This window comes from Malania oleifera, chromosome 1 (assembly GCF_029873635.1).
Source record: "Malania oleifera isolate guangnan ecotype guangnan chromosome 1, ASM2987363v1, whole genome shotgun sequence".
Lineage (NCBI taxonomy): Eukaryota > Viridiplantae > Streptophyta > Magnoliopsida > Santalales > Ximeniaceae > Malania > Malania oleifera.
Genome location: NC_080417.1, coordinates 145210101 through 145282189, shown reverse-complemented (window position 1 = coordinate 145282189; position 72089 = coordinate 145210101). Strand labels below are relative to the sequence as shown.

The 72089-nt window shown below is 35.5% G+C and overlaps 1 protein-coding gene across 33 annotated transcripts; it reads right to left on the bottom strand.

Moving 5' to 3' along the window:
- Positions 1–24719: 24719 nt before the first annotated feature.
- LOC131145255 (F-box protein At5g49610) lies at positions 24720–45356 on the bottom strand. Of its 33 annotated transcripts, none has more exons than XM_058094403.1 (5): positions 45172–45356; positions 37550–37667; positions 25478–26686; positions 25211–25266; positions 24720–25048 (listed from the first exon to the last, which is right to left on the bottom strand). In XM_058094403.1, exons 3-4 carry the CDS (start codon positions 26598–26600, stop codon positions 25226–25228), a joined length of 1164 nt encoding a protein of 387 aa, XP_057950386.1. In that variant the 5' UTR covers positions 26601–26686; positions 37550–37667; positions 45172–45356; the 3' UTR covers positions 24720–25048; positions 25211–25225. The 33 variants fall into 33 exon arrangements, with proteins under 33 accessions (XP_057950386.1, XP_057950389.1, XP_057950508.1 ...); XM_058094406.1 differs by having other exon boundaries at positions 25478–26646; XM_058094525.1 differs by having other exon boundaries at positions 25214–25266; positions 25478–26646.
- Between the last annotated feature and the right edge of the window lie 26733 nt (positions 45357–72089).

Below are 72089 nucleotides of genomic sequence, written 5' to 3'. Positions count from 1 at the left end.
TCATACTTATCATTCTGAGTAAATAATTCATTTATCATATATTTTGAAATCATAATATACTACATTATTTCATAATCTCTGAAAACATACTTTATTCGTAAAACTGCCATAACATGATACTTTCCATGTCAAATAATATTCATGCCACACAATGCTAAATAAAACCATACATTCTATTTTAAAATCATATTTCTTGGCATTTCATAATATATATATACATTTCAACATAACAACAGTATTTTCCCAAATATGCATTTTTACCAATCTACTTATATATATATATAATACCTGCTTCCTGAAAGTTAATTTGCTGATAAATAATAATAATTTGTATGAAAAATGACTGCTTTAATTTATTCCCTTACCTTATTACTGAAAAGAAATCCCCCTAAAATTCACTGGTCCTACACTTGTAGGGTTCCCCGTTCAACACCCTGAAAACGACAACTCTCATAACCAAACTTTAGTATTTTTTCGTGAATAACATTTCCTATAACTATGGGAAGGCCAAATTCTGAATAAAAAGTCTTACCTTAACTTAGGGATGAATCTCAAACTAGCCCCACCGACGATCCACTCCAGCAAATATGTAGAGAACTTCCCCAGGAGTGTCGTGGTGGCTTCAGATCGTCGAACCGGTGTAAATCCGACCCAGAAACTTATAGAGAAGGGATGAAAATCAAAGAGGAGAGAGAGGAGAGGGTTTCTTGCGTGATTTCTGCTGAAAAATCCGGTTTTAGCATACTTATACATTGACCTTCGTCGACGAGTCACGTCACCTCGTTGACAAGGTCAAAAAGGAAATTCGTAGATGAATGCTATTCCTCGTCGACAAAATTCAAAGTTGGGAAAAATAGACTTTCAGTATCTTCTCGTCGACAAAGCGTACCCTCATCGACGAGCCCAAAGTGCCACGTTGTCGACAAAGTCTGTTGTTTCCCCCTTTTTCAATTTTCATTTTCCTCTCTCTTTATTATTTAAATATCATTATTCTCCTAGTCATTACAAAAACCCTAGGTTTGTGTAAAGCTGTTGTTGATCTAGTTTAACTTAAGAAATAAATTTTAAAATTTCAATTCACCCCCCTCTTGGGAATACACCAAAGCTAACAATTGGTATCAGAGTCTCGTGGCAATGACTTAAACATTTTTACTAAAAGATCAAGATGGCTCTCATTAGTGTATCCCCATTTGGAGAGGGACAGTCACCTACCAGTCCTCCATTGTTTTGTGGTGTTGATTTCACCACTTGGAAAATTAGAATGAGTGTATTTAAAAATCTATGAGTTGGAGGGCCTGGCAAGTGATTGTCAAAGGAATTTGTATGCATGTAGAAAATGATATTAATTTGATGCATGCAAATTCATATGCCATGGACATGTTATATCTTGCATAAGATTCAGATATTTTTGTTGAGTTTGTGGCATGTCAAACTACAAAAGAAATCTGGGATTAACTAGAAAAGAAATATGGAGAATCCCAGGAGAAGGAGATCGTAACTCCTCCGAATGCTCTAAGCTCAAATGATTAGAAGGAGGTAAATCATGAGCTAGAAATCAACGAGAAGGTATATGATTCTCACTCTAGCTCGTTTGATGATTATTTTGTGGAATGTTGTGATGTGTCATATACTGAATCATTTGTTGATAATACTATTAATGATGCATGCGATGATTCTTGTGGAAAATATTGCAATATTTTGTATGTTGAATCATCTGTCAAACCTTGTGATAATTCTAAAAATGATTCATGCAATGTTTATTGTGAAAAATCTTATGATGAATCGTCTGATAGCTCATGTGATGTTTTGGCTGAAAATTCATGCACTGATTCATATGATAACTCTTGTATTTATTTGTGTGATGAATCATGTGCTAATTTGATAAATAAAAGCATGTCATTCTACAAAGAACTAGAAAAGGATTTACTTAAAATGCATAAGCTTCTAGTTCGGATGTCTAAGCAGAAAACAGTCATGAAGAAAGAAAACATAAGGGTGGCAACACAACTAGATGATATAAAAGATTATCATGCCACATTAGAAAAGAAAAAGATTGAGAAAATATTGAAAATTGTATGTTTAGATGAAGAAACAGATGAATATTCTAAAGTTGCTCTCAAATTTAAAAATGAAAAGAATAATCATAATAAACCTTCAGAGTTAAGAAGAGAAATGTTTTCAAAAAGGGTTCACTCTGTAAGTCCCATCGTCATAAATTTTTCCATGCCACATCCAGTAAAAATTGGGTATGCAAGCACAATCTTTCACATTTATTCAAAACTTACTTGCACCATAGAATGAAAGGGCACGTCAGTTTTAATTGTCTATTTAGAAGTGCCCGAGGCCTAGACAAAGAAATTATATGGATGATCATGAAAGCAAACCCCATAGGTCCTAAGGAAAAATGGATTTAAATTAATATTACTTTATTATTAAATGTTTCCTTAGATCCTAGGCTTAGGTATAGGGGGTTGTGATAATTGTAAGTTTGGGAAGTGGTTGTTGCTTAAAATGAAAATCTTAGTATACGCACTCACCTGTCTTGTTATACTAAGAATCTTTATCCACTTCCAAATGGACATGACGTCTCTGCCTGGTATTTAATTCAAAATGCTTAACCCATGCTAACATGAAAATCACAAGTTTAAGCATATTGTTGTCCATTGCACATAAATGAGTTTTAAGGATCCATCCTACTCTATATATCTTTAACCCTAATCTCATTAGTCAAAACCTAGTTATCACTCTAGGTATAAGTAATGATAATAAATTCCATATCTATCTTGTGCTAATAATAAGACATCCCTCTCACAATCAAAATTAGAGGAATCCACTAGGGAATTCGTATTTTATTGTTAAATCAAATCATTCCCTTTAACTTTAATATTTAAATCCTCTAATCTTGATTCACCTATCCCCTTCATAGGAAATCCTTACCAAACCATGATCATATTCGGTAAGGTTTCACCTATCTACTTTTATCCTTGTTCCATATTGTGATAATATCTAAAGGATACTTTCCAATCACCAATGAGCGTCAGTTACTAGTTATTCATATCCTCCACAATGCTCTTTACCAGAATAAGTTAGGACATATTCTTTAGAATGCTTATCTTGTACAATGTCCTACTTTTGAATACTCTCTTAAATAAAATGTTTAATCTTTAAGAGTATTCATTCTTTACTTCTCATACAAAGCTCTCAACTTTCAAGTCAAATCCTTTAGAGCATCATATCTTAAATGAAGTTGAATGGCTAATATGATCGCCTAGGTCTCAATCTAAATGAATCTATAAAATTCAAGTAGACCTATGCAAGTGCAATTTTAAGTCGAAAGTCATTCTTGCTTGTGCCTCTCTCATGTATTGAGATTCATAAGAAAAGAGACAAACATAGGCTTAGTACACTTAAAGAAATATTCATTATGACTTTTTGGTCAAATAAGCCTAAAGGATTCACGCCAAGATTAAACCATTGAAAATCTTATAACTCTTGGCTAAAGAAATTAGAAATTGAAAAAGGCGTTAAATGAGTTAAGTGCATAACTCAGGGGGAGCTTTTATCCTTCATATCTATATAAATTAAAATGCTCTCCTTATCTCATAACATTTATGTCCATATGCCTTAATGAATAACAATACTATACTAAACTCATAACTATCCACCATTGTTTATTGTTTATATTATATCTTGATGGATAGTGATTTATGATTATATAGTATTTTGAACTGTTATTGAATATTGTTTGATAACACTGGATTGCATGGAACGCCATTTGCAAGGCTGTTGCAGAAACTTATTTACTTACATGCTTGTATGGAACACCAACTGCATGGTTGATGCAGTATGTTGTATATTACATGCTGGTAACAGATATAGGTTCTCGTGTGCCTTGAACTTAATTATAAATTACTTAATTAAACCTATCAAGTACAGGTTTTATAGGAAAATTTCTGATTTACAGACGACATACTGCCGAAATTTCGACAGGAATTTTTCCAAAATAAAACCTTACGCTAAAGATGATTATGATAAGATTAATATTAAAACATTTTTGAAAAGATGAGTGAAACCAAATAGATAATTAAACTTCATCCTAGCATAATCATCAAGCATTTAGAAAGGCTCAGATCCATTCCTATAGGAAGCGTATTAATGATCCATATGCATCACTTTTGTTTATTGAATATCAAGGCTCTTGAGAATACCCTAAATATTATATCCAGTGCTTAAAGGCTTATAATTTGATATGAAATGTTCTTGGGTCATAAACATTACTACACGCCTCAATATATACTCTCTGATGCATCTATGATCTATAGGGACAACTATACTAATCAAGTGACAAATGCAATTGACAAATACTCAATATAGTTGATTTTAAAGATTTGAACTGATGGCTTATACTACTAAGCATAATGAAATTAATCTTTGGTTAGTATAAGCAATTAAAGAATCTAAGCTCGTAATCAAATTTATAGGGGGAGCATCTAAACATAAATTCCTATTTGATTTTTCTCACAAATATGCTTAGCTTAGATCTATTGTGAACTCATTGTGGCATGTGATTGAATGAAATTTTTTTATTGAAAATCATAATTTGAAACATGTTTATATTGCCATAGTTGTTTATGTTTGTCATATGATCTTACATGTGATTGTTAAATTTTTAGGATCATTATGGTTTTGGTTTTCTAGTTATGTTATGAATGTACTTAAATGCTAAAACCAGAAAAATGTTGCTGGCTGGTTTCAAAATTAAAGTTTCTTTTTCAGCAAGCACCCCCAGTACTTTAAGCAAACATCATAAGGAGGATATATATATATTTTTTTTTAATACTTTTGGAAAGAATTAATTTCAACACTAATTTTTTTCTCTCTTGCCTTATTATTATTATTATATACTATATGTTTTTAATTTGCATAACTAGTTTGGTAACTTCACATAAAAATGCATGCGAACTAGTTAGGTTGTTTTATGCTCAAACCTTCTTTTTGATATCATATGCCGTGTGCTTTTAACTCAAATCTTTTACCGGTCTTATGATACATTTTAATTGCAATGATTTTTGTATATTGTCGGTCTAATCATGTTTTTTATGTCATTTAAATATTTTAAATAACTAGTTATATTATTTGTGTGCTTAATTGTTGAGGTTATCTTTGTCATTCTTTTTGCATTATATGGCTATTATATTTATTGAATAACTGAAATTTATACCTATATTCTATGTTTAGAGAATACTGGACTGATAGAGTAAGTAGTTGTGGATATAATGTAAATATATTACTCAATTAGGTCATTTGTATATAGGTATTTTAGGAAAAAATGTTCTGTTTTCAAATGGCGTGCTGCCGAATTTTCAAAAAAAAATTTTCCAAACATATCTTGTATTCAGATGATTATTTTCCTATATGCTCAAATGTTTATTCAGACCCTTTTTGTTGTTGCCAAAAGAGGGAAAAGTAGGCAAGTATTTGTCATCATCAAAAAAAGGGAAATTGTTGACCCTATGGGTCATACCCTATTTTGATTATGAAAAATACTCAGGTATTTAATGTTTGCCGAGTTGATGTGTAGGTTTATCTTGGCAATATCATATGATAGCATTCGGAGACCCAGAGGAAAATGAAGACCCTAAAGACCCTAGCTATAATTTATTTGTTATAATTTCTATTTGGGCCTATAATCTTAATTAAGAAAAGGTCTGTAATAATTTGCATTTCATGTATGTAGGAACTACAAGCTCAAATACCTTAGAACGACTCTAGTTCCCTACACAAAATCATGACCTTTGAGAGACCTTAGGGAATACCCTTCGGTCGACCGACACCGAATTTTTTCGGTATCCTCAAAGTACCTAGACTGACCTTAGGACTCCCTATACTGCATGAAAATATGCCCTATCTTCTTAAATTTAATCATTATATGAATAGGGTTAATATACAAAGGGAATAGAACCGAATGCACTAAAGTTGCATGTTCGGTCAACCATACTGTTCAAGTACAAATCCTTCCGATCAACCGAACCAGTGCCGGGTCAACAGATTTGTTAGCTTTACCGTGATCCCAGGAGGGGGGGTGAATTGGTATTTTTAAAATTTAACCTAGGTATTCCTCCTAACAGCAGTATGTTCACAACCCTATAGTCAATCTAGTGCGAGCAATATAAATATAACAGGAATTAAATACAGCAATTTAATTAACAGCACATGCACCAGAAGAACAATAAAGTAAGAGTGACACACAGAAATGTTATCAAGGTTCGGCCAATTGCCTACGTCCCCACCTTGGCTAACAAGCACAAGGATTATCACTATCACTTGCTCACTTAACCGGGTGGAGCGGCACCTATACAAACCAGGTCAATTAGCACAAGGCTAACCTCAACCTTTACACCAATCCTTACCGGACTGGATTACCGCCCCCTCAAGCCACGCCTGGAATCACTCAGATTTACAATCAAATGGTACAATGAAATAGTACTTTCACGTAAAGCAAATTTGTACCCAAGTAATGAGCTCAATCACAAACACATCAAACACATGAATATAGTGTAAGTTTAGTGATGTGCATTTTGCTCAATCAATACTCAACCCAAAATAATCAGAATGAAACTCAAGAGTATTCAACACAATGCGATCAGTATGATTCTCAAGAATGGTCAACACAAGCAATGACTTGGAATCTAAACAAAATATTTCAACAATGCATCAATATTCCAAGTATACTATGTAGAAAATCAAACTAGTTTCAAAATAATTTTCTTCATTGAAATGAGCACAAAGCTAGTTTGAAAAGGTTGCTTGCTTGTTTGAAAAAAAACCTTTGCACACCAAAGGCAAAGCTATTGGATACTTGCAATGAAGTGCAAATACCCTAAGCTTTATAGGTTTAGTCCCACACGAGATTTATAAATGGGAAATCCGTGGGATAAACCTAAACTATACTCCCAACAAAATAAATCTCAAGCACACACAAACAATGGGAGTAATAGCTTTGTACAACAAATAAACAAACACAAATGAAGCTCTCACAATCTCGAATTTGATCAAAGGATGCAAGTTTGAGAGTATTAGGGCAAAATTTTGATTTTCAGGAGAGAGAGAATTTTTGCTAATCACTTTGCTAATATCCTCTTAAATTTTTGCAAATGAAGGCCTATTTATAGGCTGGTAAAAATTTATAGTCGTTCAGGACACAATGGGAATAATTAAGAAAGTCCCAAACAATTAAAATTCACTTAGCCCGTATAAACTTAGTTTTACCGTGGTTAAACTATTTTTAACCGGCTAAGGTTTGGGTGGCTGAACCTGGTTAAGACACAGCTCAAAAAGATGTTCAAATAAGTTCAGTCACCCCAGTCATAGTTCAGCAACCCGAATCAAAGTCAGTAGCAAAGCTACGTGACTTCGGGTGCCCGGTATACTGTTAGGGTGCCCGAACTCTTGAGTTCAGTCGCCTGAGTCGATTTTTGAACTAAAATGCTCGGTTGCCCGAGTTGGTAAGTTGTCCCTTTCGAGACGTTCAGGCGGCTGAGGAATATGTGAACATTTTTAGTTTGGTCGCCTAGGTGCAGGTCAACATGTTGACCTCCATGGTTCGGTCGCTCGAGGCAGTTTGAACTGCCAGGGTTCGGTCGCCCATCCCCTCTGAGTTTGTTTAGATGTATTCAATTTAAGCACAATTATTTCACACTCGTAATTTATGCAATGTGTGTATGTGTGTTGGGCCTAGGGACTTACTATGGTCAAGTTGAGCTCACGCTATATCTTGTGTGCATGATATGCAGGTGATAAGCATACAAGTCATATCTTAGATTACTATTACAGACCTTATTACAAATATAACTATATACTACAATGTAAATTACAAAGCTTCATGGTCTTCTTGTTTGTTCAAGTGTCATCAAGGAAGTTTGATTTTGAATCTGCACAAACACTTGGACAAACATCAAATATCAATATTTGTCATTATCAAAACCGGGTGCAACCAATAAGGTCAACAAGATTGACCACGGCCCGATTGACCAAACTCATCTAGTTCATTTATACCCAGTCGACCGAACTCCTAGGAATCAACTTTTTGACCACCTGGTCGACCGAGCCCAAAATGTAAACCAACTACCTAGTCGACCGAGTTCCCACGTGTGGAACTCAATAGTTTGGTCGACCAAACTAGATAGTTCAAAAAGTTCCTGGTTGACCAAACCTTGCTAAATGAAAAAATCTCCCTTGGACCTGCATTTCTGGTCGACCAAACTTGTAGTTCAATTTGTTCCCAATTGATCGAACCATGCACAGCTCGGTCAACGAACTTCCTTCGATCAACTGGTGCTCTCGGGTTGTCCCAATATTTTTACCGTGGTTAATATTTTTAAACGGGGTTAAAATAATTAAATTGTATTAAAACTTTCCTAATAATTCCAAGTGTGTCCTAAACGGTTATATTTTTTGGGAAGTCTATATATACCCCCTCATTTGGAATAATTAGTATAAGATTAGCAAAATAATTAACAAATATCCTCTGAATCTCAAAAAGCCTATTTTGCCAAATACTATCCCAAATAGTCCTCTACTTCATTCTCCTTGATCATCCAAGCTTAGAGAGAGTGTTTAGAATATTAGTGCTTTATCCTAATAGCCCTATACTCTCATTGATACTTGTATTGTTTGATTTTTCTTGGGAATTTGGTTAGGGTTCTTCCCACTGATTTAACTTAATAATTCTTGTGCTGAGAAAACTCTTTAGCTTGAAAATCTTTGCATTGTCATTGCAAGATTCCTTAAGTAATTATTTTTGTGTGCAAACTATTTTATAAAGTTTGTTTTGAAACAATTCTTTTGTTTGATACAATTTGAGAAAATATTTTTGAGTTTGTTTGAATAATATTGTTAACATCTTTGAAATACTAATATGATATTGAGATTTCATATACTTTGTTTTCAAAGATTAGCTTGCTTGAACACTCTTTTGCTTGACTAAATGTAATCATTATATTGAGTATAGATTGCACATATACACCACTGAGCTTACAGTTCTTACATGTTTGGTGTAGATTGATTATTGATTGTGCGTATTGAGTACATATCTGCTTTACATGAAAACATAATCACTGTACCATTCTTATTGAGAAAAATACTGTTATATTTCCAGGCGTGGCCTGAGGGGGCTTGATCTAGCCCAAAAGGATCAGGTTGGGACCAGCCCTGTGAATTTGACCTAGGGCCTTCTCCACCCCGTAAGGAGAATTTGTAAAAGTTGAGATCAGTTTTGTGCTAATTGACCTAGTTGTAATTGGTGCCGCACCACCCGTTAAGTGAGCATTAGTGGAATCCTCAGGCTTACGAGCTAAAGGCGGGGACATAGGCACAGTTGGCCGAACCCCGATAACATATCATGCGTGTTCTTCATATTTCCGAAAATTTATTTTCCGCACTTTTATTTTCAACATATGTATGTTGTATGTTTAATTCATTATAGGTATGCATGTGTTGATTGGGTTATAATTAAATAGTAAAACCCTAGGTTTGTGTAAAGCTGCTATTGATCTAGTTTAATCTAGGAAATAAATTTTAAAATTCCAATTCACCCCCCCCCCCCTCTTAGGAATACACCAAAGCTAACATACCCACCTTTAATTTGTGCAATACATGCTGCATTGTCCTCATACAATATTGTTGGTTTGTCATTCTTCAGTGATAATCCACTTGTCCCTTTAATGTGTTGGATTATAGTTCTTAACCATACACATTCACGACTTGCTTCATGAACTGCCAATATTTTTGAATGGTTTGAAGAGGAAGCAGTGATCGTTTACTTTACAGATCGCGATGAGATAGTAGTATCACCACATGTAAAAATATTGCCTGTTTGTGATCAAATTTTATGAGAATCAGAAAGATATCAAGCATCAGCATATCCTTTCAACACAAACTTTACTCCTTTTGAGTAAAACAAACTCATATCAGATGTGTCGTGGAGATAACGAAGAACATGTTTTACTTCATTCCAATGTCTCTTACTTGGTGTAGAACTAAACCTTGCCAACAAATTACCACAAAAGGTATATCTGGTATAGTGCAATTTTCAAGATACAAGAGCGCTCCAATTGCACTAAGATAGGGTACTTCAGGACCAAGGATTTCTTTATCATCTTCTCGAGGATGAAAAAGATCATTTTTCACATCAAGTGAATGAACAACCATTGGGGAGCTTAATAGATAAGATTTATCCATACAAAATTGTTTCAAGATTTTTTTTTACATAAGATGATTGTTGAATAAGAATTCCACTTGTTAAATGTTTAACTTGAAAACCAAGACAAAATTTTGTCTTCCCAAGATCCTTCATTTCAAATTCTTTCATTAAATAGTCAGCAGTTGTTGAGATCTTTTCTGGAGTTCCTACTATGTTTATGTCATCAACATAAACTGTGACTATAGCAAATTCAGAATTTATCTTCTTGATAAAAACACAAGGACAAATAAGATTATTTTCATATCTAATTTTCAACAAATTTTCACTTAAACGATTGTACCACATTCGTCTATATTGTTTCAGTCCATACAAGGATCTTTGTAATTTAACAGAATACATTTACTGTTGTTTTAGATTATATACTTCAGGCATTTTAAATCCTTCAGAGATTTTCATATATATGTCATTATCCAATGAGTCATAAAAGTAAGTTGTTAATACATCCATAAGGCAAATGTCAAGTCGTTCAGAAACCGTTAAACTAATCAGAAATCTAAAAGTAACTGCATCTATAACAGGGGAATAGGTGTAACGACCCCGACCAACCACATGGGCCCAGGGTGCTACTTTAGTGACGTCTATGTACTTGATACCTTATCCATCATATGTAAAACACATATACGAAGAGAAAATAACATACAAAATTCTCAAATTACATTACCAGACTTCTGACTATTTTTATATACAAATATATCCATTTTCTTTGCCCATACATGCCACCTACATAAATTTACACCCCTAGCCTGGCTCCTCTAGCCTGCTAGACCCGATCTCTAAGATTTCCTAAAAAAGACAGTTTGCAAAGTAGGGGCAAGGCACAACTCAGTAAGAAAAAGACTAAGTTAATGTCAATGTGTGGCCAACATGCATTTAGTGTACAAAAATAACCAGTTCACTAAGTAGATAAACGCATTTATGAAATCATTCTTATTTTACACTCACACACACAATTAACCGAGGATAAAGAAGATTACCCGCTCATACAAATAGCTTCCCTCTGCTCTAATACCAATACTGCTACTAGGGCACTCACCTTTCTCAGCAAGCTCTAGAAACTATCTTATTACTTATTCGTATTCACATAAATTAACAGATATGCATATAAGACACTTCCTATGACAAACATACCATTTACTTCCCCCATGGCAGGGGTTGTGCGGCCCAAAGGCTGGACTATTGTCTTGGGGGATCCCACCCAAACAATAATCATCTGTACTCTCCGCTAACATACTCAGCGGGTATATGCAGCTCCAACTGCTAGTCCAATTGCCCTCACCCAGGGGGTACATTCACCTCACGTAGGCGAATCGGACAAGGCCACCCTACACCTCTCAGCACAAGTGTGGGCACACACGACAACATAACAAATCCCTAGCAATGGTACCGTACTCACAATACACTAGTCCTCAGGGTTCCTAAAGCATATCATGCAATTTAGATAATAGAAATCACCATTTAAAACATTAATTCACATATATTTCCTGTTATTTCAAAAAAAATCTGGTCCCTGGCCACAAAATACAAGCTAGCATATAGTCGTCAATTAAAACTCGGCCCTCGGTCATCATTCCAAATTCCTGCATTATCCATAAGCAGTTCCAGTATTTTTCGCAACAATTCCAGTATTTCACAAACAGTTCCAGTATTTTGCAAACAATCTCAAATTCAATTAAACAATAAATTCTACAAAATAATCATCGGTCACATGATTTTAACATTTAAACATGACCATATAAACAACCAAACTTTCCACTGTTCGTTTCTATTCAAAATACCATACCATATATCCTAAGTTTGTAAAATTCATTCCGAACGGTTGGTGTTAGAAATAACTTTCAAATTATTAAATAAATAAATATATATATATTTAATTAGTTCAAATTAAATAAACTTCCTAACTTAACTTAATCCTCTTACCTAATTCTTGAAAAGCCTGATAACACCCCAGCCAACGCCCCATGGCGTTTACAACCCCTAAACCCTGAAATTCAAACTTAACCACATTATTCATCACAATCCCCAGAGTAACTTTCCCTAAAATTCCACTAGATTTTGAATACCCTAAATAGCCTAATAAAGCCTAAATTATTAAACTTGCCCCCGATTTAAGGTTGGTGCCCCGGAGCACCAAAAGAATCTCCTCACAAATCTCCTGGAAATTTTTGTTTGTTAATTGAACTTAAGATTTGTAAAATTGAGGTAAGTGTGAGAATTGGCCTACCCTATGAGATATGTCTACGTCACTCCTATGACAAATCCGCTCCTGAAGAAATGTCGGTGACGGAGAATGGAGCCAACAGTATTTTCTAATTTTTGATCGGACGAATATTAAAGAAGAAATTGAGGAGAGTGGGAGAGAGGGTACGAGGAGACGCGCAACATAGAAGGAGCGGCTGCTCGCTGCTTCCTGAACTTCATGATGCTTCAGTTTGAAGCTTCAGGTTATGTTAAATAACCTATTTATATATTTTTTTTTTATTATATTATAATATAATAATATATTATATTGCATTAATATACTATTATATTATATTATATAATTAATATTATTTATTTATTTATTTATTTATTTTAATTAATTTAATTAATTAATTATCACTACATTTTCCCTTCCTTACAAAAATTTCGTCCTCGAAATTTGTTAACTATTACCAATCACATTCTTAACTCACTACCCCTGTCTACAAAAGAGTCAGTAGTCACCCACATAACGGCCCCATCACACGTTTATTAATTACCCTCACTTATGGCAGAGGAATACCGTGCTTACAATACTGCCTTTGGGAAATTGCAACATCCATAAAAGAAATTTCCAAAGACTATCCATAATTAAAAATATACACAACTAACTACACAACCTACTCTAATCCTTTCATATACAACCATACCTTTACACACTTGGCACTAGCCCTCGCTGAACAGTTGTGAGTACTTCTAGAGTATTTCCATTTTTAACTCCCAAGAAGCTTTCTCAACTGCATGATTCCATCACAGAACATTCACTAACGGTATATCCTTAGTACGCAGTTCCTGTATTTTTCGATCCAGAATCTGAACTGATACCTCTTTATATGCCAGAGCATCCCCGATCTCCAATGACTCGTAACTGATCACATATGACAGGGTTGGAACGTACCTCCTCGACATGAACATGTGGAACACATCGTGTATCCTGGACAGCGCTGGGGGTCATGTTATCTTGTACGCCACCGAATCAATCCTCTCTAGAATCTAGAACGGCCCAATGTATCTAGGGCTCAGCTTGCCCTTCTTTCCATACTTCATCACCCCCTTCATCGAAGCAATCCTCAAGAATATCATATCACCTATCTCAAATTCTAACTCCCATCGCTGAGTATCCACATAACTCTTCTGCTGACTCTGGGCTACTTTAATCATTTCCCTGATAAGTTTGACCTTTACAGAGGCCTACTGAACAAGTTCTGACCCCAAAATCTGCCGCTCACCTACTTCATCACAGTACAATGGAAACTGGTACTGGTGACCATACAAAACCTCATACGGTACCATTCCAATGCTAACCTGGTGACTGTTATTGTATGCAAACTCAACCAATAGCAGATATTGGATCCAACTACCCCCAAAATCTAACACACATGCTTGTAGCATATCCTCGAGAATCTGAATGGTTCGTTCTGACTTCCCTCTGTTTGAGGGTGAAATGTAGTACTAAACGTGATTTGAGAACCTAACGCTCCCTATAAACTTTTCTAGAACCAGGAAGTGAACCGCAGATCCCAATCTGAAACGATGGACACAGGCATGCCATGCATTCTGACTATCTCCTGCACATAGAGTTCTGTCAGCTTATCCATGGAGTAACTGGTTCTAACTAGAATAAAATGGGTAGTCTTCATCAATCTGTCAACAACTACCCATATAGCATTATGCCCATGCACCGCTGAAGGCAATCCCAATACAAAGTCCATCGATATGTGCTCTCACTTTCACATAGGGATGTCAAGTGGTTGAAGTGGTCCCGCTGGCCTCTAGTGTTCTGCCTTCACCTGCTGACACGTCAAGCACTAACCCACAAATTTAGCAATCTCCCTCTTTATGTTACTCCACCAGAATGATTCTTGCAAGTCTCTATACATCTTCGTACTACCCGGGTAAACAGTATAGAGAGAGCGGTGAGCTTCCCCTAGAATCGTCCTATTTATCTCTGCATTGTCTGGCACACACAATCGAGTGTGAAATATTAGAACTCCATCCTCATAAACATTAAAGTCTGTGTGCTACTCATCCTGTATCTTCTTTACAATCTCCATCAACTCTGCATCTTTCAACTGAGCTGTTCTGATTCTCTCCTGTAGAATCGGTTGGACAACCAGACTAGAAATGAATGCCTGATGATTTGCTTCTACCAACTCTACACCCAACCTCTCCAAGTCCATCATGATCAGGTGCGAAGCCATAACTGCTGAGGCTGACGTACCCCCAAATTTCTAGCTCTATACATCAGCTACCACGTTCGCCTTTCCTAGGTGATAGTTAATGGGTGCGTCGGTTAATTTGCATAGAATCACCCCATGAACCTCGTGGTAGCTTTTGATCGTCAAAATGGGATATAAGCGGAGAGAAAGTGAAGAGAGAAGGGGTTTATAGATGTAGGGTTTAGAGAGAGAGAGAGAGAGAGAGAGAGCGAGACTTTGTTTTGATTTAGCAAATGAAGCTCACAAGACTTCTTTAATTTCAGCACTGCTGAGAAAACCGTCGACGATTTGGGTTTTAACCCGCCTTTTTTACCATTTTACCTGTAACTGGCTTGCAATAAATACAAAACCGTCAATGGTTTTCTTAGTACTCCAGTAAACCATTGTCGGTTTTCTCCTCACCGAACCATTTTCCTCTTTTCTTTTATTTTTATTATCTTTTCTATTTTCCGAGTCTCTACACAGAGTATGTTGGTTTCATTCAAGAAGTTTTGTGAGTAGGGCAGGTTATGTGCAGGGTTAGTAGGGTTCTTCTTAATGAAGTCAGTGAGTATGCCACATTTCTTGTGTGACTGGTCACCAAAATGTCACTAGATGGAAAAGTTGCAGGTGAATTGTGGGCAAGATTTGTGGTAGACTACTCGGTTGTGAATGGATGTCTATTGGTGCACTATTCTAGTGATGGAGGATCTAAGCTTGGTGTTATGTCCGAACAGTACATCTTTCTAGGGTATAAGAAAGGTGGGTGCAAGTTGGGTGATCCTGTAGCAAATAAAGGGGTGATAAAGGACATGACTTTTGTTGTTGAAGTCATGGGGCAGCGTACTTAGGTAAAGGAAGAAAAACAAATGTTAGAAAACTACGGTAGCAGCAATCATGTTATTCAGGTGGAGTTAGGATCTCAGGGCAGAAATGTGGGGAGTTCTATCTCGAGTCAACAGTATCATGGTATGAATGGGTGTGTGATGCAAGTGGAGTTATAGAATCAAGGAAGAGATGACATAGTTCATATTGCAGGGAGTTTCAGCTTGGAAGGCCAGTAGAGTCACGGTGAGTCCATGTGCACTATCAAACCGCCACTCAAGTATAATTTTGGTATTCTGGTACTTTATGTATTCATTACTTCTAGCAGCAAGGCTCCTACTATTTTTCAAGTTGAAAAGCATGAAAAAGGGAAAAATAGAAGGATAAGTATTATGGTGGAGTAAATTTAGGTACTGCATATGTACCAGATATGTGAGTTGGTGAGGCTTCCAGTGTGGAAGAGGGTGATAGGATGTTATGAAGCGATGTATATGTTGTGTGTGAATGACATGTTATTGGCTGGAAATGTTTTAACTGAGACTAATCATTTGGGAACTCTGTTGAAAGGTTTTTACATGGATGTATTGGGTATGACCAAGATGGGTCTTGGTTTGCTGATTCGCATGAACAAAGCTGCAGGGAGATTGGTGTTATCTTAAGGTGGTTTTGTGGACAAAACCACAAGGATACTTCATTTGCCATCTCAAAGGGGTTCTGTGGAGAATCAATATGGAATGTCTACCGCTCGGTGCCCAAGAACATACTGTGATGTCTGAGATATGTCAAAGGTCCTCCATGGTTGTGAAATGGGGTGTTTCAGCAGGCAACAAAGTGAACTGTCAATTTTGAGCTTTGTTGAAGACTATCGAATAGCTTTAGTGATATAAGGCTTGCAGCAGCTTTTGAGTTTACTGTTGTAGGATGTTTTTTATTGGAAGCCTAGGGTGAAGTATTTGGGTATTGCATTTGCAATTGTAACGGGGTTGATGGTAGAAGTCAAAGCTGTCATCGACAAGTTCAAGCAGCATTGTTTGGACTTGGTTCATGTCTCCAAATGCTACAAGGGAGACAAACCCAACCAGACGTTCTAAGTTCAAGGTGGAGCAATCAGATATATTTTTTGGGGTTCTCTTAAGGGGCGTATAATCGCCAAGGTGGAGATTGTTGTTGTATTTGTATGTGTGGCTTGTATACTTATTGGGGCTCATAAACAAAGAAAGAAGAAAAGCATATGGATTTAAGGGTTCTCAGCAGCAAGGACTCGTCGATGAGTGTCCTGTACTCGTCAATGAGTAGATACCGAGAGCCTAGAAATCGAAAAGTTTCTAAGATACCAAAAGCAGGAAATCAGAAATGTGAAAACTCGTCAAGGAGTGATCTTACTAGTCGACAAGTGGCCTTCTCTGTCTCATCGACGAGTGTCCTATTCTTGTCGACGAATGCATCTGGGCTACAAGAAAGAATTTGAATTTTGAATTGGAATGTTGGGATGGTTGGAAATTTGGAGGGAAGCCTCCAAGGGACTTTTATTTAGGCTATTATGGGCATATTTTGACAGTAGAGAAGAGAGAGAGAGAGAGAGAGAGAGAGAGAGAGAGAGAGATCATTGAGAAGTGTATTGTGTACTTTCAATTTCCTTAGTGAAATTCTTGTGTTGATTGCTTCCGTGGATGTAGGTTTTGCCAAACCACGTAAATTCTGGTGTTGTGTTCTTTATTTTCCTTCATATTTTCTGGTTGTGTATGAATTGAATTGTGTCTTGGAGATTCATTATTTGTTGCAAGTTTAATTATTCCGTTGCATACCCAATACTCGATTTCCACAACAAAAACCAAGTTCTTTACGGCCCAATGGGCGTAACCCAATAATTGGACTAACCTAATAACTACACTGGCCCAATAACCCAACTTGACCTCACTTTGATCAAATCCAACCCAAATTTAACTTAAATCTAACCTCTTCACTTAACTTGGGTTAGTTCCATTTTGTTTGGCAAGTATGAAATTATAAGAAAATTAAAAGGAAAACTAAGAAAAGTACTAGAGAAAAATAATAATTGGGAAAAAAAAAAAAGAAATCCAATAAAAATTGAGAGAAGACTCACCTTTGGGATGATTGATCCACATTCGCATTTGAAAACAGAGTGCTCATGGCTTTCTGTTCGTATCCCCATTGAGAGAGAGAGAGAACGAGATAGAGGGGCAAGAGAGAGATAAGTGAGAGTTGTGTGTAGAGAGAACAAAGAGAGAATTAGGAGAGGTTTGAGAATGTTCGAGAGGAGAAGAGAAAAAGATATGAAAAGAAAAGAAGAAAAAAAGGAAAAAAAATTATATATGTTAAATTTTCAAAAAATAAAAAATAAAAAAGTGGACACGTGTCATAATACAGACGGCAATACGTGGCACAACAGGAACCGCACATCTCGAGAGTGACATGGCACAATCCCAATCGTCTGATGTGTGTTTTTTTCCTGAACAGCTAGATCGATATTCCCTACACCTATTGCATTTTGCCACTTGATAGATAACATATGTCACCCTACTTCATTTATTTTTTTAAAATAGTTGTATATATATATATATATATATATATATATATTAGTGCCACGTCTCACTACCATTGCCTGACATATGGCAAACCTATTCTTGCACTGAGTCAGCCAAGTTGACCCAGGTCGCCCTAAGTTGACTCATTGACCTTCGTTCAGACCAAGTAAACCGATCTGACTACTTTTCGACTACCAGTTTTTTAAAAAATTTTAAAATTAATATATAATTATTTTAAATTTTTTTAAATTGGAAAAAAGAACAAAAAATTATGATAAATTACTTGAAATTATTAAAAAAATAAATAAAAATTATTTGAGTTATTTTTTACCCAGATAAAAAAATAGAAAAAATAAAATACCAAAAATAAATAAAATGGAAGAAAAATCTAAAAAGTTGTAGGAAAATGTCAAAAAATATTCAAAAAAAAATTATTGAAACATTTTGAAAAAAAAAAATTGGGAATGTTTAAAGACTTTTGCATGAGTTTCATGATGACGGTTATGGTGTAATCCCAAGAGAGGGGTGAATTGGGTATTTAAAAATCTAAGTCTCTTAATCCCTAATTTTAAGCACAACAAGTATTACGCAACCTAGAGTCTTTCTAGGCAATCAACAATACCACAAATATTTAAAGCATATATGTAAAACAATCAAGACAATAAATAATCAAACATACATGTGCGAAAATTGAAGTGCGAAAATTAAATAGAATATGGAAGAGAGAATAAGATGAGTTTTTTAATGAGATTCGGCTATACCCGCTTACTTCCTCGCCTTGGGCAAACCACCCAAGGATTCAACTAAACCTACTCACTTCACTGGGCGAAGCAAAGTCGTTACACTCTCCTTACAGGTTGGAGCTCTCCTCTTCAAGCGATACCCCACACTTTGTCCACTACTTCTAGGCGCAGCTACCTCTCCAAGTGATACCCCACACCTGACACTCTTACAGGATGGATCCTTTACAAATAAAAGTGAAATTTTTCATACAAATAAGTGCTTCTCAAATGAGCAAGGATGTACAATATGAAGATCTATATGCACTCTCAAATGATTTATAAATGAAGCTCGGTAGAGTATATGAAATTTCTCTCAAAAATATTTTTCAAGTAAATGTGAGAGTTTGGAAAATGATTTTCCTAAATGATTGACCTTTGTAAAATCAAATGCAATAAGGCTATCAAGCAAAATATATGAAAGTGTATATGTGCTTAAGCCTTTTTCAAGTAGCTTTTCAAGCAAGTATATATCAGTTAAATATATGCTCAAAGTTCTTGAATAACCCAATGAATTTCTCCAAAAAGGTATTTCAAAATAAAGAATATGGGAGAAATTGATCTTTGAAAAATATCACAAAAAGAAAAGGTCTTCAAGCAATATATATATATATATATGCAAGTGGATATACGCTCAAGCCTTTTCAAGAACAAACTTAAAAATATTTTCTCCAAGAAGATTTTCAAAAATATTTTCTCCAAGAAGATTTTCAAAAAGAAGAGTAGGAGAGAAATATTTCTTCAAGATTGACCTTTCAAATGTCAAATTGCAAGAAGGTTTTTCAAGCAAAATATATATGTATAAATATATGCTCAAGCTCAAGCCTCACTTGTAAAACCCAAAAGAATTCTTTCTCCAAAAATATTTTCAAGAAGAGTAGGAGAAATATGGAAAATGATTTCTTCAAATAAAAATTGACTTTAGAAATCTCAAGAACAAGAGGCTTTTCAAGCAAGATATATGAAATGAATATATGCTCAAAGCCTAGCTTGTATAAACCCCAAGATTTTCCTCCAAAAAGAATTTTCAAGATGAGAGTATGAGAAGTAAGAATTTAAACTTCAAAATGGAGTATAAAAAATGAATGGGAATCAAAGAATATGCAATAATGTTTTCCAAGAGTTTTTCTAACCTTTTTCAAGTGTTTAGGCACGTATTTATAGGGAAAAACCAAAGCTAACCGTTATATGGCCGTTGGGGGGAAGAAATAATATTATATTTGAAAAATTAGCCGTTTTGTAGTTGTTAGCGTCAATCTGCTCGTTGCACTCGTCGACTAGTGGCCTAAACTCGTCGACGAGTGGCTTGTACGACCGAATCTGGGTTTTCTGCACAAACACCCTTCCGTGTTTTGGTCCAAATTAGATGTTCTTAGTATCAACAGAAATTTACGAGAAAATCCCACAACTTTCATGTTGAACACTTTTTAAGATAAGAAGTGATTGATTGAGAAAAACACTCATCAATGAGACAAAAGAAACATGAAGAGAATTTTCTACTGCGGACACCTTTCAGTATTTTGGACATTACTTTTTCTAGAAAACTCCAAATGGGACTTTCTTGGTATCAAAAGAAAGCTAAGATAAATTCCAAAATTTCTATGTTAAACATATTTTAAGATGAGAACTGATTGATCGATAAAATTGTTCATCACTGCGACAGCAAAAACATGAAAGGGATTTTAAAAAACTATTTTTGGAGTTTTTCACTTGAAATAATTTTTGCACATATGTAAAATGATTTTCCATGAAATATAGAGTGCCAAAAGTCAATCTAAGGTCTTTTGTGAGCTTCAATTTAAATCATGATCATGCATGCACACATTAAACTTAAATAACAATACAACTGAAAAAAAAAATACAGACGTCAGTCTTTTGCTCCTTAATACATCATGGAATACGCCAAAATTTGTGCTCGATCGAGTGCTTCATGGCTTCCATTCTACATCTCTCATTTGCGCCTTCAGAAATACAAACATCTTCAAACACTTAGCACGTAAGTGAGATACTGTGGTTTGTCATAATCAAAATGAGATAGGACTCAAAAAGTCAACAATCTCCCCCTTTTTTATGATGACAAACATAGGAGCAAAACTAGGTTCACCTGAAAAGGCTCCCCTTGACAATATGCATAATTTCAAAATGATGTCCAATATAATTCAAACATATACAAACATGAAGACTTCAAAATTTTTCAAATTTAGAGTTTAAGCTCAATTTAGGTTCATTGTGTGGATTGTGTTTGAAACTTTCTTTGAAAAGATATTCAGATAAAACGTGTTATCATTTTCCAATTTTGTAAAACAAAAGTAGGGGAATATCAATTGTAAAAGAATATGGTAATTTTGCTTGACAATCTTCTCCCCCTTTTGTCATCAGCAAAAGGGCACAAAATATAGTCTTATATATAAAAATAAAAATAAAAATTGGCCTTTACACACAAAAATATTATAACTGGCCATTTGAGATTGAAAACACATGTTAAATATGGTCATACCAGAAATATCCACAAACCATTGCAGTTCAATTATTACATAAAATTCGTAAAAAATTGAAGTTTAAAGCAGACAGCTTATGATAGCTACGTGTAGGTTTGAGCATGATTTCAGTTTAACTAGTTAGCATATATTTCAGCCATGCAATGTCATTTTTAAGAATATTTATAAACAATAAAACCTTTAAAATTTTCAAACTTCTTGACAAGAATTGAATTTTATAACATTAAAATATATGTCATTAATCATACAAGCAAGAGATAAGATATATCTTAGTTTAAAAACACTTCTTACCAAAAAAAAAATTTTAATTTTGTGAAATATATTTGCCCCTTTGATATTATCAATAAGTTCAAGGGACCATGTTTGCTATATAATAATTTTGATCACTAGAGTTCAAGCAAGCTGAAATTTTTCTAGTAAGCATCTAAGAATATTCCTAAATATAACCAGAAATACCAACCATATAGATCCTAATGATCAGACAATTTAAATGCATGATCATATGACAATCCTAGGATAATTGTGCCTAAGCACCATTTTTCATTTACTGTGAGCAAGAAATAAAATATCATGCTTTAAAAGACATATGTCACAGTAAGTTATAAATCTAAGCTGAAATGTGGATAAGCATAAAGATATAAAATTTTAATTTCAAAAGCTCCCCCTATCAATTTGAATATGAGCTTGGATGAAATTTATCATTTACACTAATACCAATTGTTAAAAAAAAAAAAAAAAAAAACTCATTTAAAGTAGTATAAACAATTATTTGAGTCTTTTAACGTAATTCTACTGATATATGTTAAATCATTTGTGTTTGATCAGAAAAATATTTCTATAGATCACACATGCACCAGAAATCTGAAATCAAGTCATGCATAGTATTCATACATACCAAAAACAATTCATATTAAAATTTGATTCAATAAAAATAGGATATGATGTTCAAAATATCTTTATATAGACTCTTGCTATGTAAAGATACTGTATGGAATGATGCAAGCTTTATTTTTAATTAATATTATGCTATTGCTTCAAAAAAGGAAAAAAAAAACTAAATTTCAACGTCTCTAGATGCAATAACTCAAATGACTCAAATATTTAACCCTGGTAATAGGAAGTGACAACGTAATGGGGAAAAAGGGGAGAGAGATATTGCTATAATTGTATTTTCTAGGGATTTAGAATGAATATATGATTATTTGTATTAATATTTGTACGGTTATTCTCTTGAATTTAAATAATACAAGTAATCTTTTTCATTCTGATGTTTTGTTGTCTTGGATTGTGATATACCTGATTGTTGTAGTCTTATTCTGTGTATGTGAATATATTGCTCGTGTGATATGATATTGTTTCTTGTTTCTCTTGAGTATTGAGACTCACCTGGTGCTCGTATTTGTAGGTTTGAACGTGTGAGATTTGGCTGACTCATCGGGAAAAAGCTCTCAACGAGTGCTGCACGACCCTTATTTGAGTCCCATTTTAGGGGTCCATGATACAATGCTTTTTACATAGATGCTCAAGTATTGAGCAGTGTAAATCGGTTAGTAAATAATTTTTTAAAAAAAAAAAGATTAAAAATTAATTCAAATAAAATTTTTGGTTTTTTTTATTTTGAAAACCAATGTTTTCACAAATTTAGAAGAAAATAATTTTTTGAAGCAAACAAAAAATAAAAACCATTTTAAAGAAGACTTTTGGTTTTTTATTTTAAAAACCAAAGTTTTTATTTTATTTTATTAGAAAAACAAGTAGGTAGTGTTTGAGCATAGCACAAAGATTGACTCCAAAGAATACGGTATTTTAAAGGACTTTAATTGAGTATCACAAACAAAATTTTCAAATTCAACACTCATATTTAGGTTTACTTTGAAAAATAGATTTTAAATTTGAATTTGAATTCATGTGAATTCACAATTTTAGTGCTAGAATTGAGAAAACTAACTATTTTTTCCCCTTTTTTGGTAAAATAGCTTGTATACAATTCAGTAACCTCAAATTTAGATTGGTTTAAAATTCAGATGAAACGTCATATAAAATTGTATTGAATCTCTCAAATCCACACAAATTTAAATTTAAAGCATAAAATGCAAACTCCAAAACACTACCTAAAAATATAAGCAACTTTTCCTTGCTTGAAGATTGAAATTAAAAAAATAAACAAATAATAATTCAAACAATTTTCCAACTATTCTAAGTTAGAATGACGCTAATTTGTGTTTGATCATTTGCCTTAAGAAACAATTTCATCAGCTCATATTAAAACTATCAGATTGTTTATCACATAAAATTATAAAAGCAAAAAAATGGAAAGAAAAATACTGAAAGTTGAAAACTATTTTGGTTAATACTCTCAAAAATAAATTAAATTAGAGACCTACTTAAACACATCCAATTTCGTTCTTAATTAAATTTTATTTAAAAATACAATAAACAGTAAAAAAAAATACAAAAGTAAATATATTAATCTATCTTTAGTAGATTTAAACTCATTTTTAGTATTCCAAGAACAGTCCTATAAATGAAGGATGAAAATTGGTGAAAATACTATTCAATTACCTGTATTTTTTTTCAAATTTCCAGCAAATTTAAGAATTTTCTAATTTGAAATTAAACTCGCATGACAATTTTATTATTTTAATTAAAAATTATGTACAAATGATTTAATACACAAATAAACTTGGAATATTGAAGTCCTAGCAACAAGTTACAACAGGTGAAAACCAAAAATTTAGATTCTCCTGTTGCATAGTATAAAACCAACAACATAAAACACTTTGTCGTCACTATCTTTTCAATATGGTAGAACAACACTAACAAAAAAACAAAAAATAAAAAATAAAAAAGGAATATATATTGAACAACTCTGATTTGTTTACTTCAACAAGCAACCACTAACCAAACATAACATATAAATGTAAATTAAAAACAAAGGCTATGATTGGCTTGCAAAAAGAAAGTGGAAGAATGTTACTATAAACATATTAAAAAAAATTATTTTTATATTTAATCATGGCAGTACACATCCCCAAACTATTCCCTATCAGTTAAGACTATCACAACTTTTGAAGCATAAATTTTGAATTTTGGATTTGATTTGAATAAATTTCGACAAATCTCAATTCAATCTTATATTACATTTTATCCAAATGCAATATAACAGCAAATCTAAGGGTTCTCCAAAATATAAGATTAGAGTAGTTTAAAATTAATTTTGAACTATAAAACTTCTAATAGGGTTGCGCTGAATAGACACCAAATCCATCAATAGGTTTATGGCATCAAACCAATATGGCAATATCGTATGTGCATTCACGAGAATTGCATGCAGCAAAAGCTAAAACAAAACAAAATAGTAATAAAACGTAACAAGAGCTGAAAGTTTATGATCCCATAGCATCTAACCCATTGTTTGAAAGGGAAATCACGCAAAATATAATAAAGGATAGCAAGCATAAGAGTGCACGAACACAGAAAAGAACCAGTGTTCCCAAACCATAAATAGCATCCCAAATTTTGCCCCGGGAGGGCACACTCCAGGAGCCAAGCTTAACACACAAACATAAAATGACAGCGAAAGAGAGTTATGTTTGTCCCAAAAAGACGCGATGTCCATGTAATTTACAGCGAAATACACACGCAAGGAGCCCACACAGTAGGAAAGGCCAGAACACAGACACTACACCTTCATGCTCCTTCCCTGCAATGGATGCATGCATAAAGAACATATCAGTCCACACCTCTAGAAATAGAGTGAAGAAAAAAACTGCAAAAATCATAAAATCTACAGAGAGGGAGAGAGGGAGAGGGAGAGGGAGGGGGAGGGGGTGGCGTCCAAAACCATGCATGAGAAAGAGGATACCACAGCATTGCTCCTCTAGAAAACATTGTTTTCTCGAGAATCCATGCGTCCATTGCCTGTGAAAGAAAAATTAGAAAAGAAACCAAACCAATAAATCCGAAAGCCCAATCAAGCCAACCCAACAACTAAAGAGAAACTTAGCATCACATTATGCAGTATATTCAAACTAGACTGAAAATAAAAGCTCTGAGCTCGTGTGTGCACGAATTAACAGAGGAATCTACTGTTATTGAAGCTTCAACAACTACAGACCAGTTGTGTACTCACATGGGAGAAGGCTTTCTATGTATGCAAAGGCAGAGGCATAATTTGTTCCCAAAGGATCCCATAAATCAATGTCTTTCCACAACCCATTCTCCAGATTATAGATGAGATAGCAGGAAGACGTTATGAAAAAAATTTCATGATGTCGCAGAGCTGCAGTGAAATAACATTGAGGATCATCAATGGGAATATGGTCTGCACGTTCTTTCCACCAAGTAGTCTGATCAAACTCATCAAACAAAATCCATGTTTGCACAATTTTCTCGTCAATATATATGGAAACCAATGACAAGAAACCTTCAAGTTCAACCAAGAATGAGAGTTCAGTGACATCTTGTGGAAGAGACACTGTTCTAAAATTTTCCTCCATATCAACTGCAAGAATAGAACCAGGGATTGAAGGATCATCTTTTGAACTAATGAACCAATAAGCAGTCCCATCTATACACACATGACTGGAACTCAGAGGACAGCATTTAATAGGCAGTGATCGCATGGGAAAGTGCGCAACACTACCTATGCTTTTCCATGATCCTGTGATTGATGAATATATCTCACACTTATAATGCTTGTGATGGGACTTGCGTGCTGCATTGAAAAACCAAAACACTTTATATTCATTGGTTTTACGGTCAAACGCAAGTCCAATTGAATATTCCTCTCGAGATGAGGCAGCTCTTGGAAGCAGCAGGACTTCTCGTGTAGCAGGGTTACAGATAAGAATATTCAAGTCAATCATGTCTGCGGATGGGCTTGCATTGCCAACACAACATATCAAACCATTGAATGAACAAATAAGGCGAACAGAAGATAGATTTTCCAAACCTGGAAGACTAATCCTTTCAGTGATTACTCCATCATCACCATTCATCAAATAAAAATCCTTACTTGCACCAATACAAGGATGAATGATATAACCAATGTTTTGTTTAGACAATTTTAAGTGGGCATTGACAAAATGCGGATCTCGAACAAATTTACGCCAATGTTTACAAGCAGCTTTGCATATCACGATAGATTTAACAGGAAGCCTTAAGAAAATGTTCGTCATGATGTCTTCCACAAATTTTAGTTTAGCCCAGTTGTCATCCTTTACTTGAATACGCTTCCTGCCAGTTTCATCCATTCTTTTATTCCCCTGAACTGCACTACCTCAAGGAAGACCCACTGCGCTGCCAAATCAAGAGATTGCCAGCTTAAGATCAAAACTATCTGCAATGAGATGATCTTATTTATTGTCCTAAAATTCAATCACAAAGCAACAGATAGTAGCAACAAACTCCATATGCATGTGCAAAGTTAATGCCAAAATCAATTCCTTGAAGTACAGCTTTATTTTGTGTTCGTGATAAAATTCATACAGCAGAAGAAAACCACACCATTTATCAAACAATAAAGAATCAAAAGATAGAACCAACTCACAATTGCCTTAGCTTCAAGCATCACGGTGAAGAAATGTGCATTGTATCATGCCAACAAAATTGATAGAAACAAAACAAAAAAGTAAACTATGCTGTGCATATGATTGGGCATGGTTTCCTAATTCTTTCACTTTAGGAATTCAATAAATAATAAAACTTATTTATAGTTTTACATACATACAATGATGATGCAACAAAAATCATACAAATTAGGAAATATACATGTAAGGCATTGTAGCAAGAAGTTGCAATAAGAACACTATCTAACATACATGAAAAAGAAGCAAACTTAATAAAGAAAATTATGAGCAGCAAAGGAGGGCAAAATGCTTTTAAAGGGCATCCACGGGCCACAAGGATCCCTGCTTTGTGAGGGTAGAGAGAGGTTGTCACTGTATACACAGCCTTACCCCTGCTTGCAGAGAGGCTATTTCTTGCACTCAAACCTTACCATTGAACCAAGGCCTGTTAACGGAGACAATTCAGGCAATAGGCTGTAAATAATGCTGATTAGACAGTAAATAATGCTGAAAATCTGGCAGCATTTAAGTGCTGAAAATCAGGCAAGAACTATGTAAATCTCTTCTATATAATGAAAGAAAACCTCATGAAAAGGGTATTTATACCAAAATTAACACAGTATTAGAGCCCCTCTTCTGATCCCATCGTTTTTGTCTTAATCAAAGGGTGTGATTCTCATCGCAGTTTTTTTTTCTTTCTCTCGGTTTCAGCAAGTTCTTTCTTGCTTTTCGTGGGCGTCGGCCTTCTCTATCGTGTCCACTTTGGTGGTTTTGAGTTTTGTTTGAGGCTGTCAGAATTTTTTTTTAGCTGCACACACTGTCCTCCGTGTGTTTATCTCGTGGTAGCTGTGCATCTTTATGGCTGTTGGCAGTTTCTGTGGTGGTCAGCAGCTTTGACGACTCCTGGTGTGATCAACGAAGGTGCTGTGTTTCTTCCTCTGCTGTGTCGTTTTTCACACAGGGCAGGTATTTCGAGTTAGGCTTCCGTGTTTGATCCGGGTTTTTTCATTTCTGCTGGGCTTTTGTAATCTGGTTGTCTGTGGACCTCTTATTATTTGGATTTGGACCTGATTTGAGTTAGGCTTGCCGTTTATTTGGTTGACTACTTGGGCTTATTATTTTTAGTGCCTTTCATCATGTATATTGAAAAGACTATTGTTTGATTTACTTGAAAGAATTTCTCTACGTGGGAATTCCAATTTAAAACGTTCTTGAAAGGGAACAAATTATCAAATCATATTGATAGTTCTGCTCAAGTTCCCACTGATGAAAAGGAATTTGCACAATGGGAGGTCAAGGATGCTAAGGTGATCTCTTGGCTGTTGGGAACAATTGAGTCTCACCTCGTGACCAATCTTCGTTGTTTTACTACGGCTCAGGCTATGTGAGATTATCTCCACCGTATTTACCACCAAGATCACAGTGCTCAAAAGTTCCAATAGGTGTTGGAAATTAGTAATTACAGTCAAGGTAATTTACCTATTGAACAATTTTATTCTGGTTTTATTAATATTTGGAGCAAGTATTCTGCTTTTGCTCATGCTAAGGTTCCCCCTATGACACTCACAGCTCTTCAAGCGGTTCATACTGAGAGTCAACGCGATTAGTTTTTTATGAAACTTCGACCTAAATTTGAGTATGTTCGAGCTAGATTATTGCACCGTAATCTGGTTCCTTCTTTGGATATTTATTTGGGAGATTTATTGCGTGAAAAACAACAGTTATCCACTCAGATGGGTATGACTTCTGAGAAGGTATTTTTTGAGGCTGTGAATGTAGCATATGCAGCAAAAGGGAGAGGGAGGAACAAGTTGCAATGTTTCAATTGCAAGGAGTTGGGTCATATTGCTCGTAATTGTCCTAAGAAAGTTTGTAACTACTGCAAGAAAGAAGGCCATATCATCAAAGATTGTCAAGAGCGGCCTCAAAATCACCAATCCCAAGCTTTTCAGGCTGCTGTTACATCCTCTTCTTCTTCTTCTGCGCCACCCACTATAAGCTCTGATTCGTCTGTTCTCACACTAGCGATGGTCCAACAGATGATTGTGTCTGCTTTTACGGCCTTAGGCCTGCAAGGTACGGCTAACTCAACTTCTTGGATTGTTGATTCAGGCGCTTCTAATCATATGACGGGTCTCCATGGTGTTCGTAAGTATAGATAGAGGCACGCAGAATGTTCAGCTTGTTGATGGCAGTACTCTTCCAATTACTGCTATTGGTAATTTGGTCTCTTCATTTCGCGATTTTTTTGTCTCTCCTAGATTGTCTACCAATTTGATTTTTGTTGGACAATTGGTAGATAATAACTGTGATGTTCATTTTTCTCGTGGTGGCTGTCTTGTGCAGGATCAGGTGTCGAGGATGGTGATCGCAAAAGGGATCTAAAGTGGGACGTTTATTCCCTTTACAGTTTTCTATTCCTAGTGTTGTTTCTCTTGCTTGTATGGCTACTGCCAATAATAATGAAGTCTAGCATAAGAAATTGGGTCATCCTAATCCTGTTGTCTTGGCTCATCTTATGAAACATGGTTTTTTGGGCAATAAAGATTCCTTTTCTTCTTCTCCTATATCTTTTAATTGGGCTACTTGTCATCTTCGTAAAAGTAAAACTTTACCTTTTCCTGCGCATGATAGTCGTACTTCTAATTGCTTTGAGATTGTGCGTGCTGATGTTTGGGGGGTGAGACCTGTTATTTCTCATGGTCAGTATCATTATTTTGTGACGTTTATTGATGATTATAGTTGATTCACTTAGATATATTTTCTCTGCTCTAAAGCTAATGTGTTTTCTATCTTTCAAAAATTTGTTGCGTTTGTTGAGACACAGTTCAGTACTTGTATCAAAACTTTACACTCCGACTCTCTCATTCTTTTCAAACTTTTCTTCAGAAAAAGGGGATCATTTCCTAGCGTTCTTGTCCTTATACTCCTCAACAAAATGTAGTTGCTGACTGTAAGAATCGTCATCTTAGATGTTGTTCGTACTTTGTTGATTGATTCTTCTGTACCTTCTAAGTTCTGGGTAGAAGCTTTATCTACTGTTGTCTATTTGATCAATCGTTTGCCCACTGCCACTCTAAATTATGATTCTCCCTATTTTCGATTATTTGGCATATCTCCTGAGTATTAATCCTTTCATACTTTTGGGTGTGTTTGTTTTGTTCATCTACCACCTGTTGAGTGTCACAAGCTTGCTGCCCAATCTGTCACGTGTGCCTTTATGGGATATAGTCTTACTCAGAAAGGATTTGTTTGTTATGATGCTCATGCAAACAAATTACAGATCTCCCGGAATATGATTTTCTTTGAAAATAAATATTTATTTCTGTAGAGAATGAGAATAAATCAATTGTATATTCAATTGTGTATTCTTTACATGCTCAAGTCCCCATTAACATGTACACAGAGAATAAAATATGGAAAAACAGAAGAGGACACAACTTGCAGTTGAGATGTGTAGTTTAGCTTTGGTGGGGGGTCTCAATTTATAGCCTCTGGCTTGTGGCAAGATCTCATGGTAGGTGGTGGTGGCTCACCCACCATGGTAGGTGGCCATCATTCACCAACCGTGGTTGTTGTTCACACTGCTGGCCGTCATTCACCAATCTTGGTCGTCGTTCACAATGCTGGCCGTCATTCCACACTCCCCCTCAAGTTGGATCATAGATATTGATCACGTCCAACTTGCAAATAAACTCTTCAAAGCTAGATCTCTGTAATCCCTTAGTGAAAATACTGTTAATTGTTCTCTTGTAGGGATATAGGTCATGCAAATTGTCCCCTTCTCAATTTTCTCCTTTATAAAATGTTTGTCCACTTCTATATGTTTAGTCCTGTCGTGCTGAAGAGGATTATGAGAAATACTAATGGCGGCTTTGTTGTCGCAATAGAGTTTAATGGGGAGCTCTACTGTGATGTGTAGCTCTTCCAAAAGTTTTTGTAACCATAGCCCTTCACACATCCCTTGTGCAATAGCTCTGAATTCAACCTCGACACTTCTTCTGGCTACCATACTCTGCTTCTTACTCCTCCATGTTACTAGATTTCCCCAAACATAGGTATAGTAGTCGGTAGTAGACCATCTGTCTTTTGCTGATCTTATCCAATCCGCATCTGTGTAGATCTCTACCTTCTTACTGTCACCTTTCTTGAAGAATAGTCCTCGCCCTGGAGAGCCTTTCAGATATCTGAGAATCTTATATACTACTACTAGGTGACTCTCCTTTGGTGAGTCCATGTGTTGACTGACCACACTTACAGCGAAAGCAATGTCAGGTCTAGTGTGAGAGAGGTAGATCAATCTACCTACTAGTCTCTGACATCTCTCTCTATCCATAGGCTTTCCTACATCTTTAGTTCTTTTTCCTACCTCGATATGAGTATCGCTTGGTTTACAACCAAGCATGCCGGTCTCGGTCAAAAGGTCAAGTACATACTTTCTCTGGGAGACACTAATTCCCTTCCTTGATCTGGCGACCTCCATTCCCAGGAAATGTCGCATTTGACCTAGGTCTTTTACCTCAAACTCTATGGCTAGGATCTTCTTCAATCTCACCACCCCTCCTATGTCATCTCCAATGAGAATGATGTCATCGACGTACACAATCAAAATGGTCCTCCTTCCCTCATTGGACTGTTTGAAGAACATAGTGTGATCTGACTACCCCTGTCGGTATCCTTGATTCTTTATCACCTTTGCAAATCTATTAAACCACGCCCTCGGTGATTGCTTGAGTCCATACAAGGATTTCTTCAATTTACACACACTGGTTTCTTTACCCTCCTTGCAAAATCCTGGAGGTAGCGTCATGAACACTTCTTCTTCTAGCTCACCATTCAGAAAAGCATTCTTGATGTCAAACTGATGGAGTGGCCAGTCCAGGTTTGCTGTCAGGGACAAAAGAACCCGTATAGTGTTCAGCTTTGCTATTGGTGCAAACGTCTCGGTGTAGTCAATACCGTATGTCTGAGTGAACCCTTTTGCCACAAGGCAGGCTTTGTGTCGTTCTACTATGCCATCAGTCTTGTACTTTACTGTGAACACCCACTTACAGCCCACTGGTTTCTTCCCCCTTGGCAAAGTCATCACCTCCCAAGTTCCATTCTTTTCTAGTGCCCTTGTCTCTTCCATCACTGCCTCTCTCCACTCTGGAATCTCCAAGGCTTCTTGAATGTTTTTAGGAATCTAGATTCTGTCAAGGTTAGAAGTAAATGCATGACACTTGGCAGAAAGAGCATTGTAAGATACAAATTTTGAGATAGGGTGGAGAGTACATGAACGACGTCGTTTTCTGAAAGCAATGGAAAAGTCATGTTTTACCTGGTCGGGATTGGAGTCGAACTCATGAGGAGTTGGAACTATCACCGGTTCTGACTCTTTCGGTGCTTCAAAAGTGAGTGTCTCATTAGACTTTGATTTTGACCTCTCTGAGTAGACAAGTATTTCCCTATTTGTTTGTATTTCTGCATCTCCCCCTGAGATCAAGTTTCCCTCTATACTAGGCAAAGGAGCGGATATAGGGTATGGAGTGGTCTCGAAAACGGCAATATCGAAGTAGTCTGAGTTTGATGGTCAAGCTTTACTCAAGGACTCCCCCTGAAGCGAGTGGTAGGGGGTATGTTTGAAGAAGGTGACCTCCAGGCTAACATAGAGTTTTTGGGAGATCGAGTCATAGCATTTGTAACCCTTCTGTGTGGGAGAGTAACCAAGAAAGATACATTTAAGTGCTTTGGGATCCAATTTATTTCACTTGGGCACGTGAATGTGAACAAATACAGTGGACCCAAAGACACAAAGCAAAACATGTGAGCCGAGCCTAGAATTAGGAAAAATCTCTTGAAGTTTTTGAAGTGGAGTTGCAAGGGATAGGACTCTACTAGGCATTCGATTAATGAGATATGTGGCTGTCAAAATTGAGTCACCCCAAAATTTTGTTGGCATGTGACTGGAGAACAACAGGGCACGAGCAACTTCAAGGATATGTCGATTTTTCCGTTCAGCAACCCCATTTTGTTGAGGGGTGTCAACACAAGAGCTTTGATGGATAATACCATTCTCTTGAAGATACATGCCCAAGGAGTGATTGAAATACTCAGTACCATTGTCAATACGAAGGATTTGGACTTTTGTGTGAAACTAGGTTTGTATCATAGAATGAAAATTCATGAAGACTGATCGAACCTCAGTTTTATCAGTCAATAAATATACCCAACGCAGACGAGTGTGATCATCAATAAAAGTAATAAACCTTTTTGTATAGGTCCTATTAAGAGTACGAGAAGGTCCCCATAGATCACTGTGAATCAGACTAAATGGCATGGTTGGTTTATACTGAGATCTAGGAAAAGTAGTACGATGGTGTTTGGCAAGTTCACACACTTCACACTGAAAATCCAAGGCAATTTTATTCAAACATATTGAAGGAAATAAGTGTTGCAAATACTGAAAACTAGGATCTCCCATCCTTTTGTGCCATAACAAAAGTTCACTTTCCCTATGACTAGATGCAGAATTACAAACAGTAGGACACGGTCCATTCACATTAGCTATGTCGAAGTAGTAGAGCCCCTCACATTCCTTAGCTCTGCCAATCATCTTCCCCAATGATATGTCCTAAAAGACACAATGAGAGGGTAGGAATTTAGCTGAGCAATTAGATTGTTTGGTTAACTGACTAATAGACAGCAAATTGCACAATAAATTAGGAACATGGAGGATAGATTCAAGAGTAATAGATTCAGAAATAGGAATACTCCCTTTGCCAGCGACAGGGGATAGAGTCCCATTTGCAATTTTGACTTTTAAATTACCGGCACAAGGTGAGTATGTTGAAAATAAATTATGAGCATCGGTCATATGGTCAGATGTACCAGAGTCAATAATCCAAGGGGTAAAATAAGGAGTGGCACTAAGGGCTGTCAAAAAAGTACCTTTGTGGGCTAAAGAACCAAATGACATAGTATTAGTGAACTAACCCGAGGCTTGGAAATTGGAAAATGGCTCATATATTTTCGCAAGTTGGTCAGAATTAAATCCCCCACTAGAAGTTGTCGGGCCATGGGCTTCTGTGGGTATTTTTATTACTTGGGTTTCGGTGGAGGCCTGATGACCATGGGCTTTATTGGGCTGTCTGGGCTTCCAATCCGCAGGCTTGCCATATAAGGTCCAGCAAGTGTCTTTAGTATGGCCCGTTTATTTTTTTCCAATGCTCACAATAGGGCCTTCTGGACTGTTTTGGGCTGGATCTAGTATGAGGCCCACGGGGTTATAAGTGTTGATGCCTCGTGCCCAAACTTGTTTTGCACCTTCAACATCACATTCCTCCTACTTTCCTCACACCGAACCTCAGAGAAGACTTCTCGAATGGAGGGCAATGGCCAGCAACCTAGAAACCTGCTCCTCACGTCGTCAAGCTCTCGGTTCAGCCCTACCAAAAACTTGAATACTCTCTCGTTCTCCATCTTCTTCTTGAAACGTACAGTGTCACCCGTGCATTCCCATTCCTCTTTGCAGCTGAGATCGAGTTCTTTCCAAAGTCCGAACATCTCGGTGTACTATTCCGTGACTTCCCGATCTCCTTGCTTCATCTGCCATAGCCACGTCTTCAACTCGAAAATCTAGGAAGCATTTTCAGCATCGGAGTATGTCTCACGCATCGCATCCCACACGTCCTTTGCCGTCGGGAGAAATAGGTACGTTTTGCCAATGGCTGGCTTCATAGAGTGTATTAAGCATGACGTTATCAAGTAGTTCTCAGACTGCCATTTCTGGGATGCCACTGCATTGGCAAGAGGCGGTCACCGAGTCTTGCCAGAAAGAAAGTCGAGCTTTCCCTTACCGTCGATAACAAGCTTGATTGACTGTGCCCATTCTCTGTAATTCTTACCATTGAATTTTTCAACAGTAAGATGGAGTGGGGAATTCTCGAATACGCCGGCCGAGCCTATGGAGGAGGTTATCTCTGACTCTCCTTCCTGGGTTGCCGACTGGCTAGACTCATGGCTATCTTCTTTTTGGGCAGCCATGGATTGCTTAGGGTTTTAGAGTAACCTGAGCTCTGATACCAAGTAGAGAATGAGAATGAATCAATTGTATATTCAATTGTGTATTCTTTACATACTCGGGTCCCTATTTAACATGTACACAGAGAATAAAATATGGAAAAACAAAAGAGGACACAACTTGCAATTGAGATGTGTAGTTTAGCTTCAGTGGGGGGTCTCAATTTATAGTCTCTGGCTTGTGGCAAGATCTAATGGTAGGTGGTGGTGGCTCACCCACCATAGTAGATGGCGGTGGCTTACCTACCATGGTAGGTGGCCGTCATTCACCAACTGTGGCCGTCATTCACCAACTGTGGACATCATTCACACTGTTGGCTGTCATTCACCAACCGTGGCTGTCGTTCACACTGTTGGCCGTCATTCCACACTTTTAGTCTCAGGTTATTTCTGATACTCCTATTACTCTTCTTCCTGTTTTTAATGATGTGTCTTCTTCTATTGAGCAATTTAAACCAGGTGTGGTGTATCATAGACGTCCTCCTCCTTCTTCAACGCCCCTTCCAAACATTGATCTGTCATCTGATTCTGCGGTTCCTCGGCGCTCCACCCAGGTTACACATCCACCAAATAGGTATGGCTTTCCTCATACCTCACTTACTGCCACTCTCGACATTGTTTCTGTTCCTCACTCATATACCCAGGCAGCCACCCAAGCATGTTGGCAGCAAGCCATGCAAGAAGAAATCCAAGCTCTTCAAAATAATCACTTGGGATCTTGTGACTTGTCCCTCTAGTGTCAAACCTATTGGTTGTAAATGGGTGTACTCAGTCAAGTTTTGGTCTAATAGGTCATTGGACAAATATAAGGCCCATCTCATGGCTCTTGGGAACCGGCAAAAGTATGGTATTGATTATGAAAAGACCTTCGCACCTGTTGCCAAAATGACTATTGTGCGGATTATCTTGGCACTTGCCGCATCGCAGGGGTGGTCTCTCCGACAGATGGATGTGAAGAATGCTTTTCAACATGGGGATTTAAACGAATAAATCTATATGTCTCCACCTCCCGGCATGTTTGCTAAACCTTTCTCAGAGGTTTGTCGCTATGCCGATCCTTGTATGGACCAAAACAAGCTCTGCGGCATGGTTTGATAAATTTCGCTCTACCCTGCTTGCTTTTCATTTTACTCATAGTCAGTTTGACTCCTCTCTTTTTCTTTCAAAGACTTCTGGAGGAATTGTATTGCTTTTGGTATATGTTGATGACATTGTAATTACTGGCTCTAATATTTTAAGTTAATTAAGCAATTACAGCAGCATGTCAAGGCCTCTTTTCACATCAAAGATCTTGGTCTCCTACAATACCTTTTTGGCCTTAAGGTACAAGAAGTGATTTCATTGGCTAGGTCAAGAGGAAAGCGAGTTTCTATCAGATCCATCCTTGGATCGGCCGCTTGTTGGGAGTTTGAACTACTTAACGATTACTTGTCCTGATATTTCTTTTGCTGTGCAGCAAGTCAGTCAATTTATGCAAGCTCCTCGACATCTTCATTTAGCCGCTGTCCGCCACATTATCCGATATTTGAAGGGCACCTCTACACACGGGTTGTTCTTTCCTAAGGAATCTTCCTTACAATTGGTGGGGTATAGTGATGCTGATTGGGCCAGATGTGCGGATACTCGTCGCTCTGTTACTGGCTGGTGCATGTTCTTAGGCAATGCACTCATTTCTTGGAAGAGTAAGAAGCAAGACAGAGTTTCCAAGTCCTCCACTGAGTCTAAGTATTGTGCTATGTCTTCCACATGCTCTAAGATCACATGGCTTCGTGGGTTATTGGGTGAACATGGTTTTTCTCAGCTTCATTCCACTCCTCTTCATGGTGATAATACCAGTGCTATTCAAATCACCGCCAATCCTGACTTCCATGAGCGTACGAAACATATCGAAGTCGATTGCCATTCCATATGTGAATCCTTTGACAAAAGAGTGATTACTCTTCCTCGCATTTCCACCAAACATCAAACTGCAGAAATATTCACTAAAGCTCTTTCTCGACACCGGCATCAGTTCTTGGTTGACAAATTGATGCTTCTTGATTTCCCAGTATCAATTTGAGGGGGGATGTTAATGGAGATAATTCAGACAATTAGGCTGTAAAAAATGCTGAAAATATGACAGCATTTAAGTGCTGAAAATCAGGCAATTAGGCTGTAAATAATGCTGATTAGGCTGTAAAAATGCTGAAAATATGACAGCATTTAAGTGCTGAAAATCAGGCAAATAGGCTGTAAATAATGCTGATTAGGCTGTAAATAATGCTGAAAATCTGGCAGCATTTAAGTGCTCAAAATCAGGCAACAACTATGTAAATCTCTTCTATATAATGAAAGCAAACCTGATGAAAAGGGTATTCAGACAAAAATTAAGAAGGCTCGCCCTCACAACCTAAATTAGAAAACCAATAGATGAAGAAACCAAGCAAACATACCGCAGGAAAATAGTTAAGGAGACAAAGAAATAAAATTGACAACATTAAGACTGTCATATTAAAACAAAAATGAAGTATAAAAATAAAAAATAAAAAATAAAATAGGTTATTGACTGAAAGGAGATTGACTAGAACACAAACCTTAGCAGCTTAAGCTACAAAGTGATCAAGCCACAAGACGAGGCCAAGTTCTTCCATTACACCAAGAAAGAGGTAAATGAACTTTGGCCTTCACTTTTGGGGAGAGTTATGATGCTGCCTAAATTAAATTACTTTGTATTGGTAAGAAATTCCTTTGAAGTTCAATTGTTTGAAATTGCACCAAATTTGAATGGAACTTTTACAACAAGTTTAACCACATTTCATGTTTTAACATAAAAAAAATAATCATCAATGGCTCATGAATTTGTTCAACTGTCTTCAAAGTTAAGAAGAGCAAAAAAACCAAGCAAATTCACTCCAACCACTCATTCATTTTGCCAGTACCCATTCCAAATTAGACATTGTTTGACCACAAGAATCATACATTTTTAAGATACAATATTGCCAAGAAGAAAGATACAAAAAAGGGAAAAAGAAAAACAAACAAACAAACAAACAAAAAAATAAATTGTTCAACCTCAAGAATTATATGTTTTTAAGATACGATATTGCTAAAAAGAAAAGTACAAAAAAAACAAAAAAACCAAAAAAACAAAAAAAACAAAAACAAAACAACAGAAAACAAACAATGCACTGCTCATATAAACTCAAATTTCATTCACTTCAAATTTTCATATTTTTTATAGAAGCAGTTATTTCCTCTGAAGTTTTTGCTTAACCACTTAAAATATATTAGTTGCTCATGATGTGAACTGTTTGAAGGAGGACATAGATTTGAGAAATAAATTTTAGCACAATAGAGTGAAACTTTATATAAGGAAATAAAATGGGTGGAAGTTGGACGGAAGACACATTTATAATATTGTGCTGAAGTAGCTTAAAGATCCTCTTTTCATAAAAATGATCTATGAAGTTTAACATGAAAACTTGGGTCATGTGCTTCAACAATGCAATTTTTTTTTAATAATACAGGAATATATATATTAAGAAAGAAAAAGGAGATTACAACATAAAAGAGGACTTGATACCCTCAATAACAATAAAATAAATAAAAAACAAAACAAAAAAACCAAGCTAGAAAGTTCACTGGAACCCCCTCTCTAAGCCCTTGCCCTTATAGTTCACTGTGGACTTCAAGTTTGCTAATTCACATTGTCCCTTCTTCAATTTCTACCTCCATCCAACTGAACTTCATTACTTCCTGGACCAGAAAAAAACAAACCCATCTTCAATTGTTGAGCTTCTAAATCCTTCTGATCAACCTTAACAACTGGAGTGGGCAAAATTCCTTCCTTATGTTGCCCCTTACCCAAACCATCCACCTCAATAATAAAAGTCTCCTCTAAACCTTCCACCAAGGACGGTGCCATATACAATAAATCGCTAAGTAAATCAGATGAGTTAGAAACATAGCCATAGGGCAGCAAATGAGACAAGCCAAGGCAATCTTTACCATGCTTAATCTAATTTTTTATTAACTTGAACACGAAAAGAAAATTTTAATCTGTTGTTTCTGTTTTTGTTTTTTCCAATAATTTTGTTTCCTTGCCTAGCTTGCATACTCTCTCTCTTTAATACATCTTTCTTTGTTATCAAAAATAAAAAATAAATTGAACTTGAGCTCGAGCTGCGTGTAAACTGAGCTTGAATATATTTGCTCATGCTAGTTCATTTGTGCAACTAAACAAGTTCAACGAGCCTTCACCCAGCTAAGCTATTGAACTACTAACGAACGACTTGGTTTAGAACCTAAGCTATCAGAGGCGAGAATCTATAAGGGTATTAATAGATAAAAGGTGAAAAAAGACTTATAAATATTGCCTTAGGATTTATTTGCCCCCTCCCCCACCAAGACAACCTATTGGTTTGGTGATGCAGCGGCAGCATCAAGGTTCTGCAGCCTTGGGAGAGACTAGAAGAAATAGAAGAGAGGAAGGGAGGAGAGAAGGGACACCACGTAGAAACTCACGTTCAATCAACAATTCAAATTCATCAACAACTAACTTACAACATGTCTTTCACACACTATTTATAAGAAAAACTAAACACATAAAATTACACACATACCCCTAAAACTACATGAATTCCAAACATACCCCTAATTCACACAAATATTACAAACAAGCCCCCAAAATACACATAATATTATACTAATTAAACAAACTACATAATAACTACTAATTAAACCCAACAATTCCTTAACCCAACTCTTCTTAATTATTTTCCAGCAAGGATCTTCCCAAGATCTTATTTCTTGTCCTATATCACTTGGGCTACTCTATCACTAATTCATGTTATGGAGTTTGGAATAAACAAGCCCACACCTAGACAATTCCAACTTTTAGACTAAAATAAGCCTTATCAAACAAGCATTTCAAAAGAGTACAACCAAGCATTCAACCAAGCTGCTTATGAGTTGAAACAATCTGAGCTTGTCCATGTTTAGGTTTGGCTTGTTTATCAAATGAGCCTCAAAATTGGGCTTCATAATCGTGCCAAGTTCCCAAGCCGCTCGAAGTAACTAGTTTTGTTTGCAGCCCTACATAGCCACGCTAATCTCAAACCCCATCCAAAATAAAAATACCCTCATTCGCAAATTCACTAACATCATCACTATCATTATCTGACATATCACCCAATTTCTCCATTTCCTTGTCCTTATTACTCTTCACATTTGAATCTTGTTTTGAAAATTCTAGGATTTTTTTATGTATAATAAAAGAAGCTATATTAGATAGGAGAAAAGGAAGGCACAACATATAGAGACAATGAGTCCACCACATAACAACCCAAAAAGAAGAGGAAAAGAAAATCACAAAAAAAATAAACTAGAGATATTAACCAAGGAATCCCTTATCAAACCTTTTCCATTATAAATCAGCAAACTCTTCAAATTTGCTAATTCCCTTTGACCCTTCATCTTTCAACTCTTGCCACCATCCAAGTGCACTTCATTTCCTCTAATATCAGTCAATTTTAAATCCATTTTATCAAAAGGATCTTGAGCTTCAAACTCCTTCTTAGGAACCTCCTCCAAGGAGTAGGCAAAATTCCATCCTTATTCTGTAAATTGTTAACCAATCCATCATTAGCAAAAATTAACACTCCCTCCAAAGCTTCTGTTAGGGAAAATGAAGATAAGATAAATCCCGTACTTTGTTGGAAGAATCAGAAACAAAGCCATATAGTTTTCGAATTTCATCCAACAACAACCCCCAACCACAGTCAAACTCACTAACACCATCACTTTCTACAACAACAACAACAAGCATTTAGTCCCACTAGGTGGGGTCGGCTCCATTAATCCTTGTTGAATCTAAAAAATTCCCCCATTTCTTTTCCTTCTTTTCTTTTCTTTCCCCATTGCTACACCGAACCTCCTTTTTTTCCAATATACTAAGTTCTCTCCTAGAATCTCTCCTAAAAAGCTTTGCTGCTGCCTCATCAGAATTTTCTCTCCTCTTCAAACACCTTCCTCATCTCAGCACACCCATATAAGCCACCTTTAGACAAGCATACACATTACTTCTCTCACATTTGTCAGAATTATGACAAAAAGCATCAGCATTTCCCCAAAAAGCAGCCTCTAGTTTTTTTACACCTTTCCACCCACCTTTTAAACCTCTTCGAGACTAGTTGTGTTTTTAACACGACGGTCAAGTTTTGACTCTGAACTACTAATATTCTGGATTTGAACCAAAGCTCATTCAGTTTGATTCATAACTTGGATTGCTGGAGACTGAGAATGGGTTCCATTATTGAAGTGTATAGAATTCCTCTTCCCCACTGCTCATCTATAGAACTCTAAGGATTGAAATCTGGGCTTTTCCATTACTAGGATCCAGCAAGGAACTACCTAGATCCCCATTTCCCCAACAACCAACCTGACTACCACCTTTGATCCTTCAGTGTGAAGCCCCAAGAATGAGACCCACCATTAGACTCCTCATTAAAGCCCAACTCAGACTTACCTAAGCCTTGGCCTTGCTCAAATAAATGGCCCAGTTCAGATAAAAAAATGTGCCTCCTTTTTCAATTAAATATGCCAGGTCCAAAACGAGAAACATACCACTCAGCCCACTACTCTTTGCAACCTCCCCCCCAAATGCAACCCTAGTTGCCCTTGAGAGAAACGCACCCCCCACCAGAACCCTAGCTTTCTTCTCATTCAGTTCCAGTTGGTCTGCAATGAAACCATCTTCAAAAGCCCAGGTTCCTTCATCTGAAGCGCGACTCCACACCTACAGCACCTCTCACCTCCTCTGACCAACATGTCTTGATTTCCAAAAGGATCTTGACAACAGGGACCCTCACCTTTGCCTTTATTTCCTTCCAACACCACCTGACTCCACAATCGGGTACTAAAGGGCCATCTGCAGCGAAACCTCCAAAATCCATGCGGAACTCCTTAGCTAACTCACAGAAATCACTCGCGAAGCTTCACCGTCCATCTCCCTTTGTGCTGCCAAGAACGAACACTGAAAATCTATTACCTTTCCACCTAAACCCTAACTCCAAGAACTTTCACACCTTCTTCCAATTGATTGACATCCATTATTGCATGATAACCTCACAAACACTCTCAAAAACCCCTTTCCATCCGACCAAACACCAACAACCCATCAGCAAACTATGATGACTCTTTCAAAAACCTGATCCACCAGTTACGAACGACATTGTTCTCAACCACAAGCAAAATGGAGATCCCCACAACATTGTCCAAAGATAGATTGAAGGATTTTCCTTTGATCTGTACTGTTTGGTTCAACAGAGCCTACAAAAGGAGCCTCCTTATCACCATATGCATAGGGAGAGAGATTTGGTTATGCGAGAGAGAGAGAGAGAGAGAGAGAGATCCTGTGCTGTTTTGAGGTTGAAAATTTCTGGGAATTCACAATACAAAGTACCTTCAGCATTGTTTATTACATTCTTTCTGGTTTTCCCAAAACAATTATCTTGCTTGTCCACCTGGTGAAAATAAAACTTCTCAAAATTCCTTCCCTTACCAGAAGAATTACCCCCTCATCAGCAGCCAACCTCTGTATGCTATCCGCATCACCTTTGTGAACCTTAGGGCAAGCCGCTTCATCAGCTAATGCTGAGGGCAACTTCTTAATCAAGCCCTCATCATGGCAGCAACCAACCTGAGGAAAAATCAGGATCACAAGTTGAGTTCCCAAGACTAACCAAGTTGCTACTGTCCCTGATTGGAGGCTGCCTCGGATTCACCCTACCAATCCCGTGTTGCATGGTGGAAAGCTTGGAATCCTTTTCCTGCAAACAAGCGGTAAACCTGTTCTAAGAAAGGGCAAGGGCCATCTCCATATGAGAGTTGGCTGTGTGGGCTTATATAGTCCGTTTCTAAAATCTGTAGTTGGCTCATTACCTTCTTTGTGAATTGTGATAATAAGAATTTTGGGTCTGGCCAAGAAGCCCATTATGATCTAAACTGCTATAAGCTTCAAGAGACTGCTGGCTTTTATTCAAGTTCCATTGGGCGGGAAGCCGGGCCAGATCACAATACTCACAACTAATGACATTTGGACTTGCGGACTGTTTACTGTCGGCCCAAGTCCTCAAATCCAGGAGTACCCAAAATTCAGCCCAAGTCCAAAGTGATGGTCAGACACCCCCAGCCCACTTCAACCCCCCTTCACCGCACTCCCATCCCCCAATGAAATCCTTAGCAGCCTCCGCCAGTAGAGCCATAGCCCCATACTTAGATGTCCCACCGATGATGGACAATCAAACTGCTGCTGCACCACAGGTCTGCATATCACCAGCAGCTGCTGCTCTACATGTCACTGCATCCACTGCATCACTTGTGGCTGCTGTGCGTGCATCACACAACCACATTTATCACAGATCCTATTCTTCTCCACCAACACTACCTGGCTCCAAGAATGACTGCCCCTCTGTAAATCTTAGCGAACACCATCCTTTCCATTTGAAAAACGCTAACCACTGCACAGAATTCTTGCATGAATTTTCCCCATGCATCCCTTTTGGTCCTACAGGAATGAACATTGAAAAATGTAACTTCCAAAGTGTTGTTGGTTGAATCACTGACTAATACCTCACAAAGTGCTTAGAAAACCCCTTCCCAGCCTGCAAATCAAATCCAGACTACGGAAAGATCATTTCGCCACTTCCACATAAATCCTCACCCATCAGTTTAACTTCAGAATTATGCTCAAGAGCAAACAGAAAATCTCCCTTACCCACTTTATCCAGTTTCAGATTGAAGGAAACCTTCAATCCGAATGGATTGATAGGAATTCCCTCCTTTCATATTCTATGGCAGCCACGACACCAAGAAGCAATAACAAGTAACAACTAACAAGCGAAGAGAGATGAGAGAACATTGCAAGGGGTTTCCGAAGCAATAGCTCTTGTCATTGTTAATGGCCACCTTAAATTTTGGTTTAGGGCCTCTGATGCAAGTAAGAATTTTTATTTTTATTTTGAAGTATATGTGTGATTATATTTAAAGCAAATAAGAACATGGAATTTAACTTATTTCTAAGCTACTAGGATTCCATGCATTGCCACAAACAATGCCTATAACTTATATATTAATAAATAAATAAAAAGGGGATCCTTGGACCATAAGGCTCCCCACTTTGCGAGGTTAGGGGGAGGGTCATTACAGCATATGCAGCCTCACCCCTGATGTTACGCAGAGAGGCTGTTTCCTTAGACTTGAACCCAAAATCCATCTTCCAAACCCCTGTTCCCAATGCCCTTTCACATAAAATGACTTCGATAAAAAGTATGACAGAAGGCATTTTGTGCTTTGCAAGCTAAAGCATAAGAATATGCCTACAATTAAGCTGCATCCTGCATGCTGCTGGAGTGCCGCTATTTTACTTTTGCATTATGGAAAAAAAATAACAAATATAACTTGATACAAAGAAACAAAAATAAATATAACATAAAAATATATATATATATAAATGCTTTTAAAAAATTGAAAGCACTAAACAAATCAATTTCCATCTTTAAGCAGCTTTTACATGATAAAGATATCATCATAAAAAGGAAGAGCAAGATTCAATCTGGTAACATGTCAAATATAATAAGAAAATTATTATTAAAAAAATATATGGTAAAATATATATTGAGAAGCAACAAAAGAAAAAAAATATACTTTCTAAATTAAAAATACAGAGTCACACGCGTCATACCTTTCATAAGCTAACACAGGAAACGGGGTAGAACAAACTTCAATTACAAGCATATCGCTTTAGAGCAGATCGCATGAATTATCTAGATTTGCAAATTTGAAACCATTATGATGAATTGGGGATTCAGATCTGGCTTCCCTCAATTAATAATCTAGTTTAGAGTCAGAATCATCCCATAAAATTGCAATCGAAGATGAAATATTGAGTTTACATGTTATATATTACAAAATTCTGTTCTGTAGATTTTATCTACAGATGTTATTATGTTGAAACAGAAGTTTTCAGTAACTATCAGGAAAATTAAATGTTTCAGATAGCACATCTTAGATCTTTAACAACAAGGATAAATCTAGTGATATAGATTGGAAATTACCTAACAAAACTTATTCCTCAAATAATTCACAAGAGAAAGAAAGCCAATGAAAGGGGAAAAAGCATCAGAACAATTCATCCCTTGAATAAAGAGAAAATAACCTAGAAGCTCCTGTCTTGATGAACATCGATATTTTCTCAACTTCGTTGAATCTGCCACCATGTGTCACAAGTTTGCACAAATGGAAGGTGGATTTATGAGGATCTGGCAAACTCTGGGGTTTGAGCAAGATATGCTCGGGTCGTTTTGGCAGGTTGTGAAATTTCACGTCATAAAAAAGACCTATAGACCCGTCATATTAAATTTAGTACTGAAATGGAAAATATTTAAACTGCTAAAAGTTTATTTTAAAAAATTAATTTAAAAAAAGTAATCTGTGTTAATTAATTTTAGGCTTCTTTACTCCAATAGCTTTACTAGGGAAAAATAGAACTTAAGAATTTTTTTCTTTTTCCGCCGCCCCGGGGGGGGGGGGGGTGGGTAGGAGACTCTAATAATGCTTGTAACCCCATCCTGTGCACCATGCCACAACAATTAGGTCATAAAAGACTCTCACCAACTTCTTCTTCTTCTTTGCAGTGTGACTCCTCTTGTGGCCTCACATTAAGCACCAGATGATTGTTTTACAACAACAATAACAAAACCAAGCCTTAGTCCCACTAGGTGGGTCGGCTATATGAATCCTTTTCCGCCAATTTATGCGATCACCAGATGATTGTTTTCTTAAATAATTTTGTTATGCATCAGATAGAATGTAGACACTCATAACAAGGTTGCAATTTGTAACTTTAGGCAGATCAAAATACATCATTTGAAAAAAATACTCTAAAAATTAACACAAGACATTTACATCTTGAAAGATTTGTACATCATGGAAAATGTACAAGGACATTAGGACTTTCACCAGAAAAAATTAATGAGCAATTCAACTAGAAAGAGATTTTTGCAATATTAAAAGATAAAATAAATGTTAGGCAATACTGCCTTTTTTCGCAAAAAGTTGTTTATATTACTGGCCTACAATGAACTGCATAACATGTTAATTTGTTTCAAGGCACATGGTCATTGCACATCATGATTTTAATGGGAAAAAAATAAAATTTTTTCCCGAAATAAATTAGTAAAGGATTCAACATAGAAATATCATTAACAATATAAAGAGAAGTATTAAACATGAGTGAATGATACTTTGTTGATGAATTTTCTTATAATTAGTAACCCATAAAGAGCTAAATTTTTACTTGTGAAAATTTGGGTAAATTCTATTGGAAAGGGCACAATTCTTGGTAACAATAACATATATAATTAAAAAGGGAAAATAAAATCAGTTATTTAACATGAATTTAACTGTCAATGGCATTTATAGAACTTCCTCAATTTTTTTAATGTCACCAATCACCTAAATTTATTGGCAATGAAGAGCGAGTATTTCAATTCAGGTGCCGCGAACAAAAATTGCATTTGGTTTGTAGAATGGAATAGAACACAAATGCAATAGCTATTGTATAGGGGCATGATGGTTTACAAAAAAAAAGAAATAAAGAAATCAAAGGCAGTGCCATTCTAGGGCAAAGAACCACGCAAAAATTGGTGTTATTCACAAACAAATCTTTCCACTTCCAAGTAAAAGTGTACTTCTTTGTAATGTTAAGTGTGTGCAAGCGAATATAGATCAACGAATCCCACTGGTATGAAGAATTGTCCACGCCCATTGGATTCATTAAAATCAATACAAAAATCTCACGGACCTCTCATTGACAGTACATTGAGAATTAAGGAGCTCTATGAATGTGTTTTCTATGTCATTGCAATGTCGTCGTATTAACATTTAGCAAAGCATAGCAGAGACAACGAAATTAATCGATTTTCTACCTTTTCGTGTCTTATTCTTGCATTGCGCACAAACAGATCCTCCGTAATAGTGAGAAGAGTTCCAAAAAGCAACCATGGCATAACCCAACGGAGTTGCGGCTTCGCTTCCCGCTCCATGGCAATTGGAGCGTGTGGAGAAAGACAATGGTGCCAAATATTGCAGGGGTTGAACATTGGGATGGAAGGTTTCTGCTTCTGGGTTCGAAAATATTGATCTTCAGAAGCAGACAGGAGAGGCGAGAACCCATGAAGCACCCAGAGACCCTCTGAAGAGGTTCAACTCAGAGTATAATCTATGCCTATAGTTCGGAATTTGGAAGTTGAAGCAGGGGACCAGCGGGGAGAGAGGACTTCAACAATTAAAATGTTTAATTTGCAGAAATGAATGACAGAGGAAATAAATCCAATTAAATTTCTTAATGAACGTGAAATTATTAAGTGACTTATTTTATTTTTCTCCATTTTACTCTATTTTTACATATTAAGTATGCTGTAGGTTTTTAATGTTTAACAAGAATACACGAATTTTTTTTAGGTTATATTTTTAAAGAATTAAATTTTTTTTTAAATCTAAAAGTTGTTTCAAGATTTTAAAAATTTATGGAACTTGTATTTATTTATGACTCATTTAAAGTTTTTATAGGAGCATACACACTATAGAGCTTATCTTAAGTCAAAGAAAACATATATATATATATATAGACAACTCCTGTGATTTTGTGAGATTTTTAAAATTTTAATTTTAAAACATCTTTATGTGAAGCTTATAAAATCTATAATTTTTTTAAAATTTAAGAAGCGATTTACATTATCTTTTCTACGGAGGTTAGTAACTCCATATTCTTTATTCTAATTCATTCGTTTAGGAATTTTTACGATAAAATTGTGTATTTGTCCCCTTTTGTTTTCCAAAATTGTTCATAATACATCTTATAAATTAAGAGTTTCTAAGTGCATGCTACGGATGTTGATTAGTTAACCATAAAAATAATCGTTATGGTTCGTCTTTCTCCTCCCTCTTTAATAAAAATAATTTTTTTTTGTTTTATATATACTTTTAATGTGTAATCGTGTAATTTTTTAGGGTACGTTGATAATTTGTTGAATTATATAAGATGAGGTGTAATCACTCATAAATTTGGGTTGTATAAATTTCAAAACCTACCTTAAAGAGTAGTCAAGTTGTACCAAATTATTTGGCTCGGCTTAAATTAAAATTTTATCTCATACTCGATTAGGGTAAGCAATTGAGTATAGTTGAACCTGTTTAATAAGGCTCAAACAAGATGTTAAAACCATTACATGATTAATAACTATTCTAAAAGAGTCGAGAATAAAAACCAAAAGACAATTTAATAATAACTAATGTTTGAATGAACTACAATGAATGATGAATTTCAATGTGATAAAAATAATAATAATAACTGACATGTAAAGAAAATCTAGGCAATGGTAAGAATTCCATGGTTTTGAGGATTGTATTGAAAGATAAATTGTTTGAATGCTTGTTGACCTTAGTTGAAATGTTTCATGCTTTTATATCTTATAAATGACAAAATAGTAAGTTATTTTATTTGTACCCCCTTCAATATCAATATTAAATGAATAAATTCACAAGATATGTGTTTACATGCTTGTTTTTTAACATGCTCTGAATTTTATAATATTTAATTATTAAATGCTCATAATTATTAATAATTATGCAATGACTCTCCACCCAAACTATTTCATGTGTCTATATTTTAAGGATAACTAATCTTGAGTAACTATGGCAACAATTAAAACAAACTTATCGGCGTTTGTTAGAGGGCGGTATATTAAATTCAAATGACTCAAGAAAAGCTAAATGAAATTTTATTACCATTTTATTAGATACTTTCGGCCATTATTGTGTAAATTGTATCCAAACACAAGATTTTCATAATTGTATTGAATTTGAGTTCTTAAGTTTTGACTATGCGGTGAATTCATATTCTCACAAAGGAACTTGAATGTACATGAATCGGGTCTAGTGATCAAGTGCGAAGATGAAAGTACAAACATTATGTTTATTGCCTTTTTCATAATCAGAAAAATGTGTTTTGTCACTTGTAGTGAATTAGAACAAAAATTTACTTCCTAATCTAACTTAAAAATTAAATTGCATTTATACAATGAAAACTATAAAAGAGGTCCTAAGTACCTTTTTTTCATATTGGTACTTCTCTTGAGAAATGAAGAGCAAGGATTTAGGAAATATAAAATGTATAAAAAGTTAGGATGATATTGTCTTGGTCAAGGATGAAGATATTAAGGAAAGATGGCGAAGTTACTTTAGTAAGTTGTTTAACGAAAACCAAATAGAAAGCTTAAACTTAAAATTATCAAATGAGGAAAAGACTAAAAATGTCATGCCCTGAACCCGCAGGTGGGTCCCAAGTATGAATATACTAACCTAACATGTCTCTGTACCAATTAAACATACATGATATACTACTGAATGAGGGTCCAACCCCGTGGAGTACACGTAAACGCTATACACATACACATACATATCCATACTCATCAAATACGCAGCGAAAAATCTTCTTTCTATACATACATCATACCATACCAGAGTCTATACAGAACTAGGATATATGCATCCCAAAATACAATACATACTCCAGGTGTCTACAAAACCCAACACTGACAACCTAGTTACAAAACTCGTACCTACTCAGGTACTGAACGTAGCAAACTAATACCCCCGCTTCTAGACCCTAGGATGCTAGTTTTGGCTACCCGAATGGCCTGAAAAACATTTGTATATTTGGAGTGAAACACCTCTCAGTAAGGAAGAAAGCAGGTTATATCAATGTGTGGCATACGAGTGTTATTTTAGCGTAAAATATAACACAATACGATATAGTACGATACAGTTCAATACATTTTAATACAGTTATAGTATTTTTCACAAATCCGTTCCAGTACATACGATACCTAAACATACGGTCAGTGTCGTCATACTAAGCACCCAATTACCCTGCGATAACTGAAGCCTTACAGCGATAACGTTGCCAATACGAGCACCCGATAACCTGTGATAACCGAAGCCCCACAGCGATACTGTTGCCATTATGGTGTAGCGCACACCCATCGGTGACCAGTCGAAAAAAACAGGCGATATTTCATACCCTCGGATATAAAGTCGGACACACTCGCCCATGGTAATTAGCCGAGACATGGCGTCAGCGTATGGTAATTAACCGCCACTAGCTGATTTAGCGTACGGTAATTAGCCGCCACTAGCTGATTTACAAAACCTGGAAAATTTTGGAACTCATGTCCCTATACTCATCAACGTACGGTAATTAGCCGTCACTAGCTATTTTTACAAAACTTGAAACATTTTACATACGACATTTCATTCCACACTTATTTGTTATACAGTAAATCATATCGTTTCCAGTTCAAGAATACATTTTAATAAAAATATAGGTACGGTCATCTCAATACTACAATTTTGACACAACATACGATTTTCCAAACAAAACTAAGATGATACCCAAAAACCCCAAATTTTTCCAAAATTGTAATCCGAAAATCCCGCATTTTCACCTGATAGATTTTCCCAAATAAGTAATTAAAACATACATACGATTGTAACTACAGGTTTACCGATCCCGATTTTAAAAATAAACTGATGTAAACAGAATCCCTTTACCTTTTTCCAAATATCAAACTGCGAACTCTACAGCTCCAAAACTACGAACAAAGACACCAAAACCTAAACAACCTTGAAATTAGACCCTTACCTCAGTTTTGGGTCAAAACTCGAAAATCCTCGAAACGACTTTCGATCCACTATTCTTGAAAAGATTCCTCCCTGATCTACGTAGTAACGTCGGATCGTCGAATCAAGCGACAAACAGCGAAGAATCGAAGAGAGAGAGAGAGAGTTTGGATTTCTTAGCCAAGAAGCAATGAAATAAGATATTTATAGCCCCTTTGACCTGGCCAACCTCGTCGATGAGATGGCACCTTCATCTACGAATTATGCATACGTTTCGTCGATGAACCGGCTCCTTCGGCGACGAATCCTATTTCAATATTTTACAACACATTCGGTATCTCTTCATCGAAGAGACTCTGAATTTCGATGATGAAGAGTGTGAGGGCCTTCGTCAACAAGAACAATGGCTTCGCCAACAAAGTTTGCAAAATTTACCTTTTTACCCTTTTGTTATTTATTCAATTTACATACCTCGGGTCAGGTTCTTACAAAAAATATAAGATTTGTTCAAAAAATTAGAGTTAACGAAGTTAAATTTGCACTAAAAATGATGAAAAATGGGAAAGTTATGGGACTAGACAACATCCTAATTGAAGTTTGGAAATGCTTGGGTGATAACGAAATTATATGGTTAACTAATTTATTTAATAAAATTGTAAAAATTAAGAAAATGTCAGATGAATGGAGGAAAAACACTTTAATACCTATATACAAAAATAAAGGAGATATTCAAAATTGTAATAACTATCGTGGAATTAAAATTATGAGTCATACGATAAAACTTTGGGAAAGGGTAGTTGAACAAAGATTAATGTTAGAAACGAAGATCTCACAAAATCAATTTGGTTTTATGCTGGAGATCTACCACAGAAGCTATTTATCTTTTAAGAATAAAAGATTAATGGAAAAGTTTAGGGGAAAGAAGAGGGACTTGCATATGATATTTATTGACCTTGAGAAAGCATATGATAGGATACCTAGGGAAGTTCTATGGTGGGTTTTAGAAAGAAAAAAAAAAGGTGTATGTTGTAGGTATACCAATGTCATTAAAGATATGTACGATGGAGTAATGACTAGTGTAAGGACTATAGATGGAGAAACTAGAGAATTTCCAATTACCATAGGTGTACATCAAGGATCTACTTTGAGTCCTTATCTTTTTGCTTTAGTGATGGACCAATTGACTAAGAGTATTCAAAATGAGGTTCCATGGTATATGTTGTTTGCAGATGATATTGTATTAATTGACGAATAGGGACAGAGTAGATGCTAAGTTAGAATTATGGAGAGAAACTTTGGAATCTAGAGGCTTTAGGATAAGTAGAAATAAAATAGAATATATGAAATGTAATTTTAGTAATGATAAAAGGAATATTAGAGACAAAGCTAAACTTGATGATGAAGAAATAAATAACACTTGTAGATTTCAATACCTTGGATCTATTATGCAATCTGAAGGAGAAATTGAAGATGATGTAATGCATAGAGTTAAAGCATGTTGGGTAAAATGAAGAAGTGCTTGAAGTGTGCTATGTGATTATAGAATACCCTTAAAATTGAAAGTGAAGCTTTATAGGACAGTTATAAGACTAGTTATGCTATATGGATTGGAATGTTAGGCGACGAAGAAACTTAATATCCAAAAAGTAAAAGTTTCCGAGATGAAAATGCTTAGATGGATGAGTGGTATAACATTGAAAGATAAATTAAAGAATGAACATATTCGTGTTAAGTTAGGTGTAGCTCCTATAGAAGATAAGATAAGGAATGGACGACTCAGATGGTATGGATACTTGCAACGTAGGCCACATAGTGCACCTATGAGGAAGAGTGACTTAATTACTGTGGGGGGGCAGTAGAAGGGGTGGGGGTAGACCTAAAGTAACTTGAGAGGAGATAGTGAGTAAGGATTTAATATCCTTAAATCTATCAAAAGAAATGGTCCATGATTGCATAAATTGGCAGAAAAGGATTCATATAGCCGACCCCACTTAGTGGGACTAAGGTTTGGTTTTGTTGTTGTTGACTTGGGAGGAGATAGTGAGTAAGGATTTAAGATCTTTGATTCTATCAAAAGAAATGGTCCATGATCGCATAAATTGGAGGAAAAGGATTCATATAACCGACCCCACTTAGTGGGACTAAGGCTTGGTTGTTGTTGTTGTTGTTGTTGTTGTGCTTCTCTAAAAAAAATACTTTTCTAGGAGTGGTTTAAAACAATCCTCTATACAATGAATAGTAGTAAAAAGGCTCACGCTTCCTAGGGACAACCTAAATGTGAAATTATTTTAGAAAAATAAAATACATATATACAACACGCCAATATAAAATGAGGATTTAAAATGTGGAAGTTGGAAAAAAAATAATTTTACATGATGAATTGCTTGTGTAGAAGCATATTTTCGTGTACAAATTTTATACACATTGGTTGTATTCCAGACGCAGACCTAAAGAGGGAGACTAGCCCTGTTGAATAGTCTCGAACTGGCTTAGACCTAGTTAGGAAAGCTAGGTGCACCATCCTGTTAAGGCGTATTGGTTGAGGTCAACCCCTTGAATTGACCTGATTGTATAGGTGCTCCTTCACTCGTTTAAGTGAGCATTATAGTGGTAATCATTGTGCTCGTGTGGTCAAAGTGGGGACGTAGGTAATTTGGTTGAACCTCGATAACATATTGCGTGTATTATTTACTTTTCCGCACTTTACTTTTATTACATGTGTATGTTTATTTATTTATTGCATAGACTGACCCTAGGTTGTGCTACACTATTGATAAAACCAGTAAACCTAGGCGACAAATTTTAAATTCCCAATTCACCCCCCTCTTTGGGTTATGCCAAAACTTACAAAATTCATATATATATTTCTTGTAAAAGAAGCCAACCTACATTTAACATTTATATACTGAAAATATACCTTTCATTTCTTACTTAATTATTTTAAAAAATATTTCACTTTGCTCAGTCCATTTTTCACATATGCATAACTAATAAGACAACCCTAAACTCAGAAATCATAATTTAAACGGTTGTCGTTTTTAAACCCATACAAAAAATATACACATATATTCATAACATATCCATTATCCATTTAATTCATAAAAAATTCTAGTTTAATATATATTTCCCCTTACCTGGTTTTTTGAACTACGTCAACAAGGACCCCAAAAAGATACATGCGGCGCTCACCAGAACCCTGAATAAAAAATCCTAGTTCCATTAAATTAATCATAAATAAAATACTATTTTAACATTTCTTAGGCCAATAAATTCCAAATAAATAATTATACTCTCAAATATAACCAATTTAGTTAATTCCTCAAATCTCACTCTCGCTTTGGAGTAGTACTTAGGAAACCCAAATTGAAAATTTACTCCAGCCAAAATGACAACAATTGAGACTAGGACCCCATAGTCGTGCCCGATTGTCGATCTGGCGGCAGATTTAAGGAGAAATTGAAAAAATAGGAAGAGGTTATCTTACCCTAAGAGTGGTGCCTACGTCGCTCCTACTACAAATCCACTCTGGTAGAAATGTCGATGGCGGAGATAGGAACCCAACGGTACCTTCCATTTTTCGATCAGCTGAATATCCGCCGAGAAATTGAGGAAAGAAAGGAGAGAGATGAAGGAGAGGACAAAGACTTGGAGAAGGAGCTGAGAGGCGCTGGGCACTCGTCTTGAGAGATCAAGATTTCCAAATTGGAAATCTAATCTTCAAATTGCATTGAATGCAATCTTACCTAACTATTTTAATATTATTATATTAATATTATATATATATATATATATGTATACATCATATTATTTATTTAATAAATTCAATTTAACAATATTTTATTTATTTATTTATTTTGAATCACTGCATTAACGGACCAAAAAGTCACCATGAATATTCATTAAGATGATCAACCTATGTCTGCCTCTTTTCTTATGAAACTAATACAAGTGAGAGGCACAAGTTTAAATGGTTTCCAATTTAAAAATGCATATGCATAGGTCTACTTGAATTTTATGCATTCATCTAGATTAAGACTTAGTGTAGTCAACTTAGTCATTCAACTCATTTCTAAGGATATGAAGCTCTAAAGGATATGACATAACGCTTTGAGAGCTTATGAGACGAAGTAAATAATAAATACTCTTAATAGTTAAATTTCTATTAAGTTCAGAAGAGTATTTAGGAGAGGTAGGACATTGTTCAATATGTATTCGTGCTAGCTAATATGTCCTAATAGTTAGACCAAGAGCAACTAGGAGTATATTATTATTTATGAAACAGTGCTCTTGGGAGGATAGAAAGTATCCTTTAGATATGATCAATAGAGCAAGGATACGAACCAAGGAATGAGAGAAACCCTACCGAATATGATCATGGTTTGGTAAAGATTTCCTATGAAGGAGATGATGACTAAACTTTGATCCAGGCTTTTAGGTTTAAAGATAAGCTTAGGAAAAAGGATGTATAGTGTGAGACGGAACCCTAAACCTCATCTTTGTGAAATGGACAAAGTATGCTTAACTTAAGGTGTTTATATTTAAGTGTGAGTTAAGCAATGGGAAATATATACCGGGCACAATTGCCCTCTTCATTTAGAAGTGGATATGTATACTAAGCTTCTATATTTTGAACCAAAAACACCACCCAAGCCTATTGACATTACTAACCCCTAAATCCCTAGAGTCTAAGGGAAAATTAACTAGTTTAATAAATTTAATTTAAATCCATTTTTCCTTAAGTCCTATGGGGTTTGTTTTTCTAATTATCCATTTCATTTCTTTTTCTATGCCTCTAGCACTTCTGAGTAAACAGTTAAACCATACGTGCCACATAGTTTTGCAAAATAAGCAGACATTGAATATACATAAAAGATTGTGCTTATTTATTGTATTTTTGCTCAACAAGGCATGGCAATAAGTTTTGTAAGATAAACCCTTTTTGAAACATTCACTTATTTTAACTCCTAAGGGTTTACCATGATTATTCATTTCATTCTTAGCTTTGGGTGTTATGCTAGAATAATCATCCATTACTTCTTCTAAGCAGATAATTTTCAACATTTTCTTAATCTTTTTCTTTTCAGGAGTGGCATAATATTCTTTCAATTCTTTCAACTGATTTGCCATTTTCTTATTTTCATTCTTCAAAACTGTTTTATGTTTAGACATCTGAACTAGAAGCTTATGCATTTTACATAAAGTACATTCTAGTTCTTTGTTTGAAGGCATGCTTTCAAAAGCAAATTCAATACATGATTCATCATAAGAATTCTAATCATCAATATTACATGAATTATTGCATGCAGTAATATCATTTGAAATAATAGATGATTCATCATAAGCATTATCGACAGAACTGTCATAATATTCAATAAATAATTCAGCAACAGAATCATCTATAAAGACTGAGATAGGATCATATACCTTAATGTCTGATACAGAAATTATCCTATCATTTATCACTCCCTAAGTGGTGGTTTCATTCTCCCAGAATTGTCCATATTTTCTTTCAAGTTCATCCTAAATTTCCTGTGCACTTTTGCATGCCATGATCTCAAGAAAGATGTTAGAACCTAAAGCACAATATAATAATTCCATGGCATATGAATTTGCATGCATCAAAGTAATATCATTTTCGTTTACAAGCATACAAATTCCTTTAACAATCACTTGCCAAGCCCTACGACTCATAGATTTTATAAATGTGTACCCATTCTAATCTTCCAGGTGGTGTAATCGACACCACAAAACAATGGAGGACTAGTAGGTGACTGTCCCTCTCCGAATGTACACCAATACGAGTCGTCTCGATCTTTAGCAAAAATGATTAAGTCAATGCCACGAGGCTCTGATACTAATTGTTGACTTTGGTGTATTCCCAAGAGAGGGGTGAATTGGGTATTTAAAAGTTTATCTCCTAGGTTAAACCAAATCAGTAGTATTACATAACCTAGGGTCTGTCTATGCAATTATAAACTCAATCATTCACAATAAAACATACACGTGTAGTAAATAAATTGCGAAAATGTAAAGTACACGCACGATATGTTATCGGGGTTCGGCCATTTGTGCCTACGTCCCCGCCTCAGCTCGCAAGCCAAAGGATTACCACTATTGTTCACTTAATAGGTGGAGCGGCACTGATTACGACCAGGTCAAATTCCCAGGGCTGACCTCGACCTTTACACACTCTCCTTATAGGGCGGAGAAGGCCCTAGCATAACACCTTAACAGAATGGTGCACCTAACTTTCTTAACTGGGTTTAAGCTAATTCGGAACTATTCACCAAGGCTTAAATACAAACGATATAAAAATTTATGTACAAAAAAATGCTTCTTACACAAGCAAATATGTACCACTACACACAAGCATAAATCAATACACCTCAAACAGATAGGAACTATAAGCTCAATGCAATATGTGTGATAAGACTCAATCTAATGTCCATACTCAATCAAGAACAATGAGTGTATTAATTGTAATGCCCCAATTATTCATACCATTTTTTTCAACATCATATCAAATCGGGCACATCACCACCTTATACCATAAACATAACCCGACCCACATTGGGTATCAGGTGTACCAGTCATATCATATTTAAAAAAAAACCTATCAGCGGAAGTCAACATGTACATACACCATAGCTAATACACATACCAGAGTAATAATCAACCATATCCATATACATCAACTAACATCCAAAATAACAAAACTCTAGGGAAAATATTCCTCCCTGGATCAAACACTCACCCTCTGTATTAGGGTCTCTGCTCCACTCTATCTCAGAGGCTGAGAGCTCTATCACCAGCTCGATCTCGTTTTCCTGAAATATTTAATACTTGGGTGAGACACATCTCAGTAAGACGGAATAAGTTATTGACAGTGTGTGACAAAATGAATTTAAATACAACATAATATACATTTTTCAAATCATCTTTCATTTGAGGGAAATAATAAATATGTGTGTGTAGTTATATAGATATAAAGAGCAGCTTTTGCAAGCTTTTAATCCCCATTTCAATTTCATTATTTTTCCTTTCTCATATTTCTTTCATAATTCATTTGTTCGGCTCATGAGAATCCTCGGTAACCATAGTCATATCGTGTCTATAACTCATAGCCATTTCCATGTCACTATCCAGCCCATTGGTATACTCGGTAACCATTTCATGTTGTGTCTATAACCCATGACTGCCCTGAGGATTTTCTTCCTCATCATGCTTCCCCCCATGGTCAAGGTTAGGCGGCCCGAAGTCTGGATCTAATCGCAGTTGGCCGACCCAGTTAGATCAAATAATACTATATACCTGTTTGTAGTAACGAATGTCCTGCCACATACCCTGATCCGGAATCTAGGAGGCAATAAACAACTCTACTCTAGCCCATTCGCACTGTCACGCCACACGCTCCACGAGTTCGCGTGGTTGCCCTTTTCAACTACTAGCATCTGTACTGTGCTCGATATCATAACCCATCACCGGGGTTTACATATCCATCCATCAGGATTTTCATTGCCACTATTTCACACTTCAATACATGTACATATCCTCATTGCAGTTGTTAAACTGCAATGTTCACATTCCCAGTATTCACATTTCATCATTCACAAATCAATTTCCATATTTCAATATTCATATTACAGAATTTCACGTTGCAATATTTCCATTTTCATATATCAAAATTCACATATCACATTTTATATATTTCATCATTTCCAGTATGCACATATCAGTATTTCATTTTTCCCATTTCATAAAAAATCATTTTCATATTTCCCATGTTCCACATTTCTCAATATTCGCATATATCAGTGCTCCATATTTCCACTATTCCCACAAAATCATTTTTGTATATACATTTATCCCATATCAATACTTTCCAGAAAATCATATAATAATTCCACATTTCATTTCATTTTTCCAAGGATACTCATCATCATATCATTTTCCCAAAGTTCCCATTTCAAATCATATTTTACATAATACATTTCATCATTTTTATATAATCATTTGCCACACAATTTTTCCATTTGTTATTCGTATCATAATAAATTCAGGAAAAATACTTTAAATCATTTCACATATAAATCAACTAGTCTTTCACAAAAATATCTACTAAAACTTATTCCACTTACCTGGCTTACAGAGATGCCCACAATCAATTCAATCTTATGCTTGTAGCGATCATAGTTCAACACCCTACAATTTTACATTTTCCTAACGAAATCAACAAAATCCCACAATACACTCATTTGACATTTCCCAGAACATTCAACAAACCTCAACATACTTTTCATAAAATATTGCTCAGGTTCCCAATAATCTAAATTCATCATTAAATTCCAAAATACCCCACTTACTTCGGTTTTCCTAAACTATGCCCACAGGGTCCCGAAATTATATCCGCGGCGCTTACCCGAGCCTTGAATTCAATAACTCTAATTCAACCTCAGAATGCCCAATATTTAACATTTCCAAATCTACAATAATTAAATAATAATTAGCTCCTTAATAACCCCCTTAGCCTAATTTTGGGGTTATGCCTACGATGACCCCACAAGAAATCTCCTCTACCAAACTTGTAGAGAATCATCTCTAGATTCTCGTGGTGGTGTCCGATCATCAATTGGACTTAAGATTTATGAGAAATTGAGGTAAAAGTGAGAATTGAGCTTACCCCAGGAGATATGCCTACGCCGCTCCTATGACAAATCCGCTCCGATAGAAATGTCGGTGACAGAGAATGAAGCCCAATGGTATTTTCTATTCTCTAATCAGCGCTTGTTAGGTCGAAGAAATCGAGGAGAGTGGGAGAGAGATGAAGGTGAGTGTTGGCGCTAGGAGGAACTCTGGTTCTGCAATCTCAATTTTGAGATTGATTTCAGGTTAAGGAATCGTGAAGCTTCAGAGTTACATAACTTGATATATAAGATATATTATATTATAATATATTAAAATATTATTTAATTAATTAATTAATATTAATTTTTTTATCCTTAATTTAATTTTTTTTTCTTTTAGGATCACCACACCTAAATATTTTTGGGGTCATTACATTAATCAAGCTAATCTTTGAAACTATGTATAGATGTAAATCTCAATCACAGTTTAGGGTTTCAAAGATTTCTACTAAGAACATTCTAAATATCTCTAACAAAGATTTTCTCAATATTCAAGCACAAGAGATATTCAAAAATGAGTTGGTGAAAAAGATTTTTGCACACTCAAAATTCACAAGCTCAATGAGTTTTGCAATGAAAATGCAAAGACTCGCTAGCTACAAAATTTTCCCACACACTGATTTATCAAATAAAATCAAAGGGAAAATCTTATGCTCAACTCTATATCTAAAAAACAAATACAATGAATATAATGAGAGTATCCTAGCAATATAGAACAATGAATTTTCACTCAAACAACTCTCACAAAGATTGGTTTAGCAAAGGAATGATTGTATGAGAGAGTATAAGAAATTTGGCTTCAAAATGTGTAGTATGGGCAAATGGGAATGAAAATGAGCCCCTATATACAGACAATGACTAAATTATGACCATTAGGGACAAAGGGTAATTATTAAAATTGTTTTAAAACTTATTAGAAAAATTAACCCTGTTTAACCCTATTTACCTCGGTTAAAAAATGAACTAACCCAAGAGTTTCGAGTGCCGGACCTGAGGTTCGGTCACCCGAACAGATACAACAGAAAAAGTCATTTTTGAATGTTCGGGTGCCTGAATAAGGGCTTGGTTTGCTGAACCAAGGCGATTCTCCGAAAGTCCGCGATTCGGTCACCCGGTCCTGAGTTTGGTCTGTCGAACTCATGTGTTTCGAAGCCCGAGGCAAATTTAAACATGAAGTTCGGGCTGCCGAGTTGGTGGGAAAGTACCTGACACAAGTTCAGTCGACCGTGGAAGATATGTTCATTTTAGTTCGGTTTGCCGAACTTAGGTCAACTTTTTGACCGGTCCACGGTTCGGTCGACCAAGGCAATTTTGACTTGCTAGATTCGGTTGCCCGAATTCCTTTTGATTTTAACCTAAGGTCCTTTTCTTTGCTTTTAAAATTTTATTGATAATATGAGAACTATATTAGGGTTTTGTGCACTTAGTGTGGGAACCTAAGGTCCATTTAAGGTCATTCTGAGCATATTTTTCCTATCATGCATGATGCAAATTATTACAGACCTTTGGAATTATAATTACAGACCCGAATTAAAGATAATATAGATTACAATGAATAACTATTCTAGGTCTTTATTCTTCAAGTCACCTCACACCATCATATGATCTTGCCAATATTAACCTACACACAAACTTGGCAGATATTAAGTACCAAAGTATTTGTCATAATCAAAATGGGATATGACCCATAAGGTCAACATTCTTTTTTTTTTGTTTTTGACGATTCAGGATTGTTGAATCGATGCCTAGCGAGAGGGTTGTTCTTGTTAGAGAGAGATCTCCACCTTGAACGAAGAGAAGCTTTACTTCACCATGTAACGAAGTTGGGAAAGGAAATCCTCACAGCGCGTTGCTTGAGGTAAGGACATAGGTTGCTGGTCAAACCTTGTAAAAATTCTTGTGTTCCTCTTTCTTCCCTTAATCTTTTTACATTCTTACAAGTTTATAAATTGTGTATGCTTATTTAATTGTTAAGAACTTGTTGGATATTGGGGATTTGTTGGAATATTGATTTTGATCAAGAAACTATATTGATTGTTTTTGTTGGATTGAAAATTCAGACTAAGTTTAAATACTGAATTGTTGAATATCACAACTAAGAGATATCTTGTGAAATAGATGAGTTCATTGAACGAAAATTGCAGGACATTTAAGATAAATTTTTTGAAATTGATATTGTCTCTGATATTTATTGAAAAGAAAAACTGACCTTGAATTTTATCTATTGAAGTGCTGAGAGTTGAATTTGTAATATCATATATGTCGCGACATCTCGGGAGCGCGTGGTGCCCCGGGCGACGAAATTAAATATCAATTTTAATTTTCAAGAAAAAATAGGGATGTCGGAGTCGCCACTAACCTTTTAGTGTGGTTAGAACACATGATTACTACCCCGTTAGGGGTAGAATGGGTCTACATTACCAGAGTTAGGCTCGGGAGTTCGGTTACGCGAGGGGAAGGTACAAGCACCCCCTACGGGCCCGTTCTTACGAATGGTACCTAATTAATTTGAAATTATCCCTAAGTTAATCTAATAAGTCTTTAAATTACTCATATTTATCAATTTATAAATACACATGAAAAATAAATAAATAAGTAAATAAATATAATATATACATATATATTCCCTCAGAGCTTAAAGGTACGTAAAGCCCGAAGGCTAATACCCCCCGCAATAAAATAATAGGGATATACCCACACAAAAATACTTACTAAAATAATACCAAAATATTAGAAATAATAGATATCTCAATACAAAATATAAACATAGGATATAGTTGAGAATTCCATAAATATATGAAAGTAATATCCCTAACATATTATAATGATAATATATTACCTGTAATAATAATACTACTATAATAATAACACGTATATATCTCATAATATTAATAACACATAAATACCAATATGATATTATAATACCACTTTAATATATATATATATATATATATATATATATATATACATCATAACACATAAATATTAATACTATACCATAATAATACTACTACACTAATAATACATATATATCATAATTTCACTAACTATACAATATGATAATAATATATCTTAACAAATACATGCAAAAACCCTAACTATAAATAATCAAAATTTTAACATAACTGTAATAAAACCCTGTTAATATTGACAATAAAGGAAACATGACAATAAATCAAACCCTAAAAGTTAAATATAAACAAACAAGGAAACAAATAAGATGAAATTATGGCATTTATACAAACCTAAAAATAAATATACAATGATATGGAAATAATCAAACCCTAAAAAATTCAACATGCAATAAAATGGAAATAAATCAAAAATCCTAAAAAATATGTACTAATAATTTGGAAACATAACAAACCCTAAAGTTAAAATGTGATAATAATATGGAAACACTCATAACCCTAAAATTAATAAACGATCCATATAGAGGCAATCAAATCCTAAAAATATTAATAACATGCTAATTATAATAACGATGATAATTACAATAATAAACAATATGCTTGTATTTATACATAAACAATGTACTTAATACTACCAATAATGTACAAATAATATAATATTTATACTAACACAATTCATCTAATAGTTATACTAATAAATTAACAATGATATAACCAATACTAGTATACAAACCAATAATAATATTAACAATGCCAATAATAACATTATTACTTTCAGTGCTACACAAACAATATAATATTAATACTAACATAATAATAATATTGTTAAATAATAATATCATGACATTACTGTTGATAATAACACACAAATAATACCATAATATTGCTAATAATAATATACAAAGAATAATAATATTTAATATGATCAATATAAAAGAAAATGTATATATATATATATATATATATATATACATATTAACACTGACAGTAATATATATGTATATTTATGTGTGTTGTGTGTACAACAGTTGGCAACAGAAACAGGAGGCAGGGGGGCTTACCGGGTGTTCTCGTGTTGCAGGGATGGCCGGAGGAACCAGTGGCCGTGAGTGGTGTCACCGGAGGTTGCAGAGAGTGACGACGCTGGGAGGTTGGCACGAGCAGAGGGAGGAGAAGGAGTTGGAGGTCTCCGGTGGCTCGGGTCTTGGCTGGCCGCGGAGGGTGGTCTGGTGGTACTGCAGGAGCAGGTCTTCGTGATGGTTGGTTTTCTGCTGCAGAGGCTGTGCAGAGGTGAAGTGTTCGGCTGGTGTTGGTGAAGCCGCAGGCTGCTGCTGGTGTGGCTGGCCGGACTAGCGTCGCAGAGAGGCTGGACTCTCGGGCTGTGCTGGCCGAGAGCAGAGGATCGCTGGGGGTAATGGTGTTGCCGGAGCGGGGCTGTGATGGTGTTGCCGGAGGCTGGAGAAAGGCTCGGATGGAGGCTCGAGCAGAGGGAGGAGAAGGAGTTGCAGAGTGGAGGTGCTGCGAAGAAGAAGAAGAAGAAGACCTAGGTGATGATGGAAAAAGAATTTTTTTTGTTTTCTCAGGCCTGCGCTGCGCCCCCCCGTGTGTGTAGCCGGCTGTGCCTTGCCTCCCCCTATGTGAGTTCCCAAGCCTTTTTAAAGGCCCCCCCCCCCCCCCCCCCCCCCCCAAAAACCCTACTGAAACTTTCCTGTTTTGTTTTTTTTTTTAATGATAATACTAATTACAATAATAATAATAATAAGAGTATTACTAATAATAATAATAATGTTACTAATAATAATAATAGTAATAATAATAATGATAATATCAAAATAATAGTAATAATAAGGTATAAATAATAATATAGGAAAACAAAAATAATAATAATAATAATAATAATAATAAATAAATAACAATAATAATAGTAATAATAATAATAATAAATAAATAAATAAAATATACCCAAAATAATAGTAAAGTAACACTAATTATAATACTAGTAATGATCAATAATAAATAATACAAATAATTATAAGAAAATAATAATAATAAAAATAAGATAATAATAATAATAATATAATGAGAAGGGACCCCTTTGTTCTATTTGGTTAGGGCAAAAATAGGGTGTCTACAATATATACATTGGATTGTTGGTTGGCAATTGATAAAAATTTGTGATTGTGCGACTGTATCAAATTAAATTGAAAAGGGTTATAATAAATTAAAGTTTTTAAAAAAGTTTTAAAACCCAATTCATCCCCTCTTGGGAGTTCACCTTTATTCTCATAATTTTTTAAAATGGTGGCCACAATATTTTGATAATTTTGAAATTTATACTTATTAGATCATACTTATAATTTTAATATCAATCTATTATGTTATAGTTTAGTTATTTTTATTAGTCTTGTCAATGTATATTTCTAAAATACTCAATAAATTAAATATATATTTTGATAATAATGCAGAATATAGTTAAATAAATTAAGTATATCAAAATGAACCAATGTATGTCAGATTTAAGAAAAAATTAATTTGACACATTTCACTGAAATATTTTTTACCATTGTGTGTAAACACCACACAACAGACACACACACACACAAACAAATATATATATATATATATATATATCATGTATGCGTATGCGTGTACTTATTTATATATTGAGCCATATATAAATTTTTATTTTTAATTTTTGAAAATCAAATATTAATGTTCATTGGCTCGATTGAGATCGTTTGAAGTGCTGCTGTCCGACACCTAGATGTACTCAACGTCCTCCAATCCATTGCTGATCGTGACCCTACCCAGTGCAAACTCTTCATTCACGACCTTGGATGGGACATTACCATCATGAATTTCCGCAATCTCCTCTACCTACGGTGACATCGAAGAAGTTATTGCAATCCTTGGCAAGGTCATTGGGAAAAGTAAAGGGTACGAGTTTATTACATTCAAGCACGTCAATGACATTTTGCTCGCATTGAAGAAGTCAAGTAAGAAAATTGACGAACGAATAACCGAGACCCAGCTTGCAATATTGGGAAATTCTTGATCTAATGCGAAGCCAACTACAATTGATGTTTCTAGGCACAAGATTTATGTAGCCAATGTGCCTATTTTCAAGGTATGATTTTTTTTCTCCATCATACAATAATAATTCTAAAAAAAAAAACAAATAGATGTCATAGTTTCAACGCTTGAAGAGCTCTGCCTTAATGGCTAATAATAATTAATATGATGTTCAATTTATTTAATCAATTAAACAATGACTTATGCACCAAATGCATAGTGAGGCCATAACAACTGCATTGTTAGTCAAATAAATAAAGTCAAGCTTTGAAATTCCAATGAGTTGGCTGAATGCACCATGGGATCGGCAATAATGACTCTTGCACATTCATGTACACTGAACAGTGAATTTGAAATTGCAATTGGAAATTTGAGTTGAAATTTCAACGCACACTGAAATTACATAATTGTAGCAATTGCAATTGGTGAAACCCCAAAGAACAAAACTGAGCTCCTTAGTGACATTCTGTTGAGCACCTGGAGCCCAATCAGCTAAACAATCCACACCATAATCAAAACAAATAGTAACAAAATCACCATCGTCAATGGTAGACATCTCGCAGATCTCAATCTCCAACTTCAATCTGTCACTGCACTCACAACCCCATTCCAAAAAATCCAACATGGGACGCATGAATCAAATGGGACACAATTGAATAATTTGAGTTCATAGACCCCACAGATGACACAGACGATACGAAAATAGTCTGCAAAATCTATAACACTGCACGCTCACCTGCAGTTCCCTTTGCCGCAAATGATCGAACACTTGGTGCATACACGTCCAAACCCTTTGAAACAAATCCATCTCGAACCGATTTTGAATCCTAACTGATATTGAAAATACCAGAACTCACATCTTTAACCCCAATGAAATCAAAACTGTAAGAACCTGTCGAATTGAACAACCACCCCAACATTATAAATTACCAAAATGTTACTGAAGATATAGCCCAAAAGATGAGCAGCTCATTAGGCAAAGAAAAATCGGCCCAACTGATGAGCAACGCTCGTGAGGCCAGAAGACTACCCAAAAAATGAGCACAACTCATTAGGTAAGGAAGAATCGGCCCAACTGACGAGCATTAATGCTCATAAGGCTAGAAAACTGCACAAAAAATGAGCATAGCTCATTAGGCAAATAAGAATCAGCCTAACTGATGAGCAACGCTCGTGAGGCCAAAAGACTACCCAAAAAATGAGCATAGCTCATTAAGCAAAGAAAAATTAATCCAACTGATGAGCAATGCTCGTGAGGCCAGAAAATTGCCTAAAAAATGAGCACAACTCATTAGGTAAGAAAGAATCGGTCCAACTGACGAGCAACGCTCGTGAGACCAGAAGATTGGCCAAAAAATAAGCACAGCTCATTAGGCAAAGAAGAATCGGCCCAACTAACGAGCAACGATTGTGAGGCCAGAAGACTGCCCAAAAAATCAGTACAACTCATTAGGCAAAGAAGAATCGGCCCAACTGAGGAGCAACGCTCGTGAGGCCCAGAAACGGCCCAAAATATGAGCACAGCTCATTAGATTAGAAACGGAAAAAGAGAAGAGCAGGACTCATTAAACCAGAAGGAGCCCAAAATGCCTCAAGAAGAGCTACTCAACAAAAAAATGAAAAAACAATGACAACAACAACTTTCGAACTTTGGAAGCCAGCTTCCAAAATTCGAACCTAAGGGGGGGTAATTAATATACCACAAATGTATCACCAACCTAGAAGAGACCAAAGCGCAGCATTATAAGGGTAGTTGCTACCCAAGTCAATCGCCCGACCGGAGCAATTGACGTCTGCCTTATAATAAGCATAGCGATTCACGCCAACGAGGTAAGAACCGGAGCGATTCACTCCTGCACCATAACTCGCCAATAAATGACATTACACCCTTGGGTCAACCTCCGTCACTATAAATAGGGATTTGAAGAAGAGGTTAAGGTATCTAATCCTAACACACTTTTGCCATTGCATAAAAACCTCTCAAGCCCATCCCTTACTTAGGCATCGGAGAGGTCCCCCAGAGTACACCCTAGGTCCTCCAAGCCACTTTTATTTGTCTCTTTTTAGGTGGTCGTAATCAAGGATCGATTTGTGAAAATTGTTCAATTTTCGACTGCAACAGAAGCAAATATTACATAGGATGCATAAAAGATAAAAAAAAAAAGTAAAAAAGTGGAGGTAACTAATTTAGATTAGTTTATTATAATTTAAATTTATATAAATATAATATAAAGAAAGTGGTACCAATTATTGTAATAAAATCTTAAAAGATAGTAGTGCAGATTTTAAAAGAGTAGGTGATAAAATTATGAAAATTAAGATGGTCTTTGACTAAGAGATGATAAATGTTATTAGTGTTTATGCTCCTTAAGTAAGTTCGCATAAAAGCTAAAGGGACGATTTTTGAAAGATATGAATAATATTATATAAGAGATATTAGATACTAAGAAAAATATTTACATGAGCATATTTGAATGAACATATTGGAAGAGATAGTAAAGATTATGAGAAGACATGTATATGGAGATAAAAATGAGTATGCCGATATGATTTTATTACAATGAATAATTTAAAAAGAATGAAGAACATTTAATAATCTTCAAAAGTTGATAAAAATAAAAGTTATATCGTTTTTTCTTAGCAAGGAGGGTACGTCATTTATCATGTAAAGATACATCATTTATCATGTAAAGATTGTTAAGTTGTCTCCTAAGTGAAGCTTAATTACGCGATATAGAGTTTTACTGTTAGATATGTATCAAAAAATAAAAAAGAAAAGATAAAATAAATCAGTGTAAGAGAACTAGGATGATGGAACCAAAAAAGAGAAAATATAATAAAATTTAAAGATAAAATTATGGAAGATGATGATTGGATAATAGAGAATGGTGTAAACATAAACACTTTTTGAAGAATGATAACTAACTCTATTAAAAAGGTAAAAAAGGTAGTAAGATAAAAATCTTGGATAGCAAAAAAAAATTGGTGGTGAAATTAATATGTCCAAAAGAATTGTAAAGATAAAAATAACTTGGTATAAAATATGACAAAAATGTAGAAACATGAAAACCTTTAAAAAAAAACATAAAGAATGAAAAAATATGCAAAAAAAAAAAATGTTATTGAAGTTAAGCATAGATCATTTAATAATTCACATGCTATATTATATATAAAAGAAGAAGAAAAAGATATATTTAAGTAAGTGCTAAAGAAAAAGAAAGAGTAAGAATTTAAATAATTTTAAACGTACAAAAAAAGTAAGGATGATTTGGTCTTGATGAAGAAAAAAGACATAAAAGAAATATAGTGATATTATTTTAGTAAGTTGTTTAACTAAAATCAAGCAAAAAAATTAAATTGATAATGGAGAAAAAAGAGGGGGGGGGGCTAAAAATGTGATATTTATTTGTAAAGTTATAGTTGATAAAGTTAAGTTTGCACTAAAAAAATATAAAAAATAGAAAAGTTATAGAACCAGACAACATCTCAATAATGTTTGAAAATGCTTAGGTAATAATGGAATTATATGATTAACTAATTTATTTAATAAAAGTATAAACATTAAAAAAATATCAAATGAGTAGAGGAAAAACACTTTAATACATGTATAAAAAAAATGAGATATTAAAAGTTGTAGTAGCTATCGTCGAATTAAACTTATGAGTTATATAATGAAAATGTGAGAAATGGTAGTTGAACAAAGATTAAGGTTAAAAATAATAGTCTTGGAAAATCAATATGGTTTTATGTATGAGAAATCTACCAAAAAAATTATATCTTTTAAGAAAATTAATGGAAAAGTTTAGAATAAATAATAAGGACTTGCATATATATATATATATATATATGGTATTTGTTAGCTTAGAGAAATCATATAATAGAGTACCTTATGAAGTTGTAATATGGATTTTAGAGAAGAAAAAAAAAAAGTGTCTAATGCCAGTAAGGATATGTACAATTGAATAATAACCAATGTTATGACTACAAATGAAAAATTAGGCAATTTCACACCTACTTTGTACCATTGTCTTTCCATTTTAGTGATGGATGGACTCGCTAGGAGTATCCAAATTGAGATTCTATAATTGTAATGTATGTTATTTGCAAAATGATATTGTCTTGGTTGATGAAATCAAGGGTGAAGTAAAATCTAAAATAGAATTATGGAAATAAGTCTTAGAATTTAAAACTTTAGGATAAGTAAAATAAGATAAAATATATGAAATGTAATTTTAGTCATAGTAAGAGAATACTAAGATAAAGTTAAACTTGATGATGAAGAAATCAACAACACTAATAGAATTCAGTAACTTGGATCAATTATACAAGTTGAAAGAAAAAATTAAGGAGATTTAATGCTTATAAATTAAGCAAATTGACTAAAATGGAAAAGTGTTTTCTTATGTGTTGTGTGATCATAAAATACTTTTTAAAATTAAAAGGGAAGTTTTATAGATGGTTGTCAAACTAGCTATTCTATATGGATTAGAATCTTGGGTGACTAATAAATGACGTATCCAAAAAAAAAAGGTTGTTGTTAAACTTGGAGGAGAGAATAAAAATCTTAATTGATACACTCTTATTACAAGGGATACAAGGGTATATATATTACTGAGATAGTTGAAAAAATGGAAATTGTATATTTTTTATATGGAAAGGGTATATTGCTCTAATACTTCCCCTTAAGTTGGAGCATGGAGATTCATAATGCCCAACTTGCGTGATAAATTTTGGAAATGTTCACGACCCAAAGCTTTGGTGAAGATATCGGCAAGCTGACTGTGGGTAGGAATATGCTTAGTGAAGAGAAGGCCAGCCCGTAACTTCGCACGAACAATGTGACAATTGATTTCTATATGTTTTGTTCGTTCGTGGAAAACTGGATTCTGGGCAATGTGAATAGCCGCTTGGTTGTCACAATATAAGAGCATAAGTTGGGAATGCAGTACGCCAAGATCATGTAAAAGAGTTTTGAGCCATGTAAGTTCACATGTAGTGGAAGCAAATGCACGGTACTCAGCTTCAGCGGAGGAGCGAGACACGATAGTTTATTTTTTAGTGCGCCAAGAAATTAGACTAGTGCCCAACTGAATGAAAAGCCTAGTGGTGGAGCAGCGAGTGAGTGGACAACTAGCCCAATCCTAATCAGAATAAGCTGAGACTTGAAGAGTGTTGGCAGTAGGAAAAAATAAGCCTTGTCCTGGAGATGCCTTAATGTATCGAGGAACATGTATAGTAGCATCATAATGCGATTGTCTGGGCTGGTGCATAAATTGACTGAAAATATTGACTGGAAAGACAATGTGGGGACGAGTGATGGTGAAACATATTAAACGTCCAACGAGATGCCGAAACGAGCTTGGATTGGAGAGAAGATCACCACAGTATTATTGAGCTTCAAATTTTGTTCCATGGGAAAGTGGGCAGGACAAGCACCCAGATGACCGTTATCAGTGATGATGTCAAGAGCATATTTGCGTTGGTTAAGAAAGATGCCAGTGGGAGAGCGAGCTACTTCGAGGCCAAGGAAATATTTCAATTTGCCAAGATCCTTAAGTTTAAATTTCTGAGCGAGCATGACTTTGAAAATGCTAATATCGAAGAGATCATTGCCTGTAATGAGAATGTCATCAACATAAACGAGTATGAGAGTACAAGACTGACCCCTAGAGCGGGTGAAAAGAGAATGGTCGGCCTGAGATTGGGTGAAACCCGTAACAAGTAAATCAGAAGATAATTTAGAGAACTAATTACGAAAGGCTTGCTTAAGACCATAAAGGGATTTCTGAAGAGGACAAACTCGAGTCTCCCCCTGTTTGCAATAACCCGATGGAGGGAGCATATAGACCTTCTCATCAAGGTCACCATGGAGAAAAGCATTGTTGACGTCCAATTGAAGGAGATGCCAATTCCGAGTTACAGCCACTGCAAGAACATGCCTAATAGTAACGAGTTTAGCAACAGGAGCAAAAGTGTCATGATAATCCAATCCTTCTACCTGAGTGTAGCCCTTGGCCACCAAGCGAGCTTTGTGTCACTCTACGGATCCATCAGCCTGAAGTTTTGTTTAGAACACCCATTTACAGCCAATTGGTTTTTTTCCAAGTGGAAGGTGTTGAAGAACCCATGTATTATTGGTTTCTAAGGCTTGGATTTTAGAAGCCATGGCATCACGCCAATGTGGGTGCAATACAGCTTGAGAATATGAGGTGAGTTCGGGATGTTGGGACATGTCAAAAAGAAAAGTCAAATGTTGATTAGAGAAACGATGATAAGATAAAAAAGAGGAGAGATAATGAACCGTACCTGAGGAACATCTTGAAACTTGTGAAGCCATGGAGGACTTAGGTAAAGTATGGTAGATATAATCAGCCAAGTAAGAGGGATGTGTTACAGCTCGTTTGGGCCGTAAGGAGGTGGGTGGAGGGGACAAGGGTGAGGGTGTCGAGGAGGATACCAAGGGAGAAATAAAGAAAGGTAGGGGGCCAAGGGTAGGTGTGTATGAAGGGTGTATATCATGAATAGGAAGGGGAAGGACGAGAGAAGATGTAGGAGTTGGAGGTATGAGATGATGGGGAAAGATATGTTCTTGAAAAGTGACACCACGGGAGATGAGAATTTTTTTGTTTTCAAGAACATATACACAATAAGCCTTATGATGAGTTGGATAACCCAAGAAAACACATCAAAGAGCACGAGGAGAGAATTTATCGTGATGTTGGCGA

Bases quoted from the DNA above. Each gene is read 5' to 3' on its own strand.
- LOC131145255 (XM_058094403.1), bottom strand. From the start codon at position 26,600: ATGGATGAAACTGGCAGGAAGCGTATTCAAGTAAAGGATGACAACTGG. The intron at 25,267-25,477 runs GTGAGTACACAA...TTTCTTTCACAG, and splicing joins CATAGAAAGCCTTCTCCCAT to GCAATGGACGCATGGATTCT.